The 68,940-nt window shown below is 44.5% G+C and overlaps 2 protein-coding genes across 4 annotated transcripts; one reads left to right on the forward strand and one right to left on the reverse strand.

Moving 5' to 3' along the window:
* Window positions 1-39,309: 39,309 nt before the first annotated feature.
* LOC141955047 (uncharacterized) lies at window positions 39,310-48,370 on the reverse strand. 3 transcript variants are annotated; one of them, XR_012632331.1, is made up of 3 exons: window positions 43,670-44,003; window positions 42,640-43,420; window positions 39,310-41,466 (listed from the first exon to the last, which is right to left on the reverse strand). XR_012632331.1 is itself a non-coding variant. In XM_074895107.1 (3 exons), the coding sequence occupies exons 1-3, from the start codon at window positions 48,368-48,370 to the stop codon at window positions 41,331-41,333; spliced, it is 948 nt and encodes a 315-aa protein (XP_074751208.1). In that variant the 3' UTR covers window positions 39,310-41,330. The 3 variants fall into 3 exon arrangements, 1 of the variants encoding a protein (XP_074751208.1); XM_074895107.1 differs by lacking the exons at window positions 42,640-43,420; window positions 43,670-44,003 and adding exons at window positions 46,119-46,246; window positions 47,687-48,370; XR_012632332.1 differs by lacking the exon at window positions 42,640-43,420 and having other exon boundaries at window positions 43,670-44,242.
* A 332-nt stretch (window positions 48,371-48,702) lies between these two features.
* On the forward strand, window positions 48,703-54,814 carry LOC141955054 (centrosome-associated protein CEP250-like). The gene is made up of 7 exons (XM_074895118.1): window positions 48,703-48,820; window positions 49,026-49,160; window positions 49,358-49,527; window positions 51,919-52,098; window positions 53,209-53,343; window positions 53,679-53,822; window positions 54,262-54,814. The coding sequence occupies exons 1-7, from the start codon at window positions 48,703-48,705 to the stop codon at window positions 54,430-54,432; spliced, it is 1,053 nt and encodes a 350-aa protein (XP_074751219.1). The 3' UTR covers window positions 54,433-54,814.
* The last annotated feature ends 14,126 nt before the right edge of the window (window positions 54,815-68,940 follow it).

The following is a 68,940-nucleotide window of genomic DNA, read 5'->3' on the forward strand; positions in this document are numbered from 1 at the left end:
ATTAAATGTGCTTCACAAACGCATTCTCCTTTTTTCTGTATGTTAGAAACAAAACCGTAAAACACTGAGTTGTTTTCCCGACCACAAACTGCAGCTTGGTAACTGATTTAATGTACTTTAATAGCTGGTTCCTAGCTAACCCTTCTATCATACAAAGTGTCAGCTCAGAAATGGCTGCTTGTTTAAAGCTAGGGATTCTTGTCAGACTTAAATAGATTCTTTTCCTATTTAGCCACATATTTCAATTAATAACTCCCATTTCCAAGAGTTATAAATGGAATATGCTTGCTTGCTTTTTTTTTTTTCTTTCACATTAGTACAGATTTTAGACTGTAAGTGTTCTCTTTGAATTGGTTTTGTGTGTAAACCGCGTTGACATTCAGTGCAGAAAATCTGCAGTTACTGCAATTGGCCACAACTTTCTTGGAATGAAAAGGAACTAATCAATCAGAAAACACATTCTCAGATCCATGATAAATAAAGCTGTCTGCATACATTCAAAGTGGATGTGCTCCACCTGTTTGTTCAATGAGATGCCCTAGATTTAAGTGGCAATTAAAACTCACAACTCTTGCCTGAATATCAGCTGCCAGGAAATGCCCCACCCAGGTGAAAACTTTGCTTAATTAACAAAGGAAAAGTGTTCTATGAGTACTTAACACATGGTTACTTTGCACTGAGTGCTTTGTATTTCCCTTTTTATGGGAACAAACCATTCAATTTTATGATTTTCTTCACTTATGAAGCACTCATAAATATGAACTTGATCCTGGAAGATGCTGAGCATCTGACCCAGGTCCAGAAAAGCACTTCAGCATATCTTTAAGTACAAAACTAATCTTAGGGTTTAACTGACAGTTATCCCGGAGGCCTGTGTGCTTTCATGAATCAGTAAGACTGGGCAGAAAGGATAAGGCTTTGGAAAACAAAATTTGTCTGTTCATGCTAGGTACTGCTTGCAGTTCACTGCAAGTTTAGTGGAAGCCTGGACCTTCCCATAACCTGGCAGACCACTCCTTTGCCTTAATGATCTTTTTTTTTCCTTCAGCAGTGGAACCCTGGCCTTATTACTAGCTCTGATCTGGTAAGTGTTTTCAGGTACGACAGCAAATGATGTGAATCCAGGTGTTTCTTGTAATAATTGGGCAATATGTCAGAGCATAGTGATTGTATGGTGACAAATATACCAGAAGTGATCATGGTTCTGATTTCCTGTGGGTTTAATCATAGTTCATATCCCACTGCAAAACTATGGTAGTTGCATAGTCCTTATCACATAGCAAGGAATCCTTGCAGACAACTTTGTCTAGCTTAATAGTTCTACTCTTTAACACACAGTTTGATGAGAATACATAGGTGCATAATTGAGCACAAGCCTAAGGATGCCCATCCACTGAAGGATCGATACGCCTTTTTGTCAGCACAGGATTTGATTCACATGATCCACAGTACATCAAAGTTAATGGCTTTGGCAGGTTTCAATCAGGCACAAGAATATGAGAATTATTTCACTGGCTGAGACCGAGAGTTAGTCTAACCCAACATTACTTCTCCAGCAGTGAACCTAACCAGATGCCTAAGGAAGACTAGGACCAGGGCAAGCTTATATAAATATGCACCTGCAATATCCTGTGAAAGGATCCTCAGCCCAAACATGACAAGTATTTAGCAACCCTTTCAAACTTTTCCACAGTTTCACTGAGCCCTTCTAAACTTCTTAAATCCAGAACATACGTTAGCAAAAATCTGTCGGAAGAAAAGACATATTTTTCTGTTTTTAACCTGGCTCTCACTGACTACCAGTTTTATGAGACTCCCTAAGTCTTACAAGTGTGATCTTTGCAGAGTTGTGAAGATTTTATCTCTATCTACCCTCTTCATGCCAAAAATCTCGGTATCTTGAAGATTTCTTTCATAATCTCCCCATGTTCTCTTTTTCCAGGCTGCTCATATGGCTTTTGATCACCCTGTTCTCACAGCAATCCACTCTTTTTCCTTTGGAGAAGGAGGGAATAAGACTTTCCATGGTGAGTGTTTCAGCTGACTAGTTTCCTAAAGAGCTTGTTCATTTGAATTACCACATTTTGCCCTAACTAGTATGTGATAATCAATTTTTAGTGACCGATAATATCAAAGCTTTACATAAAGCCTATCTGTCCTAATCCCCTATCTTCCTTCATCTAGTCACTTTCATAAAACTGTTGCATTAATTGCACTGTATAATACCTATAATCCATTTCATACAAACTGAAAAAGATTTTCCTAAGAGTTGGGTCAGAGCCATAACAGAAACAAAGGTTTCCTTTTCTCTTCATATTCATTACTTTAAAAAATTGGTTTGAAAAAGGGAAGATGAGAAGGGAACAAAAATATAAATAGGATTATTCCTCTCAGGAACCCAAATACAAGCAAGAATTATTACAAGATGGAAAGGAAATGACTGTTTTAGTTCGAATTTCAAGCAAGATCAGTGAATACATTACTCAGAGTTCTAGCCCATGAGCCTAAATTCAAAGCTTTTCAGATCAAACTAGCACTGTGACCATTTTTGTCAAAAAGCAAAAGAATATCTCTAGTCCATTCATAAATCATTTTTCCTAGGGGGGGAGATAAATCTTTCCCCTAAAACCAGATATTTTAGTGAACTATTTCTATTATGTTAGTATGAAACTTTGACAGATGGTGTGCTTCAGGAAAACATGGGTTAATTTGATTATTTTTTGTGAACACTTTTGTTAAAATGAAAGGAATGTTTAAAGAATATCATAGTTGTCTTCCATCTAATCAAAACAAATTTTATGTCAAGCTAGGGATTTAAAAATTATTATTTTGATTCATATTTAAACTGGTTGTTGTCTTATTAGGAAGCCACATTTGTAAGGGTAAAACATTTTAAAAAACATTTTAATTCTTCAGTTCTTCTAAAATGAAACTTCGGGCCACAAAATAACATGTCAATATGATTAAAAATTATTTATTATAGATTGACTTTTTAATCTCCCCCTACATAATTAATATAAGTATTGTGTACAGATAAGTGCCCGTGTTCAGGTGGAGTACTGTGGTCCTTGCAAGACTGACAACTAAAACTATCCTATTAGCTCCTGCAGCTCTTTAACTTAACCCTTAATTAAACTTGTATTCCAGGCCATTAGTTCTTACCCACAATAAAATGAAGCAAAGGCTGTTCACTCCTACCAGCACAAACCTTAACTTTAGTGGTTAGTTAATGAATGGCTTATCCTGCTAGTCAAGTAGGGAATCTATGGGGCTATAGCTATCATGATATGGCTGAGCTATTTCTAAAGCTGTGGTTCAGTACTGCAGGAACTGACAGGTTCTGTTTATTGAGGCTTAGCAATGCCACATCTACATTTCTGGGATGAGGCCAGCAGAGCTGAATGAATCTCACTGCTTCTTAGAACAAAAAATTAAAATATTTAGAATACAGTTAATGTTCTGAAAAGAAAACTAAAATCCTAAATAAGGTATCTAATAAAGTATCTAGAACATATTGACTCTGTTAGTCTTACTTCCCCTGTTTCACCTATCTTAAGTCTTTCCCCTACTTCTTTTGGGTCTCATATCTCTGTCCAGCGTTTTACTCTCATGCACAATAACCCCAGTAATGCATCAGTAATTGCATTCTAGGTCAAATGATGATGCCTGAAATAAGTTCAGAGTTGGAGAGAATGATCTCTCAGTACAGGCAGTGCAATTGACTTCAAGTGCGGGGTGGAAAATTTTGGTGAGATAAGTAATCAGTGTTTTATGTGTAACTTGAAACTGTGATTAGAATATGATAAATAAATAAATAAAAAGTGTAGTAGTGAATGAGAACATGGGTATGTAATGTTTCTCTAGTGGAAAAAAATGGCTCACCAAGTCCTGTCTTATGATCCAAGCTATCCATTCCTTCCACGGTGTCCCAAGCCTGCCACAACTATGGTGATATGAACTGCTTGTAATTTCAACACCAAAAACATTCGGTTTTCTTTCTGTTGGCTGTATAACCCAGTTCTTTATAGTGATTCAGTTCAAGTTGTTGTATCAGCACAAGTCACAGTACCACAACCGCTGCGCAGGAGCAGGTACAAGTGACAGGGCAGAAGCAACTTAATCTATCTCACCACCAAAAAATAAGTGTACTGTGCAACCAGAAAGGAAGAGCCTACTGAATTTAAACTGACCCTCAAATGAATTTTATATTCAGAAAGGTTCTTCTTGCATACCTGTAATTGGTATAAAAATATTTTCACTAATATTTTGTCTGAAGTCAACCTATATTCTTCTCATACCTGTACTAATGTTGCTTTTCAGTTTTTACACTCCGACATTTCTGTCATGATCTTCACCTTCTTGAACCTCTTTTTCACTTACAGTGCCTTCACCATTTTCAGGATCTTCATTGTACACGTATCATCTTCTGTTCCATCCATGGGATTTAAAATACAGTATTTCTCAAAAATACTAGCTACAGGTTTTGGACTTATCTGATCTGGTGATCTCTTAATATAATGATGAGGTAGTTTTGCACCACTACGTATTTTTCCTGTAGAAGCTAGAGCGTGATCCCTGCCAATAGTCATTCTGAGTATGAAGACTTCAAATGGTCTTTAAAGGGCATATTCACTACTCTACAGAGTTTTGACGTTGTTACTCTTGATATAACCACAAGATCAATATTCATTTTCTTGGCAGAATTCTTCACAGCTGGCATTAGATGACCTCTGAATGTATCTAGGACAACCATTCTTTTTCTTAACAGCACACCTGGTCTTCTGATCCAAATGATGTCCAGACAATTTTTCATTAAATTTTTAGACATCCATCCTTGGTTTTGACGCCTCACAATTATTCCAGTAGGCATCTATTCCTTCAACATTTCTTTATGCTTCCATATCACGTATGGTAGCAATATTATGCCATCTGTTAACACTGCCAACATTACTGTATCATGCATTTTTTCATCCACGAGAGCTTTGATGGTGGTAGATTTTGTACTTATTTTTTCAATGTTACAATGGATGGTAGGTCAAAGTAAACCAATTGTCTTGTTTGGCTAAGCAGATAACAAAGCAAGGGGCAGATTCTTGGCAAATTGAAGTTCTTTGCCATAGGCAAAAGAACTTCGGTTGTATCATTTGAATGGAACACCCCCTGCTGGTCCTGAATTCTTGCTGTGAAAAGTTTTGTACTTAAGCTAGCTCTTGATCTTTCTGTTTAGTCATTCATATATTTGGGTTTCCATCTTTTCTTTGACTATGCACAAATTATGCAAATTTGTGCTCCCTCTTCATGGTAGGATCCTCTTCTGGGTCTAATTGGCATCAATTTAGGGCATAAAAGATTCTATTTTTAGTTTTTCAATATTCTCACATTTTCTTTTGCCATTATATTTCTTCTAAGCCTCACAACTCTTAATTGTTGCTGCACACGACACCACCATTAGTTGAAAATTTGCATCAAAACCTTTTCCTGTACCTTTTAGTACATTCCCTTTTGCACTCATACCTCTCATCTCCAGAGCAGTTTCCATATTTCCATTTCACAATTCAATTATAAGATTCACGGAGATTCATAAAACTGCCAGAAGCAGCAGTGGGATTCTCTGAGCTACAGCAGGTTACACTGCTGCACCACTGAGGGGGTGAAGAAAGCAGCAGTAATCAGGGGCTCTCTCTATGCCACCATTTTCTAGGTACATATGGTATATATCAAGTCAAGACATCATTAGAGTCTTGATAGAATAAGGAAAATCAAATGTGAAGATTTAAACTATTAAATACCTTTTTGTAGTCCAGCTCCTGGAGGTTGAGTGAAAGGTTGCTTAAACGTCTCTAGTGCTAGGGAAAAAAAGAAAAAAAAGTAAAAAAAAAAAAAAAAAGTAAAGTGGGCCCACCTTTGAGGTCCTTAGGATGGAAAGAAGAAGCTATAAATTGCCTGGCAATAGATGACATAAATTAGAGCTTCAGCATGTGTTAAAGTCCTTAGGTACCTTCAAACAGTAATATCATTTATTTGAATAAACATAGAAGTTAATAACTGTTCTTGCTACACAACTATTTAAACCACATAACTGGAGGTGAACTAAAGATCCTGTTTGGTGTACATTCTGCAAAGTTTAATTCATTTGTTTTTACTGAAAGTCAGTATAGTTGCAAGATAAGGAAAAGAAGGTAGTGTGTATATTTTGTGTGAGTGTCAAACAAATGGATACATGAAATATTTTGTGGTGAGACTGGAAGCTGTAATAGAAGTGAAAGGCTCTTAGCAAACCAAAGCAAGTGGTTTCCATAATGTATTTTGTTTAAGTGTAATAAGCAAATCTTTTACTTTAGACTAAAGCTGATGATTTGCCTCTCTTCAGATGTCTTTTTCAATCAGATGTGCCTCATCTGATGATTAGATTTATGGTGAGCTTTTTAGGCTCTCTTATGGTTTAGAGACTAAATCTCTCATATCTTTCACAGAGACATATATTTCACTTAAAAAGACTATTGGCATTTGATCCATCTTTGGGACAGATGAAAGATACAATAACCTGCATATTTTCTCATTTAAATGAATAAAACACCTCAGTATCTTTCTGACCCTTGTGTACACAGAAAATTCTCATTATCCTCATTAAGAATTCAGCCTTACTGCATGAAAGATATAGCTCTGTCTCTTAGATGTTATGATACTTATTTTTATTTGAATATACGGTCTATTCTTAATACCAATATGATAGAGAGAGCCTTTGGAGATTTCTCCTTTTCTTTTGCCCTTCCAAAGAAAAAGAAGGCACAGAAAAAAGACAACAGTAAAAAGAACTTACTGGACATTAATAACAGGATGAAGTATAAAGCACTATCAGGTCTGCTGGTAGTTAGTTCTCTATTTATAGACTTGATGTCAGAGGTATATTCCTCTGTTTTGAATAACTGCTATTAGTATAGCCATTGGCAGAATGAGCTGTCAAAAAATAAAATGTTTCACTGGTTTGGAAAGACAGAGCCCAGCTTTGGTTCGTCCTTTTTAAAGCTTCTGTCTTTTTTTCTTTCCTTTTTTATTTTTTTTTTTTTTTTAAGGTGAGAAAGTGACATCGATGGCAGCTAATACCTAATGTGTCAAGGTTGCCAAGTTAACAGGCTAGAGATGTGTCAGTGAAGTCTGTTTCTATGAGAGGAATTCAGCAGGCTACAGTTTCAAGTACTCAGAAGTAAACTGATCCCATCTCTCTCTCTCTCTCTTTTTTAATTTAAAAAAATAATTTGTGCTCTAACCAATGAAAATTAATGTAGTCAAACAAAGGATACAGTACATGCTTAAGATGCAAGTCTAAAAATGGATAGCTCTGTTAAGAGTTTGTGTTGCTTCTAAATCTTAAAAATAGTGGAATAATTAACATAACATACCCAGTTGCAATTTCCAGAAATAAATGTCTGATTGAAAAAATGACTTGAACATATCATCATTTCCTTGATTGGATTAAGGAGGTACTATAAGCAAAGTATGAGTTTAATTGCTGAATCAATTTTAAGAGCACAGAATTTGACTGGGTAGAATAACAAGGTGTTAAGAAATGGCCAGTAGGAATTTAGCAGGAAGAAATTCAGTCAAACCAGTAGAATTCTTTTCACAGTCTGAGAGCTGACTTGGTCAACAGTGGGGAAAGTTGTAGACGTGATACTTAAGGAAGCACTCCTATTTTTACACTGACTTCACTGACTCATTACTTACCCTCGGACTGTATTAGGAGAATTTTGCAGTGGTCTGTACTGGACAAGATAGTGGTCAATATCTTCATTAATGCTCTTCATTATGGAATAAAGTGTTTCCTTATGAAATTTAATGGGAATGTTTGCAAGCACTTTGGAGGACAGGATTAGAATTCACAATGGCCTTGATAGACTGGAGAAACAGACTGAAATCAATAAGATAAAAATCAGTAAGGACTAAAGACAACTTTAAAGTATTACCTGCAGGAAAGTAGATTCTCTCCCCCCAAAAAATTCCTTCAGTGCAGAATTAAAGATTTAAATCATAAAATATGACAGTAGGTCCTTCCAGAGGACCATTTTTTTGCTTTGCATTAATCTGTGTATCCTCTTGCTGTGAATTATGATGCACGGTCTTTCTGATTAAGGAAGTTCCAACAAAAGGCAAAGTACCTTTGGTTGAACTCTTTGCTAACACCTCTATCTATCTAACTGTCAAGAAAGAGATCATGTCTGGCCAATATGGTCAGGAACATTTTAGATCCATCCAAGCCTGAACTGCATGGAGAGATCTTCAATTAGATATTTCTAATGAGTGTGCCAGAGCCAACCACCTATGGTTTATGCATGAAGAAGATAAATTAGGCAACCTGGATCTTTGCTGTGTATTTGGCCAAGAATGTGCTCTGTGTTCAGAGTAGTACAGGCCTAAATTTTCATGAGATTTAAATTTATGTCAAGCCACATTTGGATTCACTGATAGTTTTCCTAGGCTTACAAAAGAAGTGGTGCCTACCATCTGAAACATACAGTACAGTATGTATTTTGGAAGGCAGGTTACAAGCTTATTTCAATACACTGTGAGTATGCATGTCTGTCTACTTGTATTGGGTCTGGCTGAACTGGAATCGGTTTTCCCCTATAGCAGCCCTCACGGTGCTGTGGTTTATGCTGGGAGCTGCAGGGTGTTGATAGCACCCTGGTGTTGTGGCTGCTGCTGAGCAGTGCTTACACAGCACCAAGGCTCTTTCTGATATTTTCCCCAGTGGGACGGGGTGGGCAAGATCTTGGGAGGGGACACAGCCAGGACAGCTGACCCAAACCGACCAAAGGGATATTCCATACCATATGACGTCTGCTCAGTATAAAGCTGGGAGAAAGGAGGAAGGGGGTGGGGTCACCCTTGGTCCTCCGAGGCAACTACTACGCGTATTGGAGCCCTGCTTCCTGAGAAGGCCCGACATCGCCTCTTCATGGGAAGTAGAGAATAAATCTGTTTGCTTTTGCTTCCGCGCGCGGACTTTTGCTTTGCTTTGCTTATATTAAAACTGCTTTTGTTTCACCCACAAGGGTTAGTTTATCTTCTTTCCCCTCTTTACCCTGTTGAGAAAACAAAGGGAAGGGGGGGGGGGAAGTGATAGAGCGACTTGGTGGATACCTGGCATTTAGCCAGAGTCAAACCATCACAGTCTATTCTGGCGCCCAACGTGGGGCAAAACAACAGCAGTTTTATATTAAATGTGCTGTAGCTATAGTAGTTATTAAGCAACAAGCTCTTGTGCTGGTCACGGGCTTGTTTATTGCGCTGCTTATCTTTATTTTGTTAAGCTCGGGAACATGCTGCAAGGAATCGGGAACATCATGAGTGGTTTTATTTTGCAGGCTCCCGAGGTACTTAGTCATCCTTATGTTAGTTCATTGATACTCTTTATTAATGCTGTTCGCCTGTTGTGGGTTGTGTGGAGCTCGGTATGCTCTTGGTGTAAGAGAACGCAAATTTTGAGTGAATCGGTGCCAAAATGTGCTCTGAGGCGGCCTGTTCCTGGGTGGCAGGGAGAGTGGAAGGAGTTGGGCAGATTCCTAGGACGGTTATCACCTCCTGTAGCCTGGGATCTCACCCCTGAACAGGCAAGCAACCCCACAAAATTGACACATCACCTGATAGAGGGGTGCCTTGCCTATCCCAATGAGAATCAACAACTTCTAGCACTTTACTGGGGCCTGGCCTGTGCTTATCGAGCTGCAGTTCAGCACTCTCAAAGGGCTGTGGTTGACATGGGAACTCAAACAATAACAACAACAGAGATTGCCCCAGTAGTAAAAAAGAAACAATGGACAAGGAGAACAACAGGCCCATACCCTCGATTAATAAGGGAGGAGAAAGAGGAGGAAGAAGCTGGTCCTTCAGCAAAGGTATCAGAAGAGGGAATAACAGAACTGAAACAGGAGGCAGAAACTACCCGGTCCCTGACGTCATCAGAACTGCGAGATCTGCGGAAAGACTACTGCCGCCAGCCGGGTGAGCGGATCGCTGCCTGGCTGCTGCGATGCTGGGATAACGGGGCAGATGCTCAACAGCTGGAAGGTAAGGAAGCCCAACAGCTGGGTTCCCTTGCTAGAAATCGAGGAATTGAAAGGGGCATTGGAAAGGAGACAGCAATTTGCAGTCTGTGGAGACGGCTCCTTTCAAGTGTTAAAGCAAGGTATCCTTTTAAGGAAGATCTTATGGACCACACCCCAGGGAAGTGGGCTACTGCAGATGAAGGTGTCCAGTACCTGAGAGAATTAGCAGTGATGGAAGTCATCTATGGTGATCCAGATAATGATGAAGCCCCTAAAAATCCAGAGGATGTCCCATGCACACGGGCCATGTGGAGGAAGGTGATTAAAGGTGCGCCATCCTCGTATTCTGCCGGCTTGGCCGCAATGTACTACCCAGAAATGGATGCAGGAGAAGGACTAAGATGTACGCCAACTGTGGAGGCAGTCTCTTCCTGGCTTCAGAACTTTGAAGAGAGTCTTGGTACCTCCTCATCTCTACGGGCGAGTGCCCTGGATGTTAGGAGCTCCCCAAGAAATCATTTCTCTTCTGTCCCAGTCAGGGGGAAAGGAAAGCCAAGGCGCATGACACGTGGCGAACTCTGGTTCTTCCTGCGCGACCAGGGGGAGGACATGAGGAAGTGGGATGGTCAACCCACCTTTAAGTTGGAAGCACGTGTACATGAATTGCGAGGAAAGACCCCTGCCAACAAGAAGACATCTAAGAAGGTTGCTAATGTAGCTGGTGTAAAACCACAAGGAAGTAACCAGCGATCTCCCAGATACAGAAAGACTGAGATCACCTCCCTTGATCCTGAAGAAGGAACCTCTGGCCTGGCACGGCAAGAGTCAGACAGTGAGTACTCCGACCAAGAACAGGAATAGAGGGCCCCTGCCTCCAGCCAGGAGGAGGAAAGGGATGATCGGGTGTATTGGACAGTGTGGATTCGATGGCCTGGCACATCAAATCCACAGAAGTACCAGGCTTTAATTGACACCGGGGCACAATGTACACTAATGCCGTCAAGTTATAGAGGGGCAGAACCTATCTGGATCTCAGGAGTGACAGGGGGCTGTCAAGAACTATCAGTATTGGAGGCCGAGGTTAGCTTGACTGGGGACAAGTGGGAAAAACATCCCATTGTAACTGGCCCAGAAGCCCCTTGCATCTTGGGCATTGACTATCTCAAGAGGGGATACTTCAAAGACCCAAAAGGATACCGATGGGCTTTTGGTGTGGCCAGTGTGAATACAGAAAAGGTAAAACAGTTGTCTAATCTGCCCGGCCTCTCAGAAGATCCTTTTGTTGTGGGACTGTTGCAAGTTGAAGAACAACAGGTGCCAATTGCTATGAGGACCGTGCACCGACGGCAGTATCGTACAAACCGAGACTCTCTGGCTCCCATCCAAGAATTGATTCGTCAACTGGAGAACCAAGGTGTCATCAGTAAGACACATTCGCCTTTTAATAGCCCAATATGGCCAGTGCGAAAGTCTGACGGAGGGTGGAGGTTAACAGTAGACTATCGTGGCCTGAATGAAGTGACGCCACCACTGAGTGCTGCTGTACCAGATATGTTAGAGCTCCAGTATGAACTGGAGTCAAAGGCAGCCAAGTGGTACGCCACAATTGACATTGCCAATGCATTCTTTTCAATTCCTTTGGCAGAAGAGTGCAGGCCACAGTTTGCTTTCACGTGGAGGGGTGTCCAGTATACCTGGAATCGACTGCCCCAGGGGTGGAAGCACAGCCCCACTATTTGTCATGGACTAATTCAAACTGCACTGGAAAAGGGTGATGCCCCTGAACATCTACAATACATTGATGACATCATTGTGTGGGGCAATGAGGCAGAAGAAGTGTTCAAGAAAGGACAAAGAGTAATTGAGATTCTTCTGAGAGCTGGGTTTGCCATAAAGAAAAGCAAGGTCAAGGGACCAGCACGAGAAATTCAGTTCTTGGGAATAAAATGGCAAGATGGACGCCGTCATGTGCCATTGGATGTTGTCAACAAGATAGCAACTATGTCTCCACCGACCAACAAGAAGGAAACACAAGCTTTCCTAGGACTTGTGGGATTTTGGAGGATGCATATTCCAGGTTACAGTCAGCTTGTGAGCCCTCTCTATCAAGTGACCCGAAAGAAGAACAATTTTCAGTGGGGTCCTGAGCAGCAACAAGCCTTTGAGCACATCAAACAAGAGATAGCTCGAGCGGTAGCTCTTGGGCCTGTTCGGACAGGACCAGCTGTGCAAAATATACTTTACACATCAACTGGGGAGCACGGACTCACATGGAGCCTCTGGCAGAAGATACCAGGTGAAACTCGAGGTCGACCATTAGGATTTTGGAGCCGGGGATATCGAGGATCAGAAGCCCACTACACTCCGACTGAAAAGGAGATACTGGCAGCATATGAGGGGATTCGAGCTGCTTCAGAAGTTGTTGGTACAGAAGCACAGCTCCTCTTGGCACCACGGCTGCCTGTATTACATTGGATGTTCAAAGGAAACATCCCTTCCACACACCATGCAACCAGTGCTACCTGGAGTAAATGGGTCGCGTTAATCACTCAACGGGCTCGACTGGGGAAACCCAACCATCCAGGGATCCTGGAAGAGATCATGGACTGGCCAGAAGGTAGAGATTTTGGAGTGCGGCCTGAGGAGGTGGCTCGTGCCCAAGAGGCACCGCCATATAACGAGTTACCAGAAGATGAGAGGCGTTATGCTCTCTTTACTGATGGATCCTGTCGTGTGGTAGGAAGCCATCGGAAGTGGAAAGCTGCTGTGTGGAGTCCCACAAGACAAGTCGTTGAGGCCACTGAAGGAGAAGGAGAGTCAAGTCAGTTCGCAGAAGTAAAAGCGATCCAACTTGCCCTAAAGATTGCTGAACGGGAAAAGTGGCCAGTATTATATCTCTACACGGACTCCTGGATGGTGGCTAACGCCCTGTGGGGGTGGCTACAGGAGTGGAAGAAGACCAATTGGCAGCGCAGAGGTAAACCCATCTGGGCTGCTGCATTGTGGCAGGACATCGCTGCCCGAGTGGAAAACGTGGCTCTAAAGGTGCGTCATGTAGATGCTCATGTGCCCAAAAGGCGTGCCACTGAAGAACACCAAAACAATGAGCAAGCAGACAGAGCTGCCAAAATTGAAGTAGCTCGGCTGGACCTGGACTGGGAGCGTAAGGGTGAGCTGTTTGTAGCTCGATGGGCCCATGAAACATCAGGGCATCTTGGCAGAGATGCAACGTACAGATGGGCTCGTGATCGAGGGGTGGACCTGACCATGGAGGCCATCTCACAGGTCACTCACGAATGTGAAACATGTGCTGCAATCAAGCGAGCCACACGAGTAAAGTCTCCCTGGAACAGAGGGCGATGGCTGAGTTTTCAATACGGTGAGGCCTGGCAGATTGACTATATTGGACCACTGCCACGAACACGCCAAGGCAAGCGCTACATACTCACCATGGTAGAAGCAACTACGGGTTGGCTAGAAACATACCCTGTAAATCATGCCACTGCCCGAAATACCATCTTGGGTCTTGAAAGGCAAATTTTATGGCGACATGGTACTCCTGAAAGAATCGAGTCAGACAACGGGACCCATTTTCGAAATAATCTTATAAACTCCTGGGCAAAGAAACATGGCATTGAGTGGGTGTATCACATCCCTTATTACCCACAAGCGTCTGGAAAGATTGAAAGATATAATGGACTGTTGAAGACTATGTTGAGAGCATTGGACAATGGGGGATGGAAGCATTGGGATATAAATTTAGCAGAAGCCACTTGGCTAATTAATACCAGAGGATCTGTTAACCGTCCTGGGCCTGCCCAAACAAACCCCCTTCATACTGTGGGAGGAGATAAGGTCCCTGTAGTACACACAGGGAGGTGGCTGGGGAAGGCAGTGTGGATTGCTCCTCCCTTGGGAAAAGGCAAGCCCACTCGTGGGATTGTCTTTGCCCAGGGACCTGGATGTACTTGGTGGGTAATGCGGGAGGATGGGACTACTCAGTGTGTGCCTCAAGAACATTTAACCTTGGGGGGAAAGTAATCTGTGGGATGAGTTGTATGTTGCAGGAAGTGATGGAGGAAGTAGGAACGATGAAGAGTGAACCAGACACGTGCAATGACGACCCAAACCTAGCCGGTGCTGGAGTCCAACGGTCAAGCATACTTCTGTCCTGAGCATCTATCTTGACAGATGGAAGCCAAGACACTGAACATCTGAAGAAGTGAAGAAAGCTTATGGAATAGATAAATGAATATTATGTGGGACCTGGGCATTACGTAAATGGTATGGAATAAGGGGTGGAGACTGTATTGGGTCTGGCTGAACTGGAATCGGTTTTCCCCTATAGCAGCCCTCACGGTGCTGTGGTTTATGCTGGGAGCTGCAGGGTGTTGGCAGCACCCTGGTGTTGTGGCTGCTGCTGAGCAGTGCTTACACAGCACCAAGGCTCTTTCTGATATTTTCCCCAGTGGGACGGGGTGGGCAAGATCTTGGGAGGGGACACAGCCAGGACAGCTGACCCAAACCGACCAAAGGGATATTCCATACCATATGACGTCTGCTCAGTATAAAGCTGGGAGAAAGGAGGAAGGGGGTGGGGTCACCCTTGGTCCTCCGAGGCAACTACTACGCGTATTGGAGCCCTGCTTCCTGAGAAGGCCCGACATCGCCTCTTCATGGGAAGTAGAGAATAAATCTGTTTGCTTTTGCTTCCGCGCGCGGACTTTTGCTTTGCTTTGCTTATATTAAAACTGCTTTTGTTTCACCCACAAGGGTTAGTTTATCTTCTTTCCCCTCTTTACCCTGTTGAGAAAACAAAGGGAAGGGGGGGGGGGAAGTGATAGAGCGACTTGGTGGATACCTGGCATTTAGCCAGAGTCAAACCATCACACTACTGTAAAAAGTATCACCAAGGGAATAGGACAAAAAGGCAAAACCAGAAATAATATCCACAAAACTTTACCTGAAATCTAGTAAATCCAATGCATGCTACCCTTGCAAGAGGCTGTATACATACCTCTAAAATCCTTTTTTTCTTCCTTTCCCTGGCAGTGTTCCTTATTAGCAACTTACTAGAAAAGTGGATTTTTTTTTTTTTAATGTTGCAAATCATGCTTGATGTTAAAAAATGCTAAGATTACATACATTCATAAGGTAAAAATACTTTGGAAAAAATATAGTATTGTCAAAACTTGCACGGATGAAACCAAACCTCTCAGTGTTTTCCCCCATTTTAAAAATGAGAATGACTATGGTGAGACACCTCATAGCTTGATTCAAAACTTTTATTTGTGGGTTATGTACATTCAAGTCTCAATTTGCCTAACTCAGAGAAATTATACTCTTGAAGTTTTCATGGTTTAGAGGCTTTCCTTTGTTTGAGCTTTGGGTAGTGTTTTTTTTCATTATTATACTTCTTTCTGGTTTTGATATGCACCTGTGCAAAGCAGGATAGCCGTAATTAAAAAAATACAGAAAAATTCTACCTGGAAACCCCAGTAAATTTGCATATATTTTCTTCTGATAAGTAATTTCTCAGTATTGAGGGAGTGGTGAAGGCAAAAAACAAGTTTCATTTAGCTCTTCTGCTTACCTAGGTCTCAGACCCTAATAGTAAAAAAAAGAAAAAAAAAAATCACAAATGGAATAAACCGAAGTGATCTAAAGCAGGGTTAATATTAGCCATATGAAAGTAAATACCTCAGTTGACAGTGCCTGTTTTGTCTATGCTAGAGGAGGTGGGAGTTAGTGAGTGTAAGCCATACAATCACTTGTTGCCTCTTCCTTGCAGAAATCTCTGTTGCTGCTGACGTTGTTGCAGTAAATGGACTCACAAGAAAGCTTCCAGTAAATGGCAGAGCCAAACTCTTGTGTCTTCTTCCACTGTCTCATCTCCAAATCCTGGCTCCCTAAGTTCCCAGCCTTCCACCCTAGTTTTTCTTAGCCTCCACTCTCCTTACTTAATACCCATCAGAAACCAACAGAAAAACCAATTTGCACTCCCTTTTTTCTATCTGCAGCCCAAATAAAGCCTTACTAGCATCTTCCACTGGTCTTACAAAAAACTTCCCTGAAATTCTTACTGACTAAATAGGCAGCCTTACTTTTCAACTTTCCCCCATTATAATCAAACTAATGGCATATGTGGTGTTGTTACTATTGGGCAGATAAGCCCCCATCCATTTGCTCACTCATTCCCCCCCCAGCTGAATGGGGGAGAGAATTGTAAGGACAAAAGTGAGAAAAACTCACTTTTAAAAATTATTTTTAAAAAGACAGTTTAATAAGTGAAGCATATATGTGTGCATAAACGGAGTAAATTAAGGAATTTATTCACTATTTGTCTTTGGCAGGCAGATACCCAGCCAGTTCCTGGAAAGCAGGACCTCAAAATGCATCATGGTTACTTGGGAAGATGAAAGCCATAGCCACAAATGGTCTCCTTTCCTCCTCCTTTTCCTGAACTTTTATGGCTGAGCACAATGTTAAATGGTATGGCACACCCTTCTGGCCAAATTGGGTCAGATCTCCTGGCCAAGCCCACTCCCAGTTTCTTTCCCACTCCCAGCCTAGTCCCTTTGAGGGTGGTAGAGTGGGAAAAAGAAAAAGCCTTGATGCTGTGCAAGCACTGCTCAGCAACTGCTAAAATATTCGTGTGTTATCGACACTGTTTTAGTCACAAATTCAAAACACAGCATCATACAGTCTGCCATGAAGAATATTAACTCCATTTCAGCCAAACCTAGTACATGGCAAAATTCAGTGTTATCTGTGTTGCTGGGAAGTGTATGGTGAGGTGTGGCTTGGAGTTTGAAAGTGCAGAATGAAAAGTCACAACAGTTCAGAACAAAATTCTAAGAAGAGAACGGATATTTCTGTATTAACAACGCCTTACAAAAAAATCTGATTATTGTTTCCAACTTTATCTCCTTCAGTGAAATTCTTGACAATTTATTTTCTATATAATTCTAAATTATATATCTCAATTTTAAGGTATAATTCCAAAAGAAAATAGAATATATGTATGAAAAGCACATTATTAATAGTGAAAATATATGAGGCTAATATATGAAGGAAACTGCTGGTTTGATTTCCCACTTTATCTTCAAAAACTGACATAATATCTCTGTCAGCAAACAAAAATATGGTGGAAATCAGTTTGCATATGATTCCACATTGTTTCCACAGATACAACATGAAAATTGTATGTACTGAACAGTACATTTGAAATAATGGCAAATAATAACTACTCTTGTCTTTTTTAAATATTCAGATATACATTACAGTAATATTTTAACAGCTTTTTACGGAAATAAACCACTTGTCACTGATATTTCAAAACCAATCATAAACTCAATGATTATTTACTTATTCTTTCATTCTAATTTCCTTTGAAATTTACAGGAATATTGTACCACTGAGTAACGGATGGCAATTTTTTATTACTTTAGCTAATGCTAAAATGAAGTTGTTCTCGGTTCAACTGATCCGAGATGATCAGATGATCATTCTCCATTAAGGAGAATAGAAATTAAAAAGTAAAGGCAGCATTTTGCTAGGGAGCATGCAACATCTTCTCTTATTCAAAGTGCAAACTAGATCACCCCGCGCTGCTGTGAACAGAGATAATTCACTGAAACCAGTCTACATAAAAGAGTAGAAAAAACAGTGAGGAAAGAAGGGTAGGGAAAGAAGATATACATTTTCTTTACTAGCACAACCTCATCACAGATACTCTCTTTCTGAGTCAGCTGACAGGATTTCCAGGAGTCAGTAACTATGCTAGTACGTTCAGAGAGCTGTCTAAGGTTGTTTAAATTATCATCTCAAATCAAACCAATCAACCCACAGCTACTTTTAAAAGCCTCTCAAAACATAAATTTTTTTCTGTGTATATGTATTTATACTCAATCATTCCAGGCCATCATTAGCTTTTGCTTCCTATGGTTATCTAAAATATAAGGAAAATTGGTCAAGTTTCTTTTCTGATTCCTACAGTAATGCAGTGTTTAAGACAGTTGTGAGTAAATACTTTGAAAACTGTGGCTAATTACTGTACTTTCTACCAAATTCAATAATTTCCCTAATAAAACTGTATCTTTTTGTCTTTTGCAATACAAAGGATCTACAGCAATGCTTACCCACCCTTCTGTGTCAAGCACAATCTTTATATTCATGGGGGCTTCCTCTCTGACCACATAAGAAATAGTATTTACTATTCTGAAAGACATACCACCATAATCCTTGAGAAGGCTGCCAGTAAATGATACAACAAAATTTAATGACGAGGAAACAGCTCGTTAACATTGTTTTCCTATTTAGTGTATTCAAATAACTTTGAAATAACTATAATGTGTAATAGTCCCATATCACAGCTGGACTTTCAAGTCAGCTATTACAAAATCAGCAAGTGCTTTGAAAACTCTGGATTCCCATGCCCAGCTGAGTGCATATTCTCGGTTGTGTTTGCATTAATTGTCATGGCACTTTAAGTACAGTACTTAGTCTCAGAAAATGTTCTGTAATCAGTCAACCCTCGTGGCTCTTTAGAGCCTGAGGTGCATATAGCTTCCCTGAATAAAGACTATCGCAGCTACTGTCCAGATGTCTGCTCTTTGTCCTGGGAAGAGGATCTCTAAGTTCCCTCTCATCATCTCTACGCTGTCCTTAGGGCCTTCAGGTTCTCACTTTGACTAACATTAGTATTGCACTGGAGAACACGGGAAAAAGCTTCAAATGACACAGGGACTGATTCCTCCTGTCTCTCCACGCAGCCCTTTCCTCTGAAAATCTGATCTGTAGTGCTGGGCTCATCAGTAGGAAGGTTGATTACTCAGCTCAGTATTGAAATGATGAAGGGGGCATTCTATAACAATAATATCCGCAGACTGAAAAAATCCTGAAGTACAAGATATTCTGATGAAGTCCCACGTTAGGAACACTCTGCAGGGCCTGTTCTCCAGCATTACTTATCGGAAGGAACAACTGCAGGGTATCAACAAACAACCTGCACATCAGCAGGGCAGTTCTTTCTTCACGCTTTGCTATTTCAATTATCTTAATAAATACAGATCTCATCATTAATAGGACACCTTCCTCCAGCAAAGATTTAGAGGTGTGTGCAGCAGGTGAGTTTGTTATTTGGCAGCATTCCCCCAGGTACACTTACCTTCTCATCTGAAGCCCTTAATCATCTACTTGTGCATTTCCAGTTCTTTTATCCTTCATTCCTTTCAGGTTCTGTTTTTTCCCTTAGTCTTCTAGATTCTCACCCAACTGCTATTATTTATTATATCTGTTATTTTCTCATAAATTACTTTCTCTTTTGTTTTAATCCAGACTGCATTATTTTATTACTTGATCCTTCATTTGCAAAAGCTATAATGTAGTTTTTCCATTCTGTGTAATTCTTTACTCATATAAAACTCAAAACGTTCATTCTTAAACTGTTCTTAGTTGAATTCGAGAAAGTTCTAAATTTCTGCTACAATTCATCACTCAGATATGAGGGAGGGGGTGAGTGGCAGCTTGGTGCCTACTTCTTTTTTTAAGACAGGCAACCAAACGCCCCAGTATTAGTTTAACAAGAATGTGTTCACTTATTAAGTTCTTGTAGTGATAAGACAGGATGACATCAATTCCAGTCAATAGTCAATAAGTAGCGATTACTGTAAACTTAACTAAATTACAAACAAGTGCATCTCCAAGACACCTTCCTACTAGTAATCTATACGTGTTTTGTCCTTTGTTTTGTTAGAACATTAAGGTGTAATACAGAAATCAGCAATAAACAACAGGATTTAAGCTGTGTTTGAGCCAGACACCTGAGAGATTTTGACTTGAAAAATTTCTTTGAGTTGATTTTGTTTGAGACTTAGAACTAATTTCTAGAGGAAATGTGCTGAATTTTCAGTTCATTGGGGAGAATGCACAGTTTCCACTGAAAACAAATAGTAGCTCTCCTTTTTCCTCCTGCTTCAATCTGATAAGACTGAAACTATATCTTCAAATGTGTACGTTTGTTTACAATAAAACTGATGTGCTAGAAAGTGAGACAGTGAATCTGACAACATGAAACACAAAGAAGGATGCCTGCAAGCTGAACCCACAATTTAAATAGTTTAAGGGACGTGTTATAACCTCAGGTAATCTAGTTTGCTTATTATCTGAAATTGCCGTTTTTACATCAAAATACAGCGCTGGTATCAGAAAGTATCTTGACAGCCTGTAAATAAGCATAAAGAAATATAAACTTCAAATAAGGGTCATGATATACAAATACCTCTTTTCTGATAAAAAACACCTCAACAACAATAAATAATGTTATGAAAAAACAAAAGGACTGACTGGCAAGTTGGTTTCATCCGATAGACTAGAGGAGTTCAAAATGGTCTTGTATTAAGGAAAATCATCCCTGAGTGGAATTCTAGTGTGTCAATATATTTTTTAAAAATAACAAGTAAACAATAAAAATATGTGAACAAATAATAAAAGGATCTTTGCTACTATCTCTATTAGGAGCATTCTTCGTGCTGTCCTTCTATTAAGAAAACAAACATCCTTACAGTTTAATAGTATTTAAAATAAAAAGCTTGAAGAAAAATGGAATAAATTATACTAGGGAAAGTTATTGTAAAAAACACATTCTCGTGCTTTCCTTAGTCCTTCTCAAATTTAAGCCTTAGCTCTGGTAACAGGTTTTGTAATTCGTTGGGATGTTATTAAGCAGACTGCATTGTAAATGGCATGGAGTTCTTGTCTGTTTATTTTCCTCAACAGCTTTTCAGACCTCAGGATTCTCAGACACTTGTAAGAAGGGATTAAACAAATATCTCTCAGAAACAGTTTTGATGTAGTTCATCGTATCTTTTGATGGAGCAATGGCTTAGACAGGATCTTGAGGTACCTTCCATTTCTATTTTCTAATTCTATGATCTCTCAAACAGATTCTGTAATTTGGAAGTAGCCTCTCTTTTGTGTACTTCCTCCGGTTTCTTTGGTATTGTTTATTAAGGAACTGTAGCCTTAAACCTTTTTCTCTTCTGACAGTCAGTGACTGACACATCTTTTTTAAGCTATCAGGTGGTTCATGCTGCATTTGTAAGTAATTGCTGCTTCTTTCAGATATTTGCCTCTTTTCAATAAATTATCTCTGAAGTTACCACAGATCTCCTTTCATTGTCCTTTTTTTCAGTTTTCAGGATACCACATCAGGAATCAGTCAAACCAGTTTCACCTCCATTTTTGTCCTACATGCCCTACTTAATATTTCACTTCTTTATTGTTCTTCATTTTTGTAGTTTCCTCTTGTTCTGTTTGAAGTGCACTGTATTTTTTTCTGTTTTCTGGTATTCTAGCACATAGTTTTCACCTACAATAATAGAAGCAGTTGTTTTTGTTTTATCTTGAGGTGGATGAGGATGACGCTTCCATAAGTAAAACACAAGATCATCTATATTTTACACAAGTATGTATAGGACAATTTAATAACGTTTCCAGTAATCCCTGGGGGGAAGAAAGGCACCTGTTCAGCAACGTCTTTGAAACTGAGCTAACATCACAATATTCCTCCTGAAGTATTCTCTTGTATTTTTTTCAGTATATTAATACAATTTTAAATATAACATTTAAATATTACATTTTGCCACTGTGTGTCTAAGTTAATGAAAATAAGCTTTCATGGAGTCCCCCAGTAGTTCAGGTTTGTGTGTGCAGAAATAGTAAGAGAAATCATAAAATGGAATATATGTCAGATAAAAAAAAATTTTTTTCAAATGTTATTGTTCAATGATGGGGGGGGGGGGGGGAAATCCCTGCAGCAAAGAAATCACAAATGTCTTGTACTAGCACATTACAATTCCAGACAATGGAATGGTCTTAATAACTTAATAACTTAAAATAACTTAAGACTGACCACCAACTCTTTTTAATTGCATGCAATTTTTAATTAACACCTAGGATTTTATATACTAATGTGGACTGGTTCTGAGCTTCACACTTAGGACTTCAATATAAAGGAACTTGTTTCACTTTGAATATTTATCAAGAACATCCCCAGTTGTTCACAAGAGCTCTGTTAAGGGCACTGGCTGGAAGTATGGCAGGAGCCGGTTGTAGTCCCTTTGTATGGTTCTGGGTAGGAAGCCTACACATTGGCCTGCTATGTCTTAGGCATAGCTATGCATTTCCTTGCCCACAGAATTTTCTTTTTAAGCCAGACTGGAATAGTCTTGCTTCTTCTCCTATATGTGATATGTCAGAGGGACATTCTAATAAAGTACTCCAGAGCCATGGACAAGAGACACTTTTTCTCACTGAAAGCATGTGTGTTGGTTTGGTTTTTTCCCAGTATGAAGAGGTATTTAAAGGGATTCTGCTATTAATGTCTAATTTGTTTTGTAGAATTGTGCTTGGTGCTTCTTAACAAGAAGTCTGTCCTAAATGGACTTCTTGAAAGTAATTATCAACTTTAAGCAGTCAACCTAAAGGAAGGGAGTCATAAACCAGTTTCTAGTGTTGCCACAAGTTCCCTCTCACAAGAGGCGCACCCAGTTATAACACTACGCTAGAAATATTGGTATTTCATAACGAGTCTGTACAACTGTTTACCTCTATTTGGAAATATAAATCAGGTTTGTAGTTCAATTATACAAGTGCAACGTAGCAGAAAGTTCCATTAACTCTTTCTTTAGGGACTGCTGGTGCTTCTACCCAGTCTCCTTTAGCATTCTGCTCTTTTTTGTAGTTTTCATGTGGTCACTTTCAATACAAAGTCTGATTACCAGCACTGATTAAATTCTCTAGTCTCAAAGAGCTTCAAAACCAGATGATATTGGAATTCAGTTTTCACAGAAGTATTTTTCCCTTATTTAACTTGCATCTTCTTAATCCTGAGTTATCTTAAGCATCCTTTGTTCTTCCTGAAAAATGAAAATCACAGAAATGAAGACTTACTCTCTGAATGAGACATGTATTATAAAAGACTATTAGAAGATTTACTGAAATAATATAACGCATATATCATTGGTCTGACAAAAGATTAAGACAGCGATTTAAAAAGTACTGAAACTTCAACTTCAGGTTCCTGATAAATTTGGCCTTAAACCTCATTACAATATAACTTTCTAGTCTAACACTTCAAACTGACACCTCATGCAATAAGTGTGGCTCAGTTCTGTAGAAGGATGTCTTCTGAGTACTTTGTATTTAAATGTGTGCATGATGATTTCGAAACACCTCTGAAACACAGGAAGCGAAAATATTCATTAAATGCTTGAAAAGAAATAAGAATCAGACTGTTAGGAAAGCTTTCCTCACTCACTCAAAGACATGGCTTTCATTAAGACCATTAACATGGGACAGTTACTCTTGGTTACTGATAAATGTAGAGTAGATTATAGTGAATTATCGAAAAGATTAATCACCTAGTCCTTTTCTTGAAGACTATTAACTACTATATTAATGCTTTTTCCACTGCACTAGGATTAGCTAGTCAAATTGTCAGTCCTAGTATGTGGTAATTCTAGGCATGTTGATGTCTAGAGATACAGTCCTTATAAAGCCCTTGCCTATAAAGAGACTGAATGTTAGAGGCTTCTGGAGGTCAAACAAATATTTTTAAAACTATTATTATTATTTCAAATAGTTCTATATCTAAATGCTCAATATTGTATATAGCAGCATGAGCCTGCATATGTGTTGTTTATCCCACTAACAAAGTTTGAGGTTTATGTCTTTCAAAGTGTTCTTATGTATTGGACTTTTAAACCTTTAAGGTGATGGCGACTGCATGCATTTCTAGATATTTAATGCAGTCCAAATGTGAATAAGTAACAGCTGCATAAGAACATTTAAGAATTATATAAATTATCCTCTTCATGGTCACTGTTCATTATGATCTTATTTGTGAGATACCTAGCTTTGAAAAAAGTTTGTAATAACGTTTTTCTTCTTACTCTACCTTGGCTTTCTCAGTCTTCAAGTAGTATTTATTGTTCTTCATCACTATCTAAAACTGGAGATTACACCGGGTTGTGTAATTACTCACATATCCTGGACTGGAGTCAGTGGGCAATTTAGGCTCGGAAATGTTTGGAGCTGTTGTTTCTCCTCAAAGTAAAAAAAAAAATAAAATGTATCATCTCTGAGCTAATAATGTTAGATTAAAAGAAAAGGAGCAGTATAAACAGGTCTCCTATGGAATGTTCTGTTCTGACCCTTTCTGTAAGACTATGTGACAGACAGTTTGCAAAAATTCTTGTAAGGGGAAAAAGGGAGACCTACAGAAAAAAGTAATAAATTAATACACAAAAATCAAAGGTAGTTAAAGAAAAGAAGGTTAAAGTAGAGAAACAAAACTTGCAGAACATGCAGCAGAGGAATCAATGAGGGGAGGTGTTCTGCTGGACCTTGTTCTCACCAATAAGTAGGGACTGGTGGGGAGTAAAGGTTGGAGACCGTCTAGGGTGCAGTGATCATCAGATGACTGAGTTTTTGATCCTTGGAGAAACAAAGAGAGGGGGTAGTAAAACTGCTACCTTAGACGTCCAGAGGGCTAAATCTGACCTGTTCAAAATACCGATTAACAAAATCCCTTGGGAGGCTGCCTTGAATGACATGGGAGTCCAGGAAGGCTGGACATACTTCAGGAGCAAAGTCTTAAAGGCGCAGGAGCAGGCTGTGTCCGTGTGCAGAAAAACAAGCAGGTGGGGAAGGAGACCGTCCTGGCTCAACAGGGACCTTTGGATGGATCTCAAGGACAAAAGGAGAATCCATTGCCTTTGGAAGAGGGGGCAGGTCTCTCATGAAGACTATAAAGATGTAGTGAAGTTGTGCAGGGAGAACATTGGGAGAGCCAAAGCACAGCTAGAGCTCAACTTGGCTACAGCTGTTAAAGATAACAAAAATGTTTCTATAAATTCATTAACAGCAAAAGGAGGATTAGAGAAAATCTCCCTCCTTTACTGGATGCAGAGGGAAACATGGTAACCAAGGATAAAAAAAGGCTGAGGTGCTCAACGCCTACTTTGCTTCAGTCTTTAGCAGTGGATCTGGCTCTTCCCTGGACACCCAGCCTCAGGAGCTGGGAGATGGGGAGGGGAAGTAGAATGAGGTCAGCACAATTAAGACAAAGTGGTCAGAGACCTGCTGCACCACTTGAATGCACACAAGTATGTGGGACCAGACGGGTTACACCCAAGGGTGCTGAGGGAGTTGGGAGTTGTGCTCGCCAAGGCCCTGTCCATGATTTACCTGAAATTATGGCTAACTGGGGAAGTCCCGTTAGACTGGAGGGTAGCAAATATAACACCCGCCTACAAGACAGGCAGAAAGGAGAAAAACTGGCTGCCCATGGCCTGGATGAGCGACCGGTCTGCTGGATCAAGCACTGGCTGGATGGACGGTCCCAGAGAGCGGTAGTAGTGGAGTTAAATCCAGCTGGCGGCCAGTCACAAGTGGCCTCAGGGCTCAGTGTTGGAACCATTTCTGTTTAACATCTTTATTGATGATCTTGATAAGGACACAGAGTGTATCATCAGTAAGTTCGCAGATGACACCAAGTTAAGCGGGAATGTCGATCTGCATGATGATAGAGAGGCACTACAGAGACACGTGGATAGATTGGATTGGTGGACCAACGTTAACGGGGTGAGCCTCAACAAGGCCAAGTGCCAAGTCCTGCACTTGGGCCACAACCACCCCATGGATCGCTACGGGCTTGGTGAGGTGTGGCTGGAGAGCTGTCTGGAAGAGAAGGATCTGGGGGTTCTAATTGACAAGCAGCTGAACATGAGCCGACAGTGTGCCGGGGTGGCCAAGAAAGCCGACGGCATCCTGGCTTGAAAGAGAAATAGTGTGGCCAGCAGAAGTAGGGAGGTGATAGTCCCCCTGTACTCTGCACTGGTGAGGCCACACCTTGTGTCCATTTTTAGGCACCTCAATATGAGAGAGATATCGAGGTGCTGGAGCGAGTGCAGAGGAGGGCAACGAAGCTGGTGAAAGGCCTGGAGAACAGATCCTATGAGGAGCGATTGAAGGAGCTGGGACTGTTTAGTTTGAGAAAGAGAAGGCTGAGGGGAGACCTCATCACTCTCTACAGCCACCTGAAAGGACATTGTAGAGAGGTTGGTGCTGGTCTCTTCTCACAGGTAATTAGCGATAGAACAAGAGGGAATGGCTTTAAACTGCAACAGGGGAGATTTAGACTGGATATTAGGCAAAAAATTTTCACAGAAAGAGTGGTGAGACAGTGGAATAGGCTGCCCAGAGAGGTGGTGGAATCACCATCCCTGGTTGTGTTTAAAGGTCATTTGGATGAGATGTTGCGGGATATGGTGTAGGGGAGAAGTTTGTAGAGCAGGGCTGATAGTTGGACTCGATGATCCCAAGGGCCTTTTCCAACCTGAATGATTTTGTGATTCTGTAGACTGAGAGAGTTGGGGGTCATTCAGCCTGGAGAAGTCTCTGGGGAGACCTTATAGCGGCCTTCCAGTACTTAAAGGAGGCCTACAGGAAAGATGGGGAGGGACTCTTTATCAGGGAGTGTAGGGATAGAATGAGATATAACGATTTTAAATTGAGAGGATAGATTTAGATTAGATATAAGGAAGAAATTTTTTACTGTGAGAGTGGTGAGACACTGGCACAGGCTGCCCAGAGAAGCTGTGGCTGCCCCCTCCCTGGCAGTGTTCAAGGCCAGGTTGGATGAAGCTTTGAACAACCTGGTTTAGTGGAAGGTGTCCCTGCCTGTGCAGGGGTTTGGAACTAGATGATCTTTAAGGTCCCTTCCAACCCAAATCATTCTGTGATTCCATGAACACCACAGGTTCCTGGTAACAATAAGTAGTTCTCCTTTTGGTGGTTTTTATAGCCTCAAGAAAGAGGCACTCTTGTCGGGAGTAAGGGGCGAATGGTAAAATACAAAATCTTCTCAGATGATCAACCTGCTTCTTATTTACTTCTTATGTTGTTACAGATCTCCATTATGTGGCCAGATGTTGTCAAACCGTGGTTGACAATATCTATAGAACAATATCTGGAACAGTAACTATAAAACATCACAATGTATTTGTTTATAATCAAAATTGTTAACTACCGGTTCACTCCCATTTCATTTGAATGATATATGTTCAGCCAAAAGTCCTTGCAAATCCCTCAGTGCAGAGAGCCGAGGTGTGATTTTCAAAGTCTTGCTAAGGCATACACCACAGAAATGATAGGTGGGAAAATGAATGATAGACTCTGACCAGCACTGAGCTATGAAGATGTATGTTTGTCACCTTCAGCATTGCAGGAACCTTTCAGACAGTCATGTACGGACAAGCATGAAAGCACACTGATTAAGAGTCCTCAAGAGAGAAACTGAACAAGCAATCCGATTAATTAGTCTTTTCTGGAAAGGTTTCATGTATTTTATTCAGATTTTTAAAATAGAAAGCTGTTAAACATCAAGGAAAGGGGAAGATTGGCAAACTGTCAGGGCACCAGTGCATTAAGCAAATGTATATGAACTCAATCAGTTTAGAATACCTTATTTCTCCTCCTCAGGCCATGATCTGCTTATGACTTTCAGAGGTGCATTTTACAGTGAATCTGCTGATTGTTCTGACTAGGTGTCATAGTTTCTGACCTATTTTTTCTTTCTTTCCCTTTAAAGAAATAAGAAACGATAAATCTGTTTGATGCAGACTGAACAGAAGCTGTTTTGAATTTTCTGGCAGAAGAGTTTTATCTGATTCAGAGATCTCACGTATACATCTCTGCTTGATGTCCTATTGAGAAACAGAATGAATAATTTTCCCCAAAATAGACAGATAATGTCAAATCTAATGGCAATGCAAAGCATAAGATTACCCATGGAGCTTGGCTACACCGCCTTGACTTTCAGGCACGTTACTTTTCAGTGGAAATGGCAGCCTAAAGTGGTATGTTACGTGGTGAGTCTTTGAGTCACAGAGAGCACGCTGAGTCACTCTTCTCTATAGGGAGGAGGATGACGCCCAGCACATTGCAGCATACTGTGAGAGAGAACATTACTGCAGCTCCTCCTCTAGCTCAGCAAGATGCACTGGCACTCACTGAATGAAGTCACTGGAACTCATATCATCGAAACACCCAGTAAAGCTCTGAAATGCCTACATTTCTGCTGCTCAGGATGAACAGCAATGCCTACAGTAAAGGTGCTCTTTGTCTGTGCTGCATCTCAATGACAGTGGGATTCACAGATTAGACCTCCGGGGTAGTATTTTGCAGGCATGCGCAGAACAATCTGAATGCCTTGCAAAAAAACCCACAGAGAAGTGTCCACTCCTGCCATAGAGCACAGCTGCAGAGCTGACAGTGTGCTCAGCTGGGACTCAGTTAATGTCTTTTCCGTATCGGATTGTATTTTACATCTCAGCAGAGTGCCCTAACTACAATGTTACTAGATAGTCAGGAACACATTTCTCTTGCTCTGAATTCCTTCAGCTGAAGGTATTTATTTAATTTCCCTACCAGAAAGTAATGAAATAGTCGCTGGAACAAAGAGAAAGGAGAGGGAAGAAACACAAGGTTGGCTCATGACCAGGTTCTAGTCCTTGCTTCAGTGAACACTGAAACCTCTTAGTTGAGAGGTAGCATTTTCCACGGGAGATAAATTTACCCTGGAATACAGCTCAGCCCTATGGTTAGGCTATTTGGTCAAGTATTAGTATAGACCTGATCTATGCTGAATGACTTGCGACTATAACTGGTCTGGTCTAGACAGCTACTGAAGGGCAGGGGAGGTTCAAGAGGAAGGCTCTTCTGCATATCCCTGTCCATGTATTCTTGACTGCTTCCTGTTCCCTAAAAGCCCAAACATATTGTTCATTATTGAGAACTTAAATTAGGGGGTAGAACATCTCCCAGCAGTCACTGTAATACCTAACTTCAATCTTTCTGTCAAATATAGTCTCCCATTAATTTTAGGAATGCAGTTCTTGTAGTAGTGGGAATGTGGAGCTACTTGCAATCTTTTTCCCTCCAGCCTAGTGGAGGTGGTTACATTTATTTATTCAGCTTTTGAAAAAGTAATTTTGAAACAATATGAAAATGTATCAGCAGTACACAGTCATGCTGGAATGAAAGAGGCATTAGGTAGTGTAAATAAAAGCTCAATCAGACTGTATTTAAAGCAGTGTTAAGGCAGTGACACAATTAAGTGAATGTCAACATTATCTCCCAATTATCATGGCTTTGTATAATTGCTCTTAATATTGTATATAAACAGATCTTTTTGCAACTCAGTAATTAAGGAAATGTATATGGTCAGGATTCAGTAGGTATTTAAATGATGCAAATTTGTTTTGTCCTGTGGGATATAGAATAGTTCTGCTATTCTTCAGCCTGAAGGCTATATTGGACTATATGTCAAGTGAATTTAAATGCAGCCTCCCAGTTGCACCTTCAAATGTTTCAAATCATTGCTCACTTCGGTGGAGTTCTATCAACACAATGTCTGTTTTTCTTCTGCTGGAATCATTTACAAAAAGTAATCACTGTGTAAAAGCACTTTCATTTCCAAATAAAACGTAATGTGAGACTGTATTTGCATGAACACCTTAGATGGTCCAGTCTGTCATGTCATTTTTTTTCACCTGCAAATTTATATATGGCTGATCACAAAATATACAGTTTTTAAATTCGACAGTGTTTACCCACGTAATAAAAACCATAGTTAAATAAAAAGACATTACTTTTTACCAGGAATAAATAATTTTTCAATACCAAACTGCACTTGCTTCTCAGAATTATCTGTAATCATAAAAAAAAGGGTTATGTTATTATGTAAAATCAGAATTTTGTAACTCTACTAGGCATTCTTAACATTGTCAGTAACTATAACAACAGATCATGACTGTCAATGAGATGGATTTATTCCCACCTTCAAGGATCTATGACTGTGAAATTTGCATTGGTGTTGCATTAGTGTGAATTAATAAAGGAAATAAGCTAGCTATTTTCTCTTCAGAACTAGCGTGTCCATACGTAAAGACCGGAGAAAATTAGAGGTAGAAAAAAAAGTTTGAATCGAATATACAGAAAAGGACTGGCAGGTAAATGAAGTGTCACTGATGTCATTTAAGTATTAATAGTTAGAGGATCATGAAATTGAAGTTTGTTGATAACTGGTTAAAGAATCTTGTTAACACTGTGCTAAAATGAAGCATATAGTTCATCACATAAAATATCATTATGGGAAGAGGGGAAGGACAGGGAAGGAGGTTTTGTCATTATGTATAGATATGCAATGACACCTGGGAAAGGTACAGGAAAAAAAAAATAATCTACATGAATTAACTTGTATCACAGAAAGTTTTCTATGCAACAGTTTCTTTCAAATGATGAGACGAAGACAGGCAGGTGAAGGTCTTCAAAAATCTCCAGACATGTCGAATTAATTACATGGCTGCACAGACCAGTAGAAAATCACTTTTCAGGCAATGTGTTAGAGAATCATAGAACAGTCCGGGTTGGGAGGGACCTTTAAATTCATCTAGTCCAATCCCCCTGCAATGAGAAGGGGCATCTTTCACAAGATCAGGTTTCTCGGAGCCCCATCCAGCCTGACACTGAATGTGTCCAGGGATGGGGCATCTACAACCTCTGTGGACAACCTATTCCAATGTTTCACACTTGTTGTAAGATATTTCTTCCTTATATCTAGTCTGAATCTACCTCTTTCAGTTTGAAAGCATTGTCCCTTGCCCTATCGCTACGGTCTGTTCTGAAAAGTCTGTCTCCATCTTTCTTATAAGTCTCCTTTAAGTATTGAAATGTTGTAAAAAGGTTTCCCTGGAGCCCTCTCTTCTCCAGGCTGAACAACCCCCAGCTCTCTCAGGCTTTCCTCAAAGGAGAGGTGTTTCATTCCTCTAATCATTTTTTTGTGGCCCTTCTCTAGCCCTGCTCAAACAGGTCCATGTCTTTCCTATGCTGAGGGCTCCATAGGAATCCAGGTAGGGCAGAGATGCAGGAATCCAGGTGGGGGTCTCACCAGAGCAGAGTAGAGGGGCAGAATCACCTCCCTTGACCTGCTGGCTGGTCGTGTCAGACCACCTCCCAGAGATCGGAGTTCCCCGTGTGACAATATTAACACTTGTCCTCCTGCTAACGCATGTGTAATTGATGAAAGCAGCGTAGAGAATATTGTGTAAGGGGGGAGAGGTAGGAGTATTTTTCATTTGAGGTCTGGTTTTCTACATTTCTTAGCATGCCGGAAAGTATCCATTCATCTGTCAGCCTGAACATTGATTCTGCATTTGTGAGCATTCGGTTCCTCTTGAGATCATTCATAACCATGTCACCTAAAGCATCCCATATATTCTGAGATTTGCATCAAGACCACCTCCTTTTCTGATGTGCAAGGATTATGTTTTTCCAGATTTGGTTTGGTTAATAATTGAGTGCTAACTCAGTGCAATTGTATGTTTTCTTTCCTGCTAATCTTTTCACTCCCCTGGCTTATGAAAGTACATTTTGCATCTACAGAAGGTTTAGTAGACTTTTGCCATTGAGTTGATTTCAGATGCTACCTTTCAAGTGCTTAAACATTGCTCAGATTATCTTTCTTTCCAATCTCTTATGTCTATGTATCAGATAATAATCACATCTACAACACTGTGCTAGTCACTTCTTTCCACTTCAATCAATTTCTTCTAGAAGAATGTCTTTTTCTATCAGTCTTCTATCTCCTAGTCTACATGCATCATCTATTTTTCAGTCTCCTCTAAATACATGTATTTATATATTTAAATAAATGTATTTTCTCCATTACTCCTATCTTTGTAATATCTGGGTTAACTCATTAGTTTGCAGTGATAAATCTCTTTTCCTAGTGTTGCTTGAGTAATGCAAACTGATATGTAAATGAGAACAATGACTTTGGCTCACAGTTGCTTGTTAAAATCTTCTCATTAATACTCTTTTTTTCCATTCATTGGTTAAATTTTGACACCCTAACAATTCAAATGGGGCACGGAGTACTAATTATTTTTGTTGTTACATCATTTTTGAAATTGTTGCATTCATGCATATCAGAATTAATACTGCATGACTCAGGGGAATGGTTCTTCACAAAGGGTGAAATAATGCCATCGACAAAACCATTACTTTTTAGTCTGTAAATACTTATGTAAGTAGCAAATGAGTTATTAAAAATTACAGTTGATTAATGAATGATTGTCACATGTGAAAGCTAAGTTTTTTATCCTATTATTTGAAATAAAAAGCCTAATCAAGTCAAGAAACATAATTGGGATCTGCATAATAGATGCTATGCGAGCAAAGGGTCAACAGAGTTTCCATCAACCGGTTCCTCCGGGTGGGGGATTCCCGCGGGCTCTGTGCAGGGACCCAGGATGGGCGGCCGGGAACACGCGGGGGGAGGGGGTGGGGGGTGGGGGGTGGATCTGCTGAGGGTCTGCGCCTCTTCGTGGGAGAGAGAAAATGCACCAGGGACGGATTGAAAGGTCAAAGGACAGTTAAAAAAATGAGAGTAAAATGGGGGCTTCTAGGCGCCAAGTCCGTGTGGAAATTACACTTTGGGCAACAGTGAGATTGAGCGAAGGATTCGTGTTCCCGCTCCTTCTCGGTGTAACCGGGATGTGGGTGTTTTCGGGGGTTTTGGAAAGCTGGAGGTGAGCTGTCTCGAGGGAACGCCGCTGCGGCAGGCGGAGAAAGCAGCCGATTCAATGTGAATGATAGAGCAAGCTTCAACTTTATTGAAAGAAATCACCCCTTACATAAGCACTCTACAATAATCACGCACACTACTCACAAATCTGTTGGGTACATGTAACAGGCTACATTATAATGTCCCAGCCCCTTGTGGCATCTCAGACATGTCACAACATCTTCCCTCTTCTGGCCTGCCTCCGTTCCCAAGGTTGTTTTTACCATCAAGGCCATTGTGTACCTCAGTTTCTCTCTTTGTTAACATAACAGTCCTTTGTTAGGCATAACTGTACCCTGGGTTTTTCCTCTGTTTACCTCAGGGGGCTGCAATCAGCTCCTGCAGAGACCCATGGCCTTGCTCTCTGCAAGCCGTTCTCCAACACTTCCCCCTTTTTCTTTTTGTGCAGGCTGCACAAGCATAAATTCACTAATATTTCTCATCATACAACTATATGCTATTTTAATAATTACTACAATCAATAGTACTATTCCTAGTCACCGCAATCCTTCTTGTAACAGACCTTGCAGCCATAGGGACAGACCAAACACAGATTGTAACCATTTGTCTCAAGGATTGACAACCACTTGTGTTTTTTGTAAACGTCGCTTCATCCACTGTAATTGGTTTTGAATTAACTGACTGCGGTCGGATAGATTAAAACAACACATCCCATCAAAATCTTTACATCCATGCCCCTGGGCAAGCAAAAGAAAGTCTATGGCAGCTCGACTCTGTAATACAGCGCGCCTTAAACTGTCGAAGGTACCTTATCGAGTACAGAGCATCCCACATACTATCGAAGAGCAATCACATGAAAGCAAACAAACTAGGATTGGTTCTATACTACTGTCCACAAGCCTTCACGCCCTCTGTGGTTGGTCCCGTTATGGTGTTCACACGTAGTTCTTCTGTTAGGCAAACATCTTATTTCCCACAGCCCAGCATCCTTATTTCTTTGCTACTCACGCAGTTTCTCATCCTCTCGGCCTTGCCGGTGTTCTTCCCAACAGCTACAGCCTGATGACAGTGATGCCACTCAGTCTGGATCACTCATGACATGTCCGCTGTTTCCCAGGCATTCCACAAATCCCCCTTTTTGTTTTTGAGTGATCCAGACCCCTTTTATTGTTCAGTCCATCGTTCTCATAAAACACTTCCACACACAGGTTAATATCATTAAAAGGATTACAATGACAATTTAAACTGTTATTCCATGTAAAAACAAAAGAATTTTTAACCATCTAATAACTGGTAACCTTTTAGTCAAATCATTATTAAACCCTCTTCCTTCTTCAAGATGTAAATTCATTGTATAAACATCACTACAAAACCTAGTGCTATTCACCGGTACTGCTGAAGGAGTCACATCTTGCCATCTCAGCCAGATTGTCTGATTATACCAACCATAATGACCAGTACAACTGGCATACCAAACAGGTCTGAGATGGGTCGGCAGCAGTTGCTAAGCCCAGGCAAAATGCCTGCTGTCCTGATTGATCTTTCCCTGCCACCTTGGCACAACTCTGCAGTTTCTTATCTATCTTACGAGGCCTGTTCTTCACAAAGCTTAGCTGTTTGTCAGGAGCTGTGTGAGGCCGATGCCTTCCAGCCCTCCCCTTTCTTTGTTTTGCTGAGGCACCTGCAAGGCTCGTTTGAGAGCTGCATCCATTAAGGGTTAGACAAACTTCAAAACACAGCATACTTAAAATAGTTCTAATTAAAAAGAGTAGACTAATTTCACTATCCATATTTAAGGGATATGACTAAATAGTACAAAAATAAACAGTAAGGAAAATACGGTACTAACATTCAGATCCGCAATCGCTGGGGAACCCTGGATGCAGCGAGAATTCAGAGTGCCCTTCCTCACAAACTGGAAACCCTACGCGATGCGTCCATCCGTAGGTGAGGCATCCAACGTCGCTGCAAGCAGGTCCGGCCTTTAAAGTAACAGGCCAAAATAACGGGCAACTTTCCTTGAGCAGAAACATCTGATTTCATCCTCCTGTTGGGTTCCACCTGGAGCCTGGCCAGCACTCCAGGGGGAAAACCAAGGGAGTTTCTAAATAAGGTTAAATACTTGAGCTCTTAATTCTTAATATTACTAAACAAAGAAAGTGGAATACATACATTCTTACAGCATCTTATCCTTATTAATAACTATATTTTATCTAAACTACATTTTGCACAAGTGACCAGTAAGCCTATATATTTCATCAAGGAGTTAAAATTACTGTTAACATTTTCTCTTAAAAGAATTGGCAACTGTAGTGTGGTTTGTCCTGTTGCAGTAGCAAACATTACTCAGACATTCTGCTTAAAAGATCAGTCGAAGAGACCGCAAACTGTCGGCACAGGGGCACCCACAGCACCCACAGCTGGATCCTGAGTGCTGGCTGCCTCTCACCCTCAGCTGTGGTTGCACACACCCTGTCGGTGACCATTGGAGATGAGACCTGTGCAGACACCAGCATCACCTCTTCCCCAGGGTATTAAAGGAACTGGTCCTTCCCAGTTACCCCTTTCTAGGCTTTTGTTAACACTTGAGCTTTGCTCTGGACTTCTTGTTGATCTGGTATCTGCGATGAGAAGTGACACAATACTGGTGACACCTGTAACACAGGGGAGATGTTTAAAAGGTTTGAAGAGATGGAGTCTGTCTGGTATTCAGGGCAAGTTGCAGTGATGTTTTTAGCTGGATGCTTTGATAAAGAAAACTGGTTTTGTGTTGCTCTGACATTCTGGTGGAAAAAAAGCATGCGTTTTACAGCAGAGCAAATGGTTGACCTGGAGCCAAGCTCTCTCCCCCCTTTTTTTTTTGCAAAAGCACTTTCAAGGTTTAGCGTGTTCTTTCTACGATGGTTTGTCCCGTGGGGGAAAGCAGTGTACTTGCGATGCTTGTTAGCTATACGGTGAAGATCTTGTTTTGCTCTCTCTGTAAGTACTTTGGGTGATGTCAGTGAAGGATCTTTTCACAAAATATCAAAAAGGCTATGCAGATCATCATGAGTTAGGCCCACAACGGCTGTATCTAATTTATGGTTCCTAACTGTGTCTGTAAATCTTTTAAAGTCTTAATAACAGTTTTAAGTTGTTGCAGGACAATACACACAGGTGATTCGGTTCACAAGGTGAGTGTCAGGGTGGGTTTCAGGGTGGGTTGTGCTACAGTGGTGATTAAGACAAATTTGATCCAACTTGAGTTCCTCATTGAGTCATACAGTTATGACCCCAAAATGCAATAGGGGTTTTCCAATATAAATGGATGAACATTTGCTCCCCAATTTTCTGGGCCTCTTACATGAATGAGATCCTTGCTTTAAATCGTTACAGCATGACACCAACCCTGAAAAGCATTTGAGGTACCAGGGCTAACAGCCAATCTGCTCACAGATATTATGGTCACATCTGCAGCAGTATCTAAAATGCCTGTCAGCTCGGCAGATTTTTTAGCTTTAACGAGAGTACATTTTACCAGAAGTTAACCTTGTGTTACTGTTTTAGTCCAAAAGTATTTAAGGAGTACCTGCTGATCCAAATCCTGAGTAATTGCAGCTTCTTTAACAAGCTGAACAATTTTTTACTTTTTTTTGTTACTGAACACAGGGGTACAGACCATAATATTGATTTTTCTCTTCATAATCAGCATCTACGACCCCTGGTAAAACAAACAACCCCTGTAAGGTTGCAGATGACCTTTTGACAATATTTTCATTAGGCAGATGGTTCAGCGGTGCACTCTCCCCGCAGAGTATGCACCTAAATTCAAGATAACAGTCAACACAGAATGACTGCCTCCCGTTAGAGGAGGTATTTCACCTGGAGCAGTTAGAGCGCTGAGCCCGAACCAACCGCCGCACCGATGCCCCAGCGGGCGGGCACTAGGACCCCGTCGTTCCTGGCCGGAGAACTCCGCGGCTCACACACACACACACTCACACGGGCACACAGAGGAGCTCCTGACACTCAGCACTCACAGCATGCAGTGACAGCTATTACCGATCCGAGGACTCCGATAAGAACATCTCCAGCCTGGGCCGCATCCCCCTGCCGCTTTTGGCGGGGTGCCGAGCGCGCGGTGCCGGGCTCAGCCGCAGGCGGCCGCTCCGCGGGGGGGTCGGGGAGGCCCCGGGCCGCCGCCGCCAGCTCCGAACGCCGAGCACGGAGATGTACACGCTCGGTTTTTCAGATAGAGCACTGTGCCGGCGGGAATGCCGGTTTTTCCTTAAAAGCGTTAGCCAGTTTTTATGGGGCCAGTCGATATCCCTGAGCCATCGCCTCCAGTACAGCTGGGGTGGTCTGAGTTTTTGCAGCCCGTTCTTATTAATGCTTAAATCTTTAATAACAGAAAAATGCCGTTCTTCCCAACGTGGCTGATGACTCGGCTCATAGCTTACAGGAGTACGAATTTTTCTTGCCATGTCCATATTCCCTTGCGCCAAAGTTTTTTCGTCTCACTTTTACTTTTTTTTGGCCTCAGTTTTATCTACGGATCATCCCCAATTAAGGGAGGACACAGACCAGACAGTTCAGATTCTTTTTCAGGATTTACAGCATCAGGGTCTAAAAGATTATCACACCATTCTGCTTCTTCAAACAATAAATTTGGCTCTTTAAAGTGTCCCTTAGCCTTGCCAGACCAATCAGCGCTGCTAAGTTTTTTATCAGACTTACTCCCTGCTTTTCTAAAAAGCAAAAAGTTTTAGGACTACCTCTCATTCAAAATATTCCTGCCCGGGCGAAAATTCCTTAAATTCCTTAAATTCCTTAAAATGCTGGACCATGTAGCTTAACGACCTTCTTTAACATCCGATCAAGTAGCCAACGACCAGGTTTCTTAATTCCTTAATTCCTTAATTCCTTAATTCCTTGGCCTTTCCTGGGTAAGTCCCCTACTGCGGCCTTTCCGGGGTCGCCCTTCTCAGAGTGAACACCTGCAGCTGGCGCTGAGGAGGTGGCAGCGTTGCCTTCCTACTCCGAGTCCGTCCCGCAGCTTCCCGGGTTCCGTTCGGTGGAAAAGCAGGGTTCGGGTAACCCTGTTGGGTGCGCCACTTGCGGCGGGCGGAGGAAGCAAGCAGCCGATTCAGTGTGAATGATAGAGCAAGCTTCAACTTTATTGAAAGAAATCACCCCTTACATAAGCACTCTACAATAATCATGCACACTACTCACAAATCTGTTGGGTACATGTAACAGGATACATTATAATGTCCCAGCCCCTTGTGGCATCTCAGACATGTCACAACATCTTCCCTCTTCTGGCCTGCCTCCTTTCCCAAGGTTGTTTTTACCATCAAGGCCATTGTGTACCTCAGTTTCTCTCTTTGTTAACATAACAGTCCTTTGTTAGGCATAACTGTACCCTGGGTTTTTCCTCTGTTTACCTCAGGTGGCTGTGACCAGCTCCTGCAGAGACCCATGGCCTTGCTCTCTGCAAGCCGTTCTCCAACACGCCGCTGTCAGACTCCCGGCGGTACCGGGCGTTCCCCTCCAGACCCCATCTGCCGAGGTTCCCGGAGATCCGGTTTGGAGTCAGACCTGGGATGGCTGTTAATCAAGGTAAGGGTATAACGGCTTGAGAAACAAGAATTAATGCCCTGGCTGCTGCTGGCTGTAAATAGGAAGGGAATGTGCAGAAGCGGCAGAGTTCTTTTTGTTGCAGGAGGAACCCCGGGCAGTGGTGCCAGGATCTCTGGCATCGTGTGTGTCTGGGATATACCCACGGTGAAGCGATGCTCCAGACCCTGGGTTTCTGCTCTTGATAACACGTGACCGCCTACACACGTACCCAGAGCAGCCAGGGGTTGTTTTTACGGTGGATGGAGCTTTTTGCATTGCTGGTGGATTTTGTATAGAATGCGTAAGTGCGGATCTGAACGGTTTTGCTTCAGAGACGAGAGCCTGGAGCCTTTGCTCTGAGTTGGCAGCGCTCTGATTTCTCGTGTCCCTGGGCAGACAGACCCTGGGGTTGAGAAGAGCCCTGCTGCTGTGTGGAGCTGCAGGAGGGCACACAGGGGGCAGGAATACAGTTTCAGTTGATGGCACTGGATTTACTTGTAAAGGTAAAACCCGAGGTTTTTCCCCATTAATGTTTTTTTTGTTTGCTTGATTTTTTTTTTTTTTTGGTGTACTTAACCTATTTTCAAAACAAATTACTCGTGTTTGTAATATGTAGGTCTGCGTCCTACAGGTTGGCCTGTGTCAGATGCACACTTGAATCCGTAGCTAGTTACCCCTCACCACTGAGGGATGAACAGAAATTGCTCAGTCTGCAGCTGCTGAGAGAGCAGCAACCTTCACAGTGGTGTGAGCACCAAGGCACAAGCAGCACACGGCCCTGTGTCTTTATAGCTACGTCTGTGCTAGCCATAAACTGAAACAAAAAATTTGGAGATGGTAAAACCAGCTTCAAACTGCAAATAGTAAAAAGACTGAATAAAGCAGTGGATTAAAAAAGGGGAGTTGACTGGCAATTCTGAGGTCAGGTTGTTATGCCAGCTTCTGCATCTCAGGGGTTTGCACAGTGTTCTGCTGATTAAGGATACCAATTAAACTCAGACACCAGAGTGAAAAGAGCAGGCGTATTTTACTGGTGATAACAGTGTAATACAGAAAACATGCAGTAAGAAAAGGCAGAATAGTGCACCTAAAGCAGCAAACAGGAAAAAACAGGGTAATGCCTTAAATCATTCCTACACGAGAGAGAGAATGGAGATTAAGAAAGATCCATCCCCACGTGCACACGTTACCATCACCCAGACCCGCAGTCGCGGGGCAGCCCCGGTCACAGCGAGGGTTGGCAGAGCCTGTCCCGGCAAGGGGGAAATCCTACGCGGTGCCTCCGCCCGTAGGTGAGGCTGCCAAAGTCGCTGCGAGCGGGTCCAGCCTTATAGACCAGAGATCGACAGGCCAGAACAGCTGGCACCTCTGTTTTGAGCGGAAAATTTCTGGTTTCATCCTCCTGTTGGATTCCACCCAAAGCCTGGCCAGGGCTCAGGGGGGAAACCAAGGGAGTTTCTAACAAGGCCAGATACCTGGGTTCTCAGCCTTGAACAAGGCCGAACAAGGGCAGTTGGATACATTCTCTCCTCACTCCTGATTCTATTTTGTCTAAGCTGCATCTTTCACTAGCGAGTTTACGTACTCTGTTAATGATTACACACTAAACAGCTTCGGCTTGGGGCCTGTTGTTCAGGCTTCAGGACTTCAAAGCTTTAGCACTTTTTCCATCAGCATAAGTGCGCTGTTATAACTTAGTACAATACCTACTAGCACAGTGGCTTTCAGTTATAAAATATACAGGATTCGTCTATAGGTCAGCTCTGGCTTGGGCCAGTTGTCCAAGCCTTAGCACTTCACACAGTAAAAGGGAACAATTGGCATGGCTCTAATTGGGTCATTTAAGTTTCAATACTAATTCTCTCATCTTATGTAACAAATGTAATTGAATACATAAACGCACATTTTATAACACATTAGAAGGCTGTATTACAATTTCTTTATGACAGGGCTTTTCTGGCTGTCTTTAGCACTTGCAGTATTACTTGTTCAAGGGTCATTCAGGTTCATTTGCTGGTTTAAAACAAAGCGGAGTGAAAATCTGGAAAAGATACAATGCAATAAGATTATTTTTCCCCCCCAGATTGCTTAGCAGACTACTCTAGCTACCAGAGACGTGAAATACGTGGCCTAACTGAAACTTCAGGCGAAAGGTTTGTCGTCCTGTTGCGGGCACTGGCAGGCGCAGACACGCGCTGCTGCATCTCCCCCGCGAGACAGGTGGGTGCCGGTGGAAGCGCCGCAGTTTTACTGCCCCGGCTGTGGAGGGCAGCCGGCCTGTTGGGGCACAGCGCTGTGCTCTGCCCTCTCACACGCTGTGTTGGTGTCTCAAGAAAACAAGAATTTGGCCTAGAGAGCAGCGATGCTGTGTGTTGTGCTCTTGGCCCAGCACCGAGCTGGGTGGAGACCAGAGCTGTGACTTAAGGACAGACATAACCAGTTTGACTTAACGGAAACACTGACCCCATCTGGCATGCCAAATCAGATGGTGTGGTTGTTCCCTTTTCTTACATAAATTACAGTCCTGGGGGATAGATTCCGGCATTGGTTTCTGCCAGAGTGAGCCTCACTGCTGACAGTTTGTGTAGAATTGTTACCTGCTGATGTTCTCCTCATGCTTTGTACCACTCTGACAGTTTTGGCTGTGGATCAGAATCGGAACTTCAGAACCATTTTAAGAGGCATATTTTTATATTAATACATTTTTTTCACTTTTTAAAATTGGGGATATGGAATATTTGAGATCTAATTTAAATGATAGTTCCTTATTCACTATTCAGTGAGTTTAAATCATTTCCAAAGTAAATGAAACCAAAGCAAATTAAGGTCATTACAATTTTGTGTGAGACCATCCAATCAGGGGCTCAACCCAGATTAAGCGCATCACTTCCATAAGTAATCCAGAATGAATTTCCCAGTGTCCTTCCTTGTCCACACCAGCCCTTCGACTCAGTCAGTGACGCCGAGCTCTGAGGGCTGCCCAAGCCGGCAACCTGCCTGCACGGGCAGAACCGTCCTGCCAGGGGCCGTCACCGAGGGGGACGCACAGGAGGCAACGCTGCGCCGGCGCCGTAATGAAGTTCACGTGGGATGATGAAGGATACTTCGTGTGAGTGCTGGCACCCCAGGTTCCCCTCGAGATCCCTTTCCAGACCCAGAGGTGGCCTGCATAAAGACTTAAAAATTAAGCTAGAGAAGACAGAAATGCCTGTATACTAGCAGAATTCTTTGAAAATCAGGTGTTCTATTGGGAGAATTGTTCTGTAAATTAAAAGATAATTGAGAAGCCCTTCCCCTGCTCTAAGACATGAACATTTCTTTAATTAATTGTTCATGTCATGCTGTTTTATCCCGGCCTAAACAATGTTAAAAAGAAGGGAAGTTGCTGCTGTGGGGAAAAGATCTTTTTTTTTTTGACACACATTACTTTTCTTCCTCACTAGACAGTGGGAATACGGCCACTAACAGACCCGCCTGCGTCACTCTCCTGATCAGGGGGGATCTGATTGCCTGACAGGCCGGGCAGCCAGAAGTCTCTGGCTGCGATGCAGGTGTAACAATCCAACACAGGCTGGAGTAGGAGAGGTGTGCTTCCACGCACCCGTGTGACAGCGTGAGAAATAACTTCTCCCCAGAGGCTCCTGCCTGCTGCTGCCCGTGGTGGTGCTGGTGCCATGCGGGGAGCCGGGAGCCCGAGCCCCGGGCTCAGGCGGGGCCGTGGAGCTCCCTGGGCAAGGCAGGGCCGCCCTGGTGCTGCCCTGCTGCTGCCCGGGGAGGTTGAGGGGCCCCGGGAGCTCTGTCCTGCCAGGGAAGTTGTGCTGTGCCCGCTGCAGGGGCTGCAGAGCCAGGGGCAGCGGCCGTGGCCCAAGGGGCGGGTGTCGCCGTGGGGCTCTGGCGCCTGTGACATCACAGAGGACAAGTCCCCGAGGGCGTCACCAGGGTGCCAGGCGGCAGCACCCGCTGCAGTCCGGCTCAGGCCAGCGGTGAGTGAGGGTGGCGGGGGGAAGGCTGGGCTGGATGAGGGCCGGGGCAGAAGCTCTGGCCCCCGAGGGGGGCTTCTACAGCCGGGGCGAGGGCGCAGCCGCTGCGGGGAGCGCCTGGGGCAGGGCAGGTGCTGCCCTCGGGGCTGGGCGCAGCGGTGCCGGGGCTGCCAGCCACGGCCAGTGCCCGGGGGCTGTGGGGAGATGTCCCTGTCCCTGCAGCGCTCACCACCCTGCGCCCCCTCTCCCAGCCATCCCCGGGCTCCTGCATATTCCCCCCTGCTGCCACCTCCCTCCCACCCAGCCCCACTGACCCCCTTCTCTCCCTCCTCCTCCAGACCATGGCTGTGGGCAGTACCCGCTGCCTCCTGATGGTGCTGAGCCTCCTCAACCACGTTCTTCAAGTGAACAGGCGGAATGACGCGGCCACGCAAGACATGCTGCAGCAGCGTAAGGAGCAGCAGCAGCAGGAGTCGGCCTGGTTCATGGAGCAGATGGAGCAGATGGAGCAGAGGAGCCAGGAGCTGTGCGACCTCACTCCGGAAGGCATGCTCCGCGCGGCCTGCTGGCACTGGGTGCTTTGGTCCTCTGCCGAAACCCTGCTCCTGCTCCTTGTGCTCTACTGGCTGCGCCGGCGGAGGAGCGCTGACTCCAACAGCCGCAGCCAGTGATGAAGCTCCAGAGGTGCCGAGGAGAAGAGAGAGGAAGATGACTCGGAGGGCAGAGCGGACCCCAGTGACACTTGGGTGGAGACAAGCCTCAGGATAAGGTGGGGACCTCCGCTACATCTGCCAAGCCCTTCCCAAGAGCTTCTTTTCTGACGGGTTTTCTTTTCAGCCTTGGGATGGGACAGTGCCTGTGAACACCTGAGCACCCCCAAGAACAACATTGCCAACCGCCTGCTGCTCGTGCCCCTGAGACCACCCCTCGGGCACGTCTTCCACCAGAGGCGGGCACCGTGGAGGATCTGCCGGCGAGGCGCTGCTGCATCCCCGTGGAGCACCTGATGAACTATGTGCTGTGCTTCCTCTGCCCCGTGACGGGCTGAACACAAGCCGGGTCCCCGTTTCCCACGCAGCCTCTACATCTGCTCGCTGTCGTGATGATCCTCCTGCTTGGAGGCGCAGGAGGGATTTACCCTATGTAAATACCCAATAAATAGGCTATAAATAAATTAATGCGCTCTGTGTGCTGATTTGTATACATGTAGTGACCGATCAGAAGATTTTGCCATCTCTTGGGTGCCCGCTTAAGCTCCATCTTGACTAAGGGGAGGTTGTCCTGCAGGCCCCAAGCATCCGGCGGGAGGAGGGGGTGGTAAAAGGGGGTCAGGGGGATTTGGGAAATACCCAAATTGCCAAATCCCCAGTGCTCCAGCTACTACTCACTGAGGGCAAGGCAGGAGCAGACCGCTTTGCACCCTGGCACTTGAGAGGAGCAGCTCCAGCTCTGCCATACATGCAGCATCGGGGCTCTCCTGTGGTACTTCGGTGCTTGAGAACAGGAGACGCTCCGGCCACCTGGAGCCAGACAGGATCCGACATCACGCACCATTAGAGCCTCGGGCACAAAAAGCATACAGCTGGCCCGGAGAACGCTTCTGACCGGTCATGCACCAGCCCCAAGTGCCGGCCCCTGTCGCCAGCGCAATAAAGTTGGCTGCTCACCCCATCCGCACCGGGAGATTCATTAAACGCCTCGGCACGTGTCGGAGCATCCGCTGCCTTGTAGTGACAGGTCACGAATCTGTAGTCTCGTGCGAGGTTTCCACCTGCCAACGCTTCTGTGTACTTCTTCCATCTGCTCTCGCCCTTACAAAACCAACAGCCGGTCTCTGGGTCTTTTGCTTTCTAGTCAATGATATTATTTTGTAGTTTAGGTCATCTGCACGTCTCTCTCTCCGTCCCTCTCTGGTTTGGATAGCTGAATAATGTAACGAACTGTTCAAGATTAACCACGTGCATATTCCTATACTAAAAAAAAACGCAGGTGAGAAAGGCAGAAGCGTCTCACCAGGACACACGTAAAAATACAGCGGGGTTGGCAGTTTCAGCCCTGTTTGGCGGTGCTGGTTGCTGTAGCCCTGGGCTAGCTCAGTGCTTCCAGCTCCAACATGCTGCACAGGCTGAGTTTCTTGCCGGGTTCTGCCCATGTGTGGTTGGCCGCAGTGTAGCTCCGTTCCTTACCCGATTCATCTGCTTTGGGAAGATTTTGAGCTGTTGCACAGGCAGGACTGAGCAGGGAAGGTGTCTGGCTTTGGGCTCTTGCACGATTTCATCAATCCAATGACACTGACTACTCTTTGGCTTATCCCTGTTGTTCAGTCCAGGCACATCAGCCTCCGAGAAGGCTTAGCCTACCTTGGCACCCATTTGTTTTCCTAGAATTGTCATGCAGCCTATTGAACATGTTTGCATGTCCAGAAATGCGCTTCTTCGTGTTTCTACTATGGGCTAAGGCCACAGACAGAGTTCTTAGCTATTTTAAATGGGAAGGAAATCACTGAGTTCTTGGTTCTATGCAGGACAGTTTCTTCTTGTCAGAGAAGAGAGGACCAGCTGGCAGGAGGCTGACCTGATGCTGTTCCCAAGGTGGCCAGGTTGCCTGAGAGCAAACTCCACTTGAAGAAAGGACAACTCGACTTTGCAAAGAAGATCAGTTTGCTTCGATTAGTGGTTCTCCAAAGAAATTCTGATTCATGGTGATGAGTTTTTCTCCACATTAAAGCCTCTTCATGAGTAACGGGGTATCCTGGGTAGAAGCCCCAGACTCCTCCAAGGAAGATATCCAGGATTATTTGTCCCTGAATGGACACTCTCTTCTCTGGGATCTGTCAAAGATTCCTCCCAGACATGTCCCAGACTGTCCTGAGCTCTGCTGCAGGGACCTGAGATCCCATTTAGCAGCCTCTGACTCTTCCAAGGATGCCACCTGAAAGATTTTTTACCTCCTGGGGAAAGCTCACCTCCAGCATCCACCCAGATCTTCTGCCAGGCATCTCCTGCTCTCTTTTCTCCTTTGATTAGGGGTCATCAGATCACAGGTAGCAGCCTCTGACACCTCCAAAGTGAGACACCCGTGATGTGCTGTCTCCTGGAAAGAAAGATTTTTGCTCAAACTTCCACCCAAGATGCCTCCCAGCATATCCTGGAGTCTTTTCACCCCTGATTTAGGGAGGCTTCATCCTGAGTAGCAGCCCCAGACTTCTCCAAAGAAGACAGACAGAGGTTTTTTCTCCCTCAGAGGACACTCTCTTCTCTGGAATCTGCCCAAGATTCCTCCCAGACATATCCCACACTGTCCTGAGCCCTGCTGCAGGGAACTGAGGTCCCAGGTAGCAGCCCCAGACCCCTCCAGGGATGCCACCTGAAATATTTTTTACCTTCTGGGGAAAGCTCACCTTCAACATCCACCCAGGCCTACTGACAGGCATCTCCTGCTCTCTTCTCTCCTTTCTTTTTAGGGTCGTCAGACCCCAGGTACTTGCCCCTGAGAATTGCAAAGGGAGACACCCAAGACATGTTTTCTCCTGTGAAGAAAGATTTTTGCTCAAACGTCCACCCAAGGTTCCTCCCAGGCATATCCTGGAGTCTTTTCACCCCTCATTTAAGGAGGCTTAATCCTGGGTAGCAGCCCCAGAGTCCTCCAAGGAAGAAACCCACAGGTTTTTCCTCCCTCAAAGGACACTCTCTTCTCTGGGATCTGCCCAGGATTCCTCTCAGACATATCCCACAATGTCCTGAGCCCTGCTGCAGGGACCTGAGATCCCATTTAGCAGCCTTTGACTCTTCCAAGGATGCCACCTGAAAGATTTTTTACCTCCTGGGGAAAGCTCACCTCCAGCATCCACCCAGATCTTCTGCCAGGCATCTCCTGCTCTCTTCTCTCCTTCGATTTAGGGCCATCAGATCACAGGTAGCAGCCTCTAACACCTCCAAAGTGACACACCAGTGATATGCTGTACCCTGTAAAGAAAGACTTTTGCTCAACCATCCACCCAAGGTTCCTCCCAGGCATATCCTGGAGTCTATTCACCCCTACTTTAGGGAGGCCTAACCCTGGGTAGCAGCCCCAGACTTCTCCAAGGAAGATACACAGAGGTTTTTTTCTCCCTCAAAGGACACTCTCTTCTCTGGGATCTGCCCAAGATTCCTCCCAGACATCTCCCAGACTGTCCTGAGTCCTGCTGCGCGGACCTGAGTTACAAGGTAGCAGACGTAGACTCTTCCACGGAAGTCACCAGAATTACCTTTTATTTGTACAGCCATTTCCCGGGTGTTCGGTACATCTATAAGTTAATACCAGATGTTAAGGAAATAACCCTGGTGTCTTTGTTTTCTAGTCCTGTCGCCAAAATATGCTGCTGTTCCTTCCTGCCACTCACTTGATAACTTGTCACATAATTCCTCACTAGAGGGGAACATAAATAATTTGCTTTCTTGGAGAAATACTTCTCGCACACATCACTACCTCCTTACTGGTACCACGATTCAATGGTGAAATAGTGAACATCAGGGTTACGGGGAGATCTCTACAAGAACACGTTGTCTGGTAGTTTTCTTGACAAGTTTTTCACACTTTCAGCTCCAAGACTCCCCTTTCCACACCAGCAAAGGTAGTGACCCCAAGCAGAGACCCTCTCCCCAGCCTCACACTCCTCACCTCTCTCTGAACCCCGTCCTCCTGCAGAAGCTGCACTCTCAGGGCACTGAACTCAAAGGCACACTGGATCCTGCTCTACTGGCAGAGGAGGGCTGCCTGGGGGGTTTCACCTCCAGACTGAACTGTGTCCTCCCACGTCCCCTGCCCTCTGCTGCTAAGGCACAGGCAGGAGGGGAGGCCTCACCCTGACAGCCCGGCAGGCGCTGACCCCGGGGCCACACAGGGAGGTGCCCCACACGTCCCCTTGCCCCGAACCCCCAGCTTCCCCCCACGCCACCCCCTCTGCCACACACAGCCCCAGCTTCCCCCGCCCCACGGCGCCTCCCCCCAGAGCTGTCACACACAAACAACTGCCCCAGCTTCCCCCGCCACGCACAGGGACCCTCGGAGCTGCCCCTGCACATCCCCACTGTCACACGCAGGCAGCCCCCACAGCTCCGCCCAGCCAGCCCCCCCACACCACCCCGGGGGGGTCTCCGCAGCTCCCCCCGTCAGAGGCGCGGCCTCAGCGCTGCCCCCAACCAGACCTCACCGTTACACACCGGCAGCCCCACAGCTACACCCTCCTCACCCACAAGAGGCCCCACGTCACCCGCGTCCCGACCCCTGTCACGCACGGGTGCCCCCACATCCCCCCAGCCCTGACCCCACACCCCGGCGGCCCCACGGCTCTCCCTCGGACCCCCCGGCCCTGTGCAGGCCCCAGGCCCCAGGCGGTGCCGGGCGGGGGGCAGCCACAGTACCTGCCGCAGGGGCTCCGCAGAGGTGAGGAGACACCCCCTTGCCCTCAGGCGGCGCAGGGGCTCCCCTTTCTCCAGCCGGGAGCAGGCGGGGGGCGCCCGGCAGCCGCGGCCCCCACACGCCTCAGAGCCCAGGGCCGCGCCGCGCGGGGGGAGGCGGCGCCTGATGCCGTGGCGGCAGGCAGGGGGCGGGGCAGGCGGGGGCGGCGCTCGGGCGGGAAGGGCCGCCCCGGGCAGACCTGGCCTCCCCGCGCGCTGTGCCGGGGCAGACCCGGCTGCCGGGGGACCGGGCCGTGGCGGCGGCGGCCCCCCCACCCCGGGCACGGGTTGGCGTCCTCCGGGAGACGGCGGCGCCGGGCGCCTTCTGCCGGCTCCGGGCACGGGTCCCAGGACGCCGCTGGGTCCTAAAGGCTCCCGCCGGCGGCAGAGCCGCTGCTGGCGGAAAGCGGGGGGGGTGCGGCCGGTGTCGTCGAGAATCACGTGGCAGGAGCGCGGGCGGAACCAACAAAATAGCACACACCCACCCCGAGAGAAAACCTGAACCCTTCCCGCGAAACCAACAGCTGAAGCCGGGGAGGGAGACAAGCAGAGCCAGAGGGAACCCCGAAACGCCCACCGCCCCCCCACATCCCCCCGCTCCCACCGCCCCCATACCCCACTCCCCCATGTTTTGAGCGCCCCCCGCATTTTGGGTGCCCCTGATCGGCGGAAAAAAGACTCTACAACTCGAATCGAGTTACGCAGCCGGGGTGTTTACTCCGGCGCCGGGGTGCAAGGGGATCTCTCCACAAAGCTTGCACCCCCACCGCACACTCCACCCAAACTCGCCGAGTGTGGATACCCATATTCACGGGCCAGCAGCGGCAGCGGGGCCAGGCGGGGCCCCGCGTCCCTGGGGGGCGGCGGGGGGTCAGGGGCAGCCCCCAGGGAGCCCCCCCACACCTGCCCCCACAAATCCCCACACAAACCCCCAGAGGGACGTTTCGCGGCCCCACAGAGACACCCCCTTGGAAGCGCTGATGAGCAGAGACCGGGCTTCTGCTTGTTGGCCCAGACTTTGGGCACAGCTGCCTGTGTGTCAGCCAACAGCACTTTCAGATTTGGCCATCGAGATCAAACTCAGCTGGGCTTTCTGTGGTATGCTAGGTCATGAGCAAAGCCTGGGCACTGCCCCGGAGGGGCCTGCGTTGACATTTTAAATGGCAGAAAGATGCTTTCTGTATACAAGTGTCCTTGCAACCCATTTTCTGTACTCAGGGGTAGGGATCTTGAGAGGCTTCTTACGGGAATAACTCTCAGTGGGCGTCAGGAGCAACAAATGCATTTCTCTCTGTATTCACAGCTCACAGCTCAGTGAAGGAGATGCTGGAGTCCAGCCTGTTTGAAGCTCAGCAGCACTCATCTCAGCTGGCGATCACCAGGAGTCCGCTTGAAATCCAACTTCACACCGTCAGGCAGGCCAAGGAGGTGATACAAGGTGAGAGCCTCCTGTTTCTGGGGATCCCCTGCCTAGGGAAGGTGGTATAAAAATAGCTCTGTGTCCGCAGGGCTTCTGAGGAGCGAAGGAGATGGAGGCAGATCTCTCCTGCACTGAAGTTCAGATGGCTCAAGGTCAGGGAAGTCAGAACCGTTGTCTGTGTAGACTCTGAATCTTGCCGTTTGTCCTGTTTGCAGGGGAAGTGAAGTGCTTTCAGTGTGAGCTGGAAGCAGAGCGATCTCTGATGAGGCAGGAATGGGAAAACGTGGCGCAGCAGCTCTTGCAGACGGAGCAGCAGTGTAACGGTTCCCTCAAACTGCGGCAAACTGAGCACGAGGTGGAAATAAACGAGCTCCTGCAAGACCTGGTAGGAAACAATATGCTTCTGAATTCTTCAAGCAAGCTCTGTGGGCTGGCTTTAGAGGAGTAACAACCTGAGGGTGTGAAATGGCAGCAACATCTGTCACAGGTCACACCTTGCTGGGCCAGGCAGATAATCCTAACACCAACCCTAACCCCTGACCAAAACACCTAACCCTAACCTCTAACCCCTACTCCCTACCCCCAACCCCTACCCTGTAACCCTAACCCCTACCCTATCCCCTAAACCCAACCCCTAACACCTATCGCCAGCTGCTATCCTTCTATCCCTAACCCCGAACCCGTAACACTAACCGCAGCCCCTAACCCCAACTCCTACCCCTAATCCCTCATCCCAACACCTCACCCCTAACCCATAACTCTAACCCCTAGTGAATAATGCCAACACCTCACCCCTAACCCATAACTCTAACCCCTAGTGAATAATGCCAACACCTCACCCCTAGCCCCTCACCCCTACCCCTCAACCTCTACCCCAACACCCAACCCCTGACCTGAATCCCTAATGCTTAACCCTGACCCCTAACCCCTACCCCCTAACGCCAGCTCCTAACCCCTACCCCCCAAGCCCCTACCTCCTCCCCCAAACCCATACCCCCTAACCCCTCACACGTAATGCCTAATGCCAATGCCTAACTCTGACCCCTACCCCCAGTCTCCTAACCCTGGCCCCAGTCCCCTTGCCTCTATCCCCTACCTCCTCCCCCCAACCCCTCGCGCATAATGCCTAATGCCAACACCTAACTCTGACCCCTAACCCCTCACCCCAACCCCTAATGCTAACGCCTAACCCCGACCCCTAACTATAACCCCTAACTCCTAACCCTAACCCCTACCTTCTAACCCTCACCCCTTACCTCAACCCCATCCCCCAATCATTATCCCCAGCCTCCTAACCCATATCCCCTAACCCCAACCCTTAATCCCATCCTCCTACCCCTAACCCCCAATCCTTAACCCTAATCTCCTAACCTTAACCCCCAACCCTTAACCCCAATGTCCTAACCTTAACCCATAACACCTAACCCCAACCTCTAACCCTTACTGACAGCTCCTAATCTCCCCTAATCCCAGCCTCCTAACCCTATCCCTTAACCCCAACCCATAAACCCTATCTCTAACCCTAATCCCCTAGCCCTAACCCCTAACGCCAACCCCTAACTCCAACCTGCTAACCCCGATCTCTAACCCTTACCCCTAACCCCAACCTACTTCCCCTAACCCTTAACCCTATCCCTAACCCCTACCTTCTAACCCTCACCCCTTAGCCCAACCCCTAACCCCTATCCCCAACCATTATCCCCAACCTCTTAACCCTAGCCCCTAACCCCTATGCCCTAACCCCAAACCTCCTAACCTTAACCCCTAACCCTAACACCTAATGCCAACCCCTAACCCCTACCGACACCTCCTAACCTCCAACCCATAGCCCCTATCTCTAACCCTAATTCCCTAACCCCAACCCGTAACCCCTACTGCCAGCTCCTAACCTCCTACCCCTCCCTAGCCCTTAACCCTAACCTCTACCGCCAGCTCCTAACCTCCTACACCAACCTGTAACCCCAACACCTACCCCCAGCCCCTAACCTCCTACCCCAACCCCTATCCCCTCTTCCCCCTAACCCCAACCCCTAATCCCCAACCCTAACCCTCGTACTTGAAGGCACGTGAAGACCCAAGGGACTCTGCCAGGACAGCAAAAGCAGCCACACGTTCAGTGTAGGCCTAAGGTGACTTTAGCTGGAGGTTGGGAGCTCCCCACCCAAAGCTTGGCAGGAAAGGGGTAGGATCTTACCAGGCTGCTGTCTGCCATGAAGCGGACTCCTCACATTGCTGCCAACTGCAGTCACGGGAACTTTCTTCCTTTCTTTCTGTCCTTTCACCGTCGTCAGAGCTGTTATCTCTGGGCTTGAAGCATGGGGCACAGGCCCCTTGTTCCTGGTACTTCAGTTTGTGGCCTGTCTTGTGACAACTGGGGCATCAGGGTACCGGTCTCTTTTTCACCCTGCAGTCCCTCTACATCTTTCCACTGATGGAAAGGGATGTGAGCTTTGAAAATAGACTCTAAGGATAGAGAGAAATCCTGAGGAGACAGGTGCTAGGAAACAGGCGGCCGTCGGAGAGAGGAAGGTAACATCTCCTTTTCATAATGGTTGGACTCAATGATCCTAAAGGTCTTTCCAAACTAAATGGTTCTATGATTCTTCCACCTGCTGACCTCCCTTTTAAGTTCCTTGACAGGACGTGATTTATGGAGAGCACAAAGCCATTGTTGTGCACTGTTGAAGTGGGGGGTTGTGGGAGGGATGAAGCTTCACATTTGTTCTGAGGAGCGTGGCTGGGACTTCACCTTGAAGTCTGTTCCTCCACTCATCAGGCAAGCGAGCGGGAGGGGCATCATTCAGAGCTGCAGGAGATAGTGGAGAAATGGGGAAAAGAGAAGGCGGAGACAGCAGGGGAGCACGAGAAGAAGCTGTGTGATATGAAGCAGAAAGTTGTGGCCACGCGAGCTCAACAAGAGGAAGAACAAACCAGAGTTGAAAATGCCAAGCAAGAGGTAAAGACTGTGAAAGGAGAATTTGTGTAGCTGTTTTGCAAGGCTAGAGCCATGGGAGATGTCTGGATGTCGGTCTGTGTGGAGCATGCCCTACATGCTTTCTGCATTGAATTTGGTGAGGTGAAAGGCAAGCAGGGTTCTCTTTGGGACTAGGAATGAGACCTGTCAGAGGAAGCCGGGCAGAAGCATCACTTTCAGTTGAGATTTCTGTTCTGCTATTGTGCTGGGTTTTTTAAGACTTGGAGTACCTTCGCAGTTCTCTTAACAGCCCTCTTTTGATCTTTACTGATACATGCTTATAACCTGAACTCCGTTAAAGACCAGACTGAATTTGTAGGACTGAATGCCTGTGAGGATGGGGTTTTTGTTTGGGGGGGTAAAGAGGGACATGGCAGGATTGTTGACAAAAGAAAAAGTTTTGAAGACGACTGAAATATTTCTGAGCAGTAAAACAGGGGTGTCTTCTGGGCTGTTTTAAGTCACTTGCTGGTAAGCTATTTTGTGCCCAGATCTCCTGTGCACCCTGTCACACAGTGAGAGTCCTCCTTGTGTCCCCCCCAAAGTCCTCTTCACGGAGTCTGCCTGGGGACAGCAGTACCCCCAGCTGTGTCTGCAGGGATCGAAATGCCAGGGCAGTGCTCAGAGATGTCAGCGTGTCCCCGTAGTGTCAGTACATTACCAAAGCCTAACGAATACCTTAAAAATGAAGTCATTTTCACCAAACCCCACGTGGAATACATGAGTTGTCTGAAGGAGCTGCTGGCTTCAGCCCTCTGGCAGCCGCCCTGCATTTTCTCTGCTGCTAACTAGGTGTAGAAGTCACTATTGAAAGACAAACAGGCCACAGCAGAAGATGAGGGATACCCTCACCAGCAAGGGGAGACATCTGAGAAGTGCCACACATTGTCCTGTTAGGTATTGGATGTTTGTTGGAGGTTCGGTCACAGAGGGACTCTGTCTGGACCATGTTTATACTGCCAGTGGCAGAGAAGGGCCTGGGAGAGCAGCAACACAGCGCTTTGAGAGCGCGTCAGCCCACCGGTGTTGGAGCCTTGGCACACAAATTTTGTGTGGGAAGTTTAAACCTGTCCTCTCTTTGTTTCTGTGCAGGTCCTGCCAGAAAAGGAGCGTGAGAAGAGTGCTTTATTAGAGACACTGCTTCAGACTCAGGGAGAGCGAAGAGAAGCCAACCAGCAGCTGGAGCAGCTCAGGCGGGAGGTGAAAGAGCAGCGCGAGGACGGGCAGGTAAGTCTGACTGGTCGGGCGGGTTGAAGGAACAGGCCGTTGGCAACTGGACGTGAGCTGAGAGTGGCTGAGAGAAGCAGGTAACAGAGTGAAGGGCAGTAACAAGGACATAAAGCCTAAGTGCTGTGAGCGAGGAGGCAGGGACTGCTGCAGGCACGGAAAGCACAGAGCCTGATGATCTCCAGAGATCAGCGACAGGAAGGGAGTGTTCCAGTGGAAGCAGAGCTGGGTAGAAAAGCAGAAGTGGCTGAATGAATGGGACTTTGGGACAGAAAGAAGAAAAAGCTGAACGTGCTGGCAGGTCCCAGTAGTTTGCTCTCCATTTGTGTCTGCAGAACATCACAGAAGAACTGCAAGCAGAGCTGCAGGAAACTCAGAGTAAGATGCAGGCAGTGGAGAAGAGGCACAAGGAAGAAATCAAACCCATGAAAGAGGAAATTACTGTCCTCCTTCAGCAGAGGGATGCTCTACAAAACCAGGTGAGTGAAACAGCAAGAGCTGCTGCAGTCATCAACCAGGTGGTCTCTGCCCAGGGCAGAGCAGCCGGCGATGGGGTCAGTCCCTCTGGCTGCCATCACCTTGTGGTCTCCGTCTCAGCTGGGCTGATGGAGACTGACCAGCCAGCTGCTGCCCTGGACAGATGGGCTGCTCTTTTTGTCCGTTTGCCAGCACTCCTCAGAAGGGATTTCTGCTGGCCTGTTACTGCTAGCCTTGTTATTTAAGGTGCTTTTTCAGAGGAACATGGTGACCCACTTAGATTTTTAAACAAGCCAGCTGTATCCATCGTGAGTCTGGTGCTTTCATGAAAGGGTGAAATTTAAGGTTGTACTTTCCCTTTCCTCACAGTGTATGATATGACTGATGTGGCTGACAGTGGCAAGCTGTAGTCTTTGACTGCTCTGTTGTGTTTTACTTGAGGTGGAAGAGTTGACATCTCAACTAGCAGCCTCTGAAGAGTCCCAGCAAGTGATTGGCTGCAAAGCTCAGCAAGATCTGAGTGAGGCACAGGAACTGTCAAGGCAGAAGGTGCTGGAGGTTGTCACCTCCAGAAGATCCTGGAGGAGAAGAGGAGTCAGTGGGAGAAGGTAGAACATCAGAACAAGGTGTTGCAAGGGTGTCTGGAGGGATCATTAAAATGACCAGTATCACAGACGTTGTGGAGAGACCACAGACCACCGTAAGAGCAGAAGAATATTGTTTATATCAGTAGTTGTTTTTTAGTTTAATTTTTCCAGTTGCATCCTTCTGAATAAGTAGGACACCTGGGAGTTCCCCCTCCTGGACGCCGGGGTCCCCCACAGCATCCTCTGTCCCCCGCAGCCTGTGGGCCCGGCGGTTCAGCCTTCTGAGCAACCGGGTGACACGGCTGGACGGGGATGGGGACGGTGACACCAACCCCCTGCGCCCCTCCAGCTGCTGCTGGCTGCCTGCGCTGGCACACTTGGAGGGGGGGGCCCTCTGCCACCCTGATGTCCCCTCCTGTCCCCATCCCTGTCCCCATATCCCTGTCCTCATCACGTCCCTGTTCTTGTCACCATTTCTTCTCTGTCCTGGTCCTTGTCCACATCCCTGTCTTTGTCCCCATTCCTGGTGGTTTTAACCCACAAACCATTTATTTCCTGGGGGGGGCCTGGTCCTGCCCTGCAGGGGACCAGGACACCTGTGGACACCTGTTGCCCTCCCCAGGGCAGTGGCTGTCCCAGCTGGGTGCTTGCTGAGTTGGGCAATAAAATCCCTTCTTTGTCCCCCTTTTGTCCTTCCATGTCTTTCATGTGTGTCCCAAGTGTCATCCCCCCCCATGTCCCTGGTGTCCCCAGTGTCCCCAACGAGGCTGACAGCTTCATAGGAGCCTTTTATTGGGGAGCAGGGATGTCTGGTCCCCCTCAATTCTTCTTGGGCCTGGAGACCTGAGCCAACACCCACAGAGAGTAGCAGGTGCCTGCTAGGACAGGGGGGTTCAGGGACACCCTACCCCCCCCAAGAGACCCTGCCCCCTGGGACCTGTCGTGGATGAAAGTATTAACACGGTAATGATTTAGTAAGAAATCTGATTTATAACTAACAGCCATTTATCATTACAAAATAATTCAGAAATGTTGAAAGAAAGAAAAGCGACTTATTTGCAGATTCTACAGTGACAAGATGCACCCTAACTTACTTAATGGTACCTTAACATATACATATACATGCAGCTACACAAAATGGACAAGCACATGCACAGAGGCAAAAGTATTTGGATCCAGTAGAATGGAGCACGTACCCACACCCCAATAAACAGAGAAAGAACGGGTGAAAGAGAAGCGAGCTCAAAGAAAAATTTCCCTCCTCCCGAGTTTAGAGCAAATACCCCCAATGCCTCGGCATTCCTCAGCGGGCGATAACTGGGACTCGAGCGGGTGGACTTCACCCGGCCTTCCCTCAACTCTGGCAGCAGAAACACCGTAAGAGTTTTGGTACCCGAGAGGCTCCCAGCTCAGGGGAGATGCTGGTCACAGGCTGCTGCCATCCAGGAGAGCTCAAAGGGTTTCCCTGGTGGTTGCAGTTTATAGGGTGCGAGATAATTGACTTTTGTCAGATCCCTCCTGGTGCCTTCCAGCAAGAACTTGATGAATGTGCAGTTCTGTAATTGTTCCATCTGACCCCCTCCCAGGCACAGGTGTGCCAGGCCTTTAGGAGCTGATGGGCCGTTTTAACTGTTTCTGAGCAATCGGGAGGGCAGGAGCCAGGCACTTCATCGTTATCAGTCCTTATCTCCAGGGATGGGGGTACAGCTCGGGGGAGGGGGCTGGAATCACACCCAGCACCAAGCAGCCCAACAAGGAGGGGTGGGGGGGGTAGAGTTGCATTACTACACCATCAAATTGACACAATGCTTTCAATTTGTCTAAATAACTCCTTGGATCTGACTTATTCTCATGGCTGGCTTTTCCAGCATTCAGTATCCAGTTAGTAAGGCAGAAAGATGGATGTAGGGGGCCTCATCCTCAGTGGTGCACAGTGACAAAGGTTCCGCTTTGGCACAGGACAATTCTCTGACAACTGATTCACGGAAAAAAAGACTCTACAACTCGAATAGAGTTATACAGCAGGGATATGTTTACTCCGGTGCCGGGGTGCAAGGGGATCTCTCCACAAAGCTTGTACCCCCACCGCACATTTTACCAAAAAATTATTGAGTGTGGATATCCATATTCATTGGGTTACATAACACAAACATACATATGCATGAGTAGGGCCGGGTTAGCATCATGTTTCTCCTAGAATCACAGAATCATCTAGGTTGGAAAGGACCCTGGAGATCATCTAGTCCAGCCGTTCTCCTAGCACGGTTCCCACCTACAGCATATCCTTAAGCTCCAAATCGACCCTACTCTTGAACACCTCCAGGGATGGGGACTCCACCACCTCCCTGGGCAGCCCATTCCAACGCCTCACAACCCCTTCTGGAAAGCAATGCTTCCTAATATCCAGTCTGAACTTTCCCTGGAGCAACTTGAGGCCATTCCCTCTTGTCCTGTCGCTTTCTACTAGCTAAAGAGGCTCAGGCCCAGCTCTCTGCAGCTTCCTTTCAGGGAGTTGTAGAGGGTGATGAGGTCTCCCCTCAGCCCCCTCTTCTCCAGACTAAACACCCCCAGTTCCCTCTGCCGCTCCTCACAGGACATGTGTTCCAGACCCTGCACCAGCTTTGTAGCCCTTCTCTGGACATGTTCGAGTAACTCTGTGTCGTTTTTGTAGTGAGGGGCCCAAAACTGAACCCAGGAATCGAGGTGCGGCCTCACCAGTGCCAAGTACAGGGCTCAGATCCCTCCCCTGTCCCTGCTGGCCACGCTATTGCTGACACAAGCCAGGATGCCATTGGCCTTCTTGGCCCCCTGGGCACACTGCTGGCTCCTGTTCAGCTGGCTGTCAATCACCCCCCAGGTCCCTCTTTGACTGGCCAGCCACTCCCCCCCAAGCCTGTAGCCCTGCTGGGGGTTGTTGTGGCCCAAGGGCAGCCCCCGGCATTTGCCCTTATTGAAACCCATGCAGTTGGCCTCGGCCCATGGCTCCAGCCTGTCCAGGTCTCTCTGCAGAGCCTCCCTACCCTCGAGCAGATCAACACTCTCACCCAGCTCAGTGTCATCTGCAAACTGACTGAGGGTGCACTCAATCCCCTCATCTAGAGCATCAATAAAGATGTTAAACAGGAGTGGCCCCAAAGCTGAGCCCCGGGGGACACCACTCGTGACCGGCCGCCAGCTGGATTTAACTCTGTTTACCACAACTCTCTGGGCTCGGTCGTCCAGCCAGTTTTTTACCCAGCGAAGTGTGCGATTGTCCAAACCTCGAGCAGCCATTTTTGCCAGGAGAATGCTGTGGGAAACGGTGTCAAAAGCCTTGCTAAAGTCAAGGTAAATTCCATCCACAGCCCTTCCCTCACCCAATAAGCAGGTCGCTCTGTCATAGAAGACCAGGTTTGTCAGCAGGACCTGCCTTTCATAAACCCATGCTTACTGGGCCTGATCCCCTGGTTGTCCCTCATGTGTTGCATGATGGTGTTTAGGATGAGCTGCTCCATCAGCTTCCCGGGCACCGAAGTCAAGCTGACAGGCCTGTAATTTCCCGGATCATCCTTCCGACCCTTCTTACAGGTGGGCGTCACGTTGGCCGATTTCCAATCAGTCGGGACCTCCCCGGTCAGCCAGGACTGCTGGGAAATGATGGAAAGTGGCCTGGCGAGCACCCCAGCCAGCTCCTTCAGCACCCTCGGGTGTATCCCATCGGGTCCCACAGACTTGTGTGTGTCTGTGTGATGCAGCAGGTCACTGACTGTCTCCTGGATTGCAGGGGGGTCGTTCTCCCAGTCTCTGTATTCTGGCTGCGGAGGCTGGATTTCATCAATACAACTAACCTTGTTATTAAAGGCTGAGGGAAAGAAGGCATTAAGCACCTCAGCCTTCTCCTCGTCACTTGTTACCAAATTTCCTCCTGCATCTAGCAGGGGATGGAGACTCTCCCTGGACTTTCTTTTGCTACTGACATACCTATAGAAACTTCTCTGTTATCCTTGATGGCAGAGGCCAAATTAATTTCCAGTTGGGCTTTAGCCCTCCTGATTTCCACCCTGCACAGCCTCACAGCCTCTCTGTAATCACTGTGAGTGGCCAGCCCCTTCTTCCAAAGGCTGTAAACTCTCCTTTTCTCCCCGAGTTGCAGCCGAAGCTCCCTGTTCAGCCAGGGTGGTCTTCTCTGGCGTCGGCTTCTCTTAGAGCACCTGGGGACCGCCCGTCCTGAGCCATTAACTCTTCCTTCTTACAGAGCGCCCAGCCTTCCGGGGCCCCTGTACCCTTCAGGAGAGTCTCCCAGGGGATCCTGTCAAGCAGGTGCCTAAACAAGACCAAGTCAGCCCTTCTGAAGTCCAGGATGTCAGTCCTGCTTAGCCCTCTCCTGACCTCTCTAAGAATAGAGAACTCGTTATTTCGTGATCGCTGTGCCCTAGTTGGCCTCCAACCTCCACGTCGTCCACCAGCCCTTCTCTGTTCACAGAGGAGATCCAGTAGGGCAGCTTCTCTGGTCGGTTTACTCACCAGCTGCGTCAGGAAGTTGTCTCCCACACATTCCAGGAATCTCCGGGACTGGTCTTGTTCTGCCATGTTGTATTTCCAGCAGATGTCTGGGAAGTTAGTTCTAGAGGCTGGTGTCAGCAGTTGATGTTCTCTTTGCACTTGTGCATTGCCTCCTGGGGGGCATCTCTGGGGATCTTTGGGAGGAAGGCTCGTAGTTTTCTCACTTTGTTTTTTCCCCAGAGCATGCACAGATTCTCATGGCCAATTCCTTGAATTACAAAAGTGTTTTTCAGCCAGTTTACTCATTCTATCTTATCTAAGAGAACCAATAGAACTTCTACCATCCATACATGGCTATCTTTATTCACTACCAAGACTCCAACTAGTTAGAGCACACCTGTTCCCCAAGGGCAAAAACATATTTTGCTGAACATTATAGTTCTTGGTAGATTTTCACAGTGAACTGCTTTGTTTTGATGAACACAGCAGTCCTTGGTAAAATTCCACAGAACACTCTGGGCAAGCAGGATTCTCAGCAAGATTCAAAAATACTATAACTAGTACTATAACTTGCTGAAGTGCTAAGGCTTGGACAACTGGCCCAAGCCAGAGCTGACCTATAGACGAATCCTGTATATTTTATAACTGAAAGCCACTGTGCTAGTAGGTATTGTACTAAGTTATAACAGCGCACTTATGCTGATGGAAAAAGTGCTAAAGCTTTGAAGTCCTGAAGCCTGAACAACAGGCCCCAAGCCGAAGCTGTTTAGTGTGTAATCATTAACAGAGTACGTAAACTCGCTAGTGAAAGATGCAGCTTAGACAAAATAGAATCAGGAGTGAGGAGAGAATGTATCCAACTGCCCTTGTTCAGCCTTGTTCAAGGCTGAGAACCCAAGTATCCGGCCTTGTTAGAAACTCCCTTGGTTTCCCCCCTGAGCCCTGGCCAGGCTTTGGGTGGAATCCAACAGGAGGATGAAACCAGAAATTTTCCGCTCAAAACAGAGGTGCCAGCTGTTCTGGCCTGTCGATCTCTGGTCTATAAGGCTGGACCCGCTCGCAGCGACTTTGGCAGCCTCACCTACGGGCGGAGGCACCGCGTAGGATTTCCCCCTTGCCGGGACAGGCTCTGCAAACCCTCGCTGTGACCGGGGCTGCCCCGCGACTGCGGGTCTGGGTGATGGTAACGTGTGCACGTGGGGATGGATCTTTCTTAATCACTATTCTCTCTCTCAGGTAGTAATGATCTGACGCATTATCCTGTATTTTCTTATTTAAGTGCATTATTCTGTCTTTTCTTACGGTGTGTTCTGTATTATTCTGTTACATTTAGTTATTTCCAGTAAAATAAACCTGCACTTTTCACTCTGGTGTCTGAGTTTAATTGGTATCCCTAATCAACAAAACAGACCTACAACAATCATCTAGTCCAACTCCATTGATGTATTTATTTTTTTTAAAAGCAGGTTAGCTCACCTTACAAAGAGTATAAATGTTTCATAATATCAAGAGCATGCAGGAAAACCAGTGGAACTGAATCATACCTGAAGTGAGGCAGGTGCTGACATCCATACTGCTTGTCTTGTATCAAAAGGAAAAAATCTGTAATACTAGTAATTGCCATGTAATGTAAAACTTTCATTAAGTGATCTGTAAGAGTTTGAATACCTATGGAATGCCAGGTAATTAATGGTAGCAGTATTTATCAGTGTTTTGTATATCTCAGAGTGAAAACAGTAACTAAGGTTATTAGGTACAATAAGTTTAAAATAAATCACTTGACTCTAACCTCTAGCAATTATATTCAGGAAACCACAGTTCCAATGGCTGTGAGAGCAAGGATATGTGATCAGGGAAATTTCATGACCCCTGAATTTATTCTGTGCTAATGTCCTAATAATTGTTATTTTTATTTTAAAAATATCTTATACACCAAGAGACACACTACATCCCCTATAAAACCTGAATAAATGATCTTTTCACAAGGCCCACTATTTGTAAAATTCGTTACTATGTCACAATAATTGATCCACAGTACAAAACTAATATAAATAGCTATTTGACAGAACAAAGATACTTATAAAGACTTGTAATAGAACTGGCAATGAATTTCTTATGTTGAATGGAAGCCAAATAAATCTTAGATTTTAATATAAGGTGCATATCATGATCATAATTGCATATGTGGCATGGCAGAGATCCCATGTATAGCTCTATTACTGCCTTGCCAAAAAGTCATTAGCAGTTCAAAAAGAATTCAAAAAATGTCGTTAAAACAACATATGAAGCTACTTTTGAAGCTAAAAAAGCAAGACATGTATACACTGGCTAAACTAGAAATTAGAAAGCAATGTCTTAGGACAGTAACAAAGTGTTACCAAAGGATGTAAATACTTCAATAAGTGAAAGAAAGAGATTAACAGGTCCACAGAAGTATGAACACTGACAAGTTTAACCAATAAAAATAAAGGTCTTGAAAGAAGAAAAATAAAAGAAAGGGAAAAAAATAAGAAAAACCTTATGATAGGGTAAATGCCTTAACTTTGAAACAATAATTTATGGAAACCAGAAGAAATTATCTAATTTGCATCATTTAAGTAATATGCTTAAATCAAAACCCTAGAAAACATATTGCTCCTGCTCCCCCTGCAATGCAACTGGAAGGAAGCTGACAAGCTGACCTGCTTTTCTGTCTCCAGCAGCCCTTATTTTGCGCTGGTAAAATACCCCAAGCCCTAGTACTAATATCAGAAACTACTAGACTCGAGTAAATAGCTGAAAAAAGGGAATAGTATAGTATAAGAAATTATTGCTTTCTTATACCTGTTGCTATTATACCTTAAATAGCTATTATATCCATCAACTTGACTTTGGGCGAGATTAAACCCTTCCAATATTTCAGATGCATAAATTTCCTCTATAAAAGTTATGGTAATTATCATGCAGCAGCAGAGGCACTGAAAAGAGAGATAATTCCTACAATATATGTTATTTTTGAGTGCCTGAAGGCTAGAGGGCTAAGCATAATGAATACATGTTGATTACTTAGCTACATTTTTCCTCCTTTTGTAACACGTCTGCTGGAATATTGTAATACACCTTGTTCACTGAAAATCTACACAAACAAGTCAAAGGTGATTTTTCTCACAAACTGCAAAGGACAAAAAATACATATGGAGCAGAACTTAGTTAGCCTCTCAAGAGTTATCTTCAATCAACATACCACTAAGGAAACTAACTTAGAGCAGAAGGAACAGGTGTATGTAACAGCAACATAGATGATTTGTTAAATAGAAAACTTCTCAGGGATTTTCCAAACCAGTTGTCATCACTAGCAATTCTATCTGTTGTTTACATAGAAAAGTGTTAGTAGGAAAGCATTTTTAGCTGCTTTAGAGGATACAATGATTAAAACCAGCAGAGCTCATACTATATGGCGTGTCAAGACTTTCTTGTGTACCGGCTTTCCCGGTGTCAATTGTCTCCATGCTATTGTTTGAGAACTATTGTCATAGAAAAACATTTCTTTTATTCTAGTCAAAATTTCTTCCTAACTTTTCTGTTTTATCACTGATTTACAACTACATTTACAGCTAGTATTTAAGTAACATCTTTGTTGTAGTTGAACCCCAAGAAGTCACAGAATCTTCAGTGTGATATGACTGCTCATTACAGACCTCTTACCATTCTTTAGTTCATCCCAGTTCAACATTTCCTTCATTGATGAAAAACGCTACTTCAGATAATTTTATTTCTCTTAAAAGTTCTTATTTTTCTACGCCTTCACCCTGACTATTCTGGCAGTGTTGCCTGTTCTTGCAGAGATGGCCTCTCTTTACTAAACTTCGGGGTGACAAGAGACCTTCCTGATTTGTGGTGGTGAACTACGCAAAAATTTGTGATCTTCCATTACATGACATTACATCCCAGGCAATCGTAATGAAGGCAGTAAGGAGAGAATAGAGGAATCTAATGTAAAAATGTCCAAGTTTCAGTGTACATTATGTGTTTTGTCACTTGGATTATTCATCTATTAAATTTCATTGTAATTGTCTAATTATTCCTATAGGAGACAGCCTTCTACATTCTGTTCAGTTGGCTCCACCAGAATTAAATTTCTATTTTGTGAATAATTTAAATTTTGATTTAATATCTTCAATCATTAAAAAATCCCCCACAAACATTTGAGGAAGCTTCATATAAAAGATTAAGGAATTTTCCCTGATAAAGATTGTAATTGACAAGAGATAAATTAATCTTATCTAAAAAAAGCACACACAACTGAGATCTTAGTCTTTTGAATAGGACACCAGTGTTTTGCAAATAAAGGAGTGTCAGCAAGATTACGTGGTAACACTACGCTCTCGCTTAGACTAAGACAAGACATAGCAGGAGATATTCAATTAAGAAATAAGCTATAAGTTATGGAATTTCATTGTTTCTTAAATATCAGGACAGAAAGCTCTGAAATCAAAAATTTTCCATGCCTTAAACCATATGGTTATATCTGCATAGAGCAGACTGAAGAGATAGTATATGACCATGAGAGAGAATTATTTGAGACTATATATTTTCATAGGCAACAATGACATTGGAACATGGTGAATTTGGAGAATAATGGATTTCTCAGCTTCTGAGGGATATTACATATAAAAACATTGAGATTTCCTAGAAATGTCGTTGGTTAAAAGTAAAGTTTGTTGATGAAACAGGACATGAAAGGCAGGAAAGAATGTTAAGTAAAGCTTGTAAGTAAGATCAGATGACAGTACATCTTCTTAGACCAACATTTTATGCCTGAGTGCTGCCTGACACATTCCTACATTTGAGGGTTAGTAGCTAAATGAAATTAGAGTGCTTTCCATTTGTTTCTTAAGATGACATGCAAAAATAATCTTATTCAAGATTTCTTCCCAGGAAGGCATCTTAGATTATGGGGCACCACCTCTCTCTATGTCCATCTAGGTAAAATATAAACTTGGAGAGTAGATATTCTAAATTCTCACTGTGTTAGTAACTAGTTAAATATATTGATAACAGAGCAATTTAGTTTGAATTTTATTGTTGTATATTTTTTCTACTTTGCAAATCACTCAATCATTAGTTTGCAAATCACATGAAAGAAATGTTTACAAAAAAGAGTAAAACACAAGTGTTTGTTTCACTGACCAACTATTAAGGGAAGGAGGAATGTTATCAATGGGTAAAAACAACAAATAAAATCAGTGCAATAAAATATATTTTCCACATCTTAAAATTTTTGGTAATATTTTTTTTTTAATTGTTAGAAAATATTTGTAGGTCTTATGCTTCCCTTTAAATTTAAATCAATAATATTTTTTCTCTTTATTTTTTTGCCCCAGAAATATTCTATGATAACCTCAACAGACATAAAAAGAATGTTCTCTCCTTCAGGTGATACAAGTTATTAGTCCCTTCAGAAAAGTTTTTTCCTACACAAAGTGAAACCCCAAAGCTATCTCTAACCTCATTTAATCCTTTCAATACCTTGATAACCTGCCCTGCAGTATTTTATCTTTATCACAGTCTTGAAAGAAAATGCTTTGGTCTGCAACTTTTCATGGCAACAAAATTGCACTTCAGACTTGTGTTATAAGACATGACACTGTAACGTGTGAAACATGAATTATTGAAAAAGTAAAGGAGTTCTGAAACAGAACCTCTTTTCCAAAAGCAAAACTTAAATCCAGGTTTGCAGGCTAGATACCCTAAACATCAAAGCCAGCCAAAACATGACCTGCAGAGAGATGAGTCAGGCTATCTCAGGTCACTTTCTGACAAGATTTGTAGACTCCAGCTGTACCATGATTTTTTCACTGAGAAAGACAACAAAACAGATAGTTGCAGATCCATGTTTAAAGCCTTCTAATAACTCTTTCTCTCTCTCATCTCCACTCCATCTATGACACAAGCTAATGATACAATAAGTGGAAAAAAACCCAACGCTGTCCCCAAAAGTACACAGAAAAACCACACTCCTGCACTACCACCCCCCGGAAAACAAAAACCAAAACCACTCCTGGAAGAGCTCACAGACCCTACAGTTTTGAAACATTAGGATTAATAGGTAAACTTAGAAGTATTTAATTCACATAGAATATATAGTCAAATCCAGCGGAGTGAACAACACAAGTGGCCCCTCCCCTCTAGGACTGGCTGAGAAGAGCTGCCCCGGTTTCCTTTCCAGAATTTACCAGGAATGAGGATGAGCACTAACCTCTCACGGGCACACACAAGGTCTGTACAAGCACAGCTGCCTGCAAACAGGTTAACATAGACAGGAGAAGAGTAGCTTCACAGGCACCCACTTAAACCAGGGACAGCATAAGTAATCCAGTTCTGTTTCTCAGGACTCTCAAGGAGGAAAACCCGTCCCAGGTCTCACCAGTGTCTGTCTCCCAGGAGATCCATCTGTCTGGGGTCCCAATTTCAGATCCTCTCTCCCATTAACAAGTTCCCAGACCCTTGGTTTCCCCACTAACCATCACCCAGACTCTCCTTGCCAGTTAGTCTGCCTTGAATTTTGCTACTGGGTCACACATGCAGAATAGTAGAGCACAGTCACACAGAAAGCAGTTAAATGTTGAGTTTAGCCAGAAAATGAGAGATGATCAGCTGCAGCATTGACAAGACAAGCACACTACAGCCTCTTTTATGCCCCTTTCTCTTCATTCCTCTTCATTTCTTCCATCCCAGTTCACCCCTATCTCTCTAGTTCCAAGCTCTTTCTTCTCTGTTTAAACATTCCATAGTAATTTCTGTATAATCCCCAAATTCTTGTTCAAAGACAGAATGTCCCTTTCTACCCCTCTCCAGGTCCACCTTTATGCAGTCATCCCCCCTAGTTTGTGCAGCATCCCTGTGTGGAACTACCATGGCAGATTTGGCAATAGGAATAAAGGCTTAGCTGTTCAGGGTAAAGGCTGAGCTGTATCAGTCTTGCTCATTTTAGTAGTTGATTCAGAGGCCTTTTACCAATCATCAGGCCTGGCATAAAGGACACAGCCAGCATAAAGATGAACAAATAATCAAACTGTATTTGATACAAAAGCGTCAGTACATGGGTGAGCACTGGGGGTACAAACAAGTCAATCAGATTATACATAATTGACATCAACCCCACCAACCCCAACACCACCACCACATGACCAACAGTGGGTGGAATAAATGGTGAAATGCAGTCTCCCATAGAAGGGACAGGAGACAACAAGCCAAACACATCAGACCAAGGAAGCCACACACTGAATCTCTGCACAGCCCACATTTACACAAGCCAGACCTGACTGGAGCCCAGTCCCAGGGAGGCGGGAGGTCCTTCCCCAACAGGGAACTCTGCACAGGGCATCCCCCTCACACACAGACACTGCCCCTGCCTGCGAGGGGTCCCAGCTTTTATCCCTAAGTGGGACACCTGACCTTTGGTTACTTAATGTGGGACCCCTGGGGCTCATTCATCCAATGGCTCTCCCTGCCAGGCTGGCCCACCCTGGAGGGAAGCTTAAAGGTGAACTCGCCGCCCCTTTGTGAAGGGCTGTGGGAATCACCCGTATGTCAACCTTAATCTGGGGCTTGGGGTTGAAAGCCCAGCATTTCAAGAGGGACTGGGATTCTCACCTCATTATTGCATGTCTGATCACTGCTTGCTCTTTGCATTTATTTTGTCCAGCCATTAGTCAGGTATCCTTTCTTTTGTCAGTATTTGTGCAGAAGAGTGAACAACAATGCATGAGCATTTTCACATTTTATTTTTTTACCGAAGTCCTTTAGATTTTATGTGGTAAGGTTTAAAACCAAATTCCTTCAGATTGCGTGATGCATTCATGAGATCTGTAAGACTGAGAGTTTACAAAAGATAACAGTTGTCACAAACAGTAGCAAATCAGGGATGCAAGGAATTATATATTTAAGTATATTATGTATATAGAAATATTAGGGACTTCAAAGACATTAAAATCTATCTAAGTGGAAATAAACTGATACGTCTAATGGGAATACTTAACAAAATAATGATTATTTAATGAACTCAAAGACAGCAGAACTTTCTTGAGATGTTTTTAATTTTAAATTTGCTACAGTAACGAACAAAAAGCTTAGTACAAATATCACAGACAGCAGAGTGTGCAAGCAATTAATGCCAAGTGATTTTTCCTCCTCTAGACAATTAAAAATATCTTTTTGACTAGATGTCATACTTCTGAATGTGAACTTACCTCAGATTTATTATCACAGAAACTTCTCAATCAATATAATTTGTAACTAACCCAAGAAAGGACCGTGAAAAAAAATTAATTAAAAAAAAAAAAAGAAGAAAAACTAGGTTAAGTGCTAAATCACATGAAAAGTATTAAAAGTATTAATATATTTGATCTAAACCCCAAAGTTCAGAGGAAGAAAGAGAAAGAAAATGGTACTAGAGTGAAATCAGAAATGGACTTTTAATCCTTTGTCCACTAACTTCTTTCTTTATTTTACCTTGAGATGGATTTTTTTATACATTTTCACCTAACTATAATGAAGTGGATAACTGTCCTTCATGCTTTTCAAGAACAAAGTAAGCAATTATTGCACTTTCCGATTAAAAAAAAAAAAAAAAAGGAAAGAGAAAACCTCTTTGAAAATTCATAGAAATTCTAGTTTCTACATTTTTGTTTCCTAAAAGATAATCTTAAATATTTGCTATATTTTTCTGGAATAAGCATCTTCTTTTTAACATATATTGTAACGGTGGGACATTTTACATTTGTTTTAATATTACAGTACTTTCATCTAATTTTTAATAATGATTCTTGCATATCAGGCTCATACCCTGCAAGTGCTTTGGGATTTTCCAATGTTCACCTTGGAAATGCTGAGTGAGTGTCTATACTCCTCTTGAATAGTGGACTTTAACAACTATTGAGACTGGCTTCCAGCTCTAAAATGGTAGGAAATTTGGGGAGTTCAGATTATGTCTTAAAATGGTGACTGTTTGTGTCATCCTTATGAAGTAACAGTTCTAAGATGGGACCAGGTCAGAAAATACATACCGATTCAGCACGTACATATGTATGCATGTTTTACTCGCATCCCAGTGTTCCTGCTGGGCTTCGATGGAACTCTACCCATGGGGTACAGAAACAAAATTGATTTAGAGGCATGTAGTGCTATTTCTATTCTCTCCGGGATTGTGTTTTCTTAATGTATAAGATTGTGCTTTTCAAAACAAGTATTTCCAACATGGTTGGGCTTTGTTAACACTTCTAGTTTGCAGAGGGCCATTCTGGGTGCTTTTATGCCAGAGTACTCTTAATCCACAGGTTAAATATTTCTGCGCGTCCTTTAGCCTTTGTACATGATTTTCTGGCCCTAATGTGAAAGTTGTTTCACTGAGAAGTGGGATGAGTTTTCCCACATTGAACTCAATACGGATGTGTTCCTGTAGCAAACTCTGTTTCTGCCAAGATTCTTCTTTCAGTGCCCCATGTAGTTTTGGACTTCAATGTTCCAGCATGGTATTTCTTTGCTTCTTTTAGTCTATGCCTGATATGAGCACACTCCAAGCTGCACTCCAGGAAGCCAACTGCTAACAGAGCACACTAGCTTGTTTCTGCAAGTATGCACACCTGCTAGAGCATAAGGGAGGCATATTTTATCGGCTGCTCCTGTTCCGCATTCCCTGTCTCCTTTGCATCCTTCTCTATCTAAACTGTCTCTAAATTAATCCAAGAAATTGAAAGCTATACGGGAGTGGAATTTGTAAATCAGCAACAAAAAGTGTAACGCTTCATATGGACATTGCAGTCATATCAAAACAGTTTGTCTTTCTCTTCCCTTGCTCTCTTTCTTTCTAAAACTCTGTTGCTGAGACTAGCACAAAGGTGCCATCACTCAGTGAATGCCAGCTCATCTATGTAAGAAGCAAAGGACAATGTAATTTTAAAAAATCCTATATATATCTCAAAGAAGAGACAAAAACCATGAAAATAAGAGAAAGAAAAGCACAGAAAACTCACAAACAGCTGCATTTTTGAAGGACACGCAAATATTCCCA

This window comes from Athene noctua, unplaced genomic scaffold (assembly GCF_965140245.1).
Source record: "Athene noctua unplaced genomic scaffold, bAthNoc1.hap1.1 HAP1_HAP1_scaffold_114, whole genome shotgun sequence".
Lineage (NCBI taxonomy): Eukaryota > Metazoa > Chordata > Aves > Strigiformes > Strigidae > Athene > Athene noctua.

Bases quoted from the DNA above. Each gene is read 5' to 3' on its own strand.
- LOC141955047 (XM_074895107.1), bottom strand. From the start codon at position 48,370: ATGCGGGGGGCGCTCAAAACATGGGGGAGTGGGGTATGGGGGCGGTGG. The intron at 46,247-47,686 runs GTACTGTGGCTG...CTTTCTTTACAG, and splicing joins CTGCGGAGCCCCTGCGGCAG to GGTACAGCATATCACTGGTG. The intron at 41,467-46,118 runs GTGAGCTTTCCC...GTCTTTATGCAG, and splicing joins GATCTGGGTGGATGCTGGAG to GCCACCTCTGGGTCTGGAAA.
- LOC141955054 (XM_074895118.1), top strand. From the start codon at position 48,703: ATGAGCAGAGACCGGGCTTCTGCTTGTTGGCCCAGACTTTGGGCACAG. The intron at 53,344-53,678 runs GTAAGTCTGACT...TTGTGTCTGCAG, and splicing joins AGCAGCGCGAGGACGGGCAG to AACATCACAGAAGAACTGCA. The intron at 53,823-54,261 runs GTGAGTGAAACA...GTTTTACTTGAG, and splicing joins GGGATGCTCTACAAAACCAG to GTGGAAGAGTTGACATCTCA.